The following is a 72,089-nucleotide window of genomic DNA, read 5'->3' as shown; positions in this document are numbered from 1 at the left end:
ATAATAGAGTTTTGACACCATTGTTGTAAATTGTCCTCAATGCACCAGGTAACATCATGTATTAAATAAAGATGCTGGATCAGATGCTTATTCACTCTTGTTTAATAAGGATCTAACATTTGCAATCCTTCAATAGGCATCTCTTCCATATCTAATGGAGATTGGAGAAGTGTAGTCAGATTCTCTACAATTTCCCTCAATCATGCAATATTTCCCTTTCTTAATTCAACCCTTCCATACTGATGCCCTATGTCTAGGCTCACCAAATTCCCCAAAATGTTTAGACAGACACAAAATGCTGGAGTAACTCGGCGGGTCAGGCAGCATCTCTGGATAGAAGGAATGGGTGACATTTCAGGTCAAGACCTTACTGCAGTCTGAAGAAGGGTCTCGACCCGAAATGTCACCCATTCCTTCTATCCAGAGATGCTGCCTGTCCCACTGAGTTACTCCAGCATTTTGTGTCTATCGTTGGTTTAAACCAGCACCTGCAGTTCCTTTGCACATTGCTCCTTTAATGTGAGCTCATTGCCTAACACAAACTTTCAAATTGAGGAAAAGCTGGTGTGAAGAAAAGTGGGGAGGCACGATGGCGTAGTGCTGGATTTGCTGCCTTACAGTGCCAGATGCTCGGGTTTAATCCAGGCTGCAGGTGCTGTCTGTACGGGGTTTGTATGTTCTCCCCGTGACTGCATGTATTTTCCCCGGGTGCTCTGTTTTCCTCCCACTTTCCAAAGACCTGCAGGATTATAGGTAAATTTGGCTTCAGTGATAATTGTAATTTGTCCCTCGTGTGTACGATAGTGTTAGTGTATGTGGTTCACTGGTCGGCACGGACTCGGTGGGCCGAAGGGTCTGTTTCCGTTCTGTATCTCTAAACTAAACTAAAGCTTCTCAGAGCTGCTGGCTTATTCAGCTCTCCCAAACAGCCAGTTTCCTCGGCCAAATTTGCTGTAACAGGAGTACCTATATGTTTGCTCCTGAGTTTGAGATGTAAGACCAGCAACCATTGAAGGGATTTTGGCTCCTATGTGCTTTACACAATTTACTGACAAAAAGAAAGATTTTGTTGTACTTTGCAATGACTTGTGAAGGCAGAAGAGATTGGTTTGATGCCTGACTGGATAATTAAGAGCAAAAAACTTTATATCTCAATATGAATTAATCTGTATTCTGAATAAATGCAAGTTAATTGAGAAAGTGAGTGCCTTTCTCAAATATGTTCTGGGAGGTAGTTTTTGTTATCAACTTCCATTCAGAGTCAAGAAGTCAAACATACATGGCACACTACTTTAATCTGTCACAAAGCTCCTGATAGTCACTATCCTCACTTCAGTCACGGAATACTTCCCTGCTTGAGGATGAGAAAATTGTATTTATGGATTTATCACAATTCACCAACTAGCAAAGTTCCAGACCTGAGACTGTTGAAGAGCAAAATCTTCTGAGACATACAGTTTTACATCCAGATTCTTGGTGATAGCTTGGAGGGTCAGGTCTTCTGGCCCTCATGTAAGGTATCCAGATAACGTTCACCATATCAGAATTTACTGTTTAACTGTGGCCAAACTGAGCCTCTTCACCTCACATTTCCATGCAGGTAACCTCAGCCATGTAATTTGAAACACAATTAGGGTGTCAAAGGTTACGGCGAGAAGGCAGGAGAATGGAATAAAGAGGAGAAAATAGATCAGCCATGATTGAATGGCAGGGCAGACTCAATGGGCCAAATGGCCTAACTGTGCTCCTATCTCTTTTCAATGAACAATCGGATGGGCTTCTGGACATTAGTAAAGATATAGGAACGGAGTTTTGTCCAAAATGAGTTTAAAAACCAATTGTAATATCTGCCCCCAGCCAAACATCATTATGAAAATTGTACAATTAGGTTAGTTGTATCCAAGGTCAAGGTCACAGGAACGAAGCCATATAATTCAACTTAAACAATGGTCTCATTGGCACAGTTGTGTGTATAACTGACAACTTTGTTTTCAATTTAATTATTAATTAATTAATTAATTCAAGGAGTCTACAACAACTTTTCAGAACTATTTAAGTAAATTTATTGTGCAATTTAAAAAATTGGATTTAAATTTCAAAAATTCAGGTTAGTTATTGTTAGTCTCACAAATAATATTAATAAAAGTGGTTAATAAAATTTGAACTTTTTCTTTTGAAGAGCTGGGAGATATAATCGCCATTGTAAATATGAGTGTAATATCACAGCCAAATCTGATAGAATCACACTGCTGTTTTCCATTAGAAAATAGCAAGAAAGTGTAGAACAAGACAGTTTATTGTCACATGTACCAGTTAAGGTACAGTGAAATCTGAGTTACCATACAGCCATACTAAGTGAAAAGCAACAAGACACAAAACCACATAAAAGTTGACATAAACATCCATCACAGTGGGTTCCACATTCCTCACTGTGATGTAAGGGAATAAAGTTCTTCCTCTTTGTTCTCCTGCGGACAGGGCAGTCAAACCAACCGCAGTCGGGAGATCTCAACCAATGTCTCTGAAGAAGGGTCTCCTATTCCTTTTCTCCAGAGATGCTGTCTGACCTGCAGAGTTACTCTAGCTTTTTGTGTCTATCTTCAGTTTAAACCAGCATTTTCAGTTCCTTCCCACTCGTCTTTATATTCTTTCTCTACTTGTTACCCTCGACTATCTAAAGCCTGTCTAGGTGCTAACTCTGGTAGATTGAAAGTCAAAGAGAGTTAGCACTCACTTTGAAAGTGTTTGAAATTAATAACTGTGACAAGATCACAAACTTAAAATTACTCTGAAAATATTATATGCATAGGCAGACCAATGAACAACAAACAGCCATTGGGCTAATAGTTAGGGGAGATAAAATACACAAGTTGTGTAAAAAAAAACACGTGAAGAGTTGGGGAAGGAAGGTGGAGTTTGGAAAAAAGATCGGAGTTTGGGGTGGAGTGGGGGATGAGGAGGGTGTGGGTGATGTTGCAGTGATCTGAAGTGGCGGCGCTGCCTTGCAGCTGCGGCTCGCCTGCAGTCCGTTTGTCTTTTCTTTTTTCGTTTTCTCTTGTCCCGTTTTTACAGTTTATTTCGGTTTATTTAGTTGTGTATGTGTGGGGGGTGGGTGTGGTATGTTTTTTGACTTCCTTCGGGGGGGGGATGCGACCTTTCTTGCCGTTTCCCCGTCTCCGTGTCCGTCTGCGCTGAGGCCTATCGCGGAGCTGGCGGCCTCCAACTGCGACCGACCTCGAGGCTGCGGAGGCAGAGCCAGGACTTACCAACGCGAGGCTGGCCGACTTCGGGGCTGTGGTTGCGGTACGACCCAACTTCCGACCTGACTTTGGAGCCTCGGAGGCTCGGCCGCTGGCCAGTGGACGACATCGTCGGGAGCTCACAGGTTGGTGACCTGTTTTTTCGGAGCTCCCGCAACTACAGCTGCGTCCGCTGGACTGGAGGGCGGCAGCTTCGGCAGCTTCAACCGCCCCGGGCCGCGGAGTTTGAACCGGCCCGTTTGCGGAGCTCGGATTCAGCCGCGGGACTTGCACAACATCACCCGGCGGGGTCGCAATATCGGAGGCTTGGATTGCCTCAGCGCAGAGGGAGAGCAAGGAGGGAAGAGACAATGACTTATGGGACTTTAAACCGTGTTTAGTGTTTGTTTTGTTATTATTCTATGTTATGACTGCAGGCTAAACCATTTTGTTGCACTGAAAAGTGCAATGACAATAAAATTGAATCCAGAATCCAGACAAAGTAAAAATGTTTGGAAAGAAAGGATACAGGCTGAATCTTCTCGCATTCCTATTTTCTCACAATGCAATAAGAATTAAATTAGAGCAATATTATTTATTTGTGAATAGCTTTTCAGTTGAAGAAGTTGGGCAGACATCTCCAAAGTATTTCTTCTTTTGCAGCCCTGTTTGTGATTCTCCCAGGAAATTGCATGGGTAAATTGGGTCTTTCCATCCTTTGGATTAAAGGGCCTCTTAAAAGGTCCCTGCAATGCATGTGGACAATTCGATAGGGAAGTAAAAATGTAAAATGCTCGAAAGACGCAACATGTCAGGCAGCATCTGTAAAGAGCTGAGAATCTGTGAACGGATGGTAAAAGGAATGATGGATAATAGGCACCTCAGCTTCACCCCTCCCCCTTTCCTCTTTGTACTGGCTACCTTCCCTCTCCACACTCAGTCCTGGTTTAGGGTTTCGACCTGAAACATTCTTAATCACTTTACCCTTACAGGTGCTTCTTCACATTTTGATTTCCTTATGCAGTTTGTTTTGATTTTGCTCCAATTTACAACATCTGCAGTATCTCCAAGCTGTTTATTGTCACGTGCACCAATTAAAGTACAGTGAAACTCGATTTATCAAGCATCCATACTAAAAAAAGCAACAAGACACCCAACTACGTAAAAGTTAACATAAACATCTACCACCGCGAATTCCCCACATTCCTCACTGTGATGGAAGGCAATAAAGTCTAATCTTCTTCCCTCTTTACTCTCCCATGGTTGGGGCAGTCGAACCATCCGCAGTCGGGGCGATTGAAGCTCCCACAGCCGGCGATCCAAGCTCCCGCATCGGGGCGGTAGAAGCTCCCACGATCGGGGCGCTTGAAACTCCTGTGGCTTGGAGCTCCCGAAGTCGGTCCCTAACCAGGGACCGCCAGCTCCACAATGTTAAGGTCCGCAGGCTTCCACGGTTGGAGCTTCCGAGGTCAATCCCAGACAGGGACCGCCAGCTCCGCGATGGTAAGTCCTGCAGGCTCCCGCGGTTGGAGCTCCTGAAGTCGGTCCCCAGCAGAGGCTGCCAACTCCACGATGTTAGGTCGCAGTGCGGACAGGGATAAGAGATGGAAAAAGTCGCATTTCCGAGATTAAAAAATGTTTCCCCCAACCCCCCCCCCCCCCTCTCACCACCCACATAAAACAAGCTAAAGAACACTAAAACATATATTGAACTCATATTATAAAACAACAAAGAAAGAAAGGACAAGACAGACTGTTGGCGAAGCAGCCACTGCGACACCACCCTGTGGTTAACCTCGTGTCTCCAGTCTTGCTTATGGATCCACACCAGACTCCCATACTTATAAAGGACTTGTGCACGTACAGATAACTTCAACCATCAGGAGTAAATGGATTGTGAAATCAAATAGATGCCAACATTGCCACTTTGATCCCAAAGGGATAACCAATATAGTTTTTTTGCCACACACACTAACTTTTAAGGATATCTATTAATCCCCAATCAATCTGTTAAAATCATGTTTATCACTGTTATTGTGTAGAAAGGAACTGCAGATGCTGGTTTATACTGAAGATAGACACAAATTTCAGGTCAGGACCCTTCGTCAGACTGAAAGTAGAGGGGAGGGAACTGGAGGTAGGAAGTCACCGTTATTACTGGGCATTATTGTCATTAAATCATCATTAATTTCTTTTTATTTGCTGCTGATTAAATCATAATCTGAATAAGGTTTAGGTTTAAGTTTATTATTGTCAAGGTACAGTGAAAAGCTTTGTATTGCATGCTATCAATGAAATCAGGGGAAAGAAGGGATGACCAGGGTGGGACAAGTCTTTGATTATGTTGGCTGCTTTTCCGAGGCAGAGTGAAATGTAGCTAGGGTCTGGTCTGTGTTATGGACTGGGCTACATTGCAGCACATTCCTGAAATGTTGTGAGCATGGTAAAAACAGGGTCTGCTTATTTTTCAACAAAAGAACCTGAATAGAAAATCACATTTGTCTATCTCCAAATTCAATAACATCCAGAACATCTTCCCTGCTTTGTACACAGGCACTTTGATGTGACATCATACAAGTGCTGCCACCTATAGATTTTTATTCAACATCAATTAATATTCTCAGTAGATGAAGGATAAGTTGAAGCAGTGAAGAAAGCGAATGGTATGTTAGCTTTCATAGCAAAAGGATTTGAGTATAGGAGCAGGGAGGTTCTACTGCAGTTGTACAGGGTCTTGGTGAGACCACACCTGGAGTATTGCATACAGTTTTGGTCTCCAAATCTGAGGAAGGACATTATTGCCATAGAGGGAGTGCAGAGAAGGTTCACCAGACTGATTCCTGGGATGTCAGGACTGTCTTATGAAGAAAGACTGGATAGACTTGGTTTATACTCTAGAATTTAGGAGATTGAGAGGGGATCTTATAGAAACTTACAAAATTCTTAAGGGGTTGGACAGGCTAGATGCAGGAAGATTGCTCCCGATGTTGGGGAAGTCCAGGACAAGGGGTCACAGCTTAAGGATAAGGGGGAAATCCTTTAAAACCGAGATGAGAAGAACTTTTTTCACACAGAGAGTGGTGAATCTCTGGAACTCCCTGCCACAGAGGGTAGTCGAGGCCAGTTCATTGGCTATATTTAAGAGGGAGTTAGATGTGGCCCTTGTGGCTAAGGGGATCAGAGGGTATGGAGAGAAGGCAGGTACGGGATACTGAGTTGGATGATCAGCCATGATCATATTGAATGGCGGTGCAGGCTCGAAGGGCCGAATGGCCTACTCCTGCACCTAATTTCTATGTTTCTATGTTTCTATAATGAAGAATGTAGATTTTTTATATATATAATAAACTCAAATAGATATGTACTTTTTTAATCGTGTTCATGACTGGTATGTTAATCATAATGTTCAATTGATATCAAAAAGGCAGAAATCCAAACTTCCACCCTGAAAATGTTCTTCATTGGAACCATTACGACAAAGGACATTAAAATAAATTAATGTCTAAAAATATGGACAGCCACTGTTTAAGAATAAGGGGTAAGGCAGTTAGAATGGAGATGAGGAAACTCTTTTTCACACAGAGAGTTGTGAGTCTGTGGAATTCTCTGCCTCAGAGGGCAGTGGAGACCGGTTCTCTGGATACTCTCAAGAAAGAGCAAGATAGGTCTCTTAAAGATAGCGGAGTCAGGGGATATGGTGAGAAGGCAGGAAAACCAGTACTGATTGGGGATGATCAGCCATGATCACATTGAACGCCGAATGGCCTACTCCTGCACCTATTGTCTATTGTCTATAAAAGGAAAACTAATGTGGATATAATCGTATTTATAATTTTATGTTGTAAAATAAACATCAAGTATCTTGCCTGGAAAGTATTTTGACAAGCATACAATGGCTTGCAAAAGTTTTCATACCCCTTGAACTTTTCCACATTTTGTCACGTTACAACCACAAACGTAAATGTATTTTATTGGGATTTTATGTGATAGACCAACACAAAGTGGTGCATAATTGTGAAGTGGAAGGAAAATGATACATGGTTTTCAAATTTATTTACAAATAAAAAACTGAAAAGTGTGGCGTGCAAAAGTATTCAGACCCCCTGAGTCAATACTTTGTAGAACCACCTTTCGCTGCAATTACAGCTGCAAGTCTTTTGGGGTATGTCTCTACCATGGTGGTGGCAGCATCATGCTGTGGGGATGCTCTTCTTCAGCAGGGACAGGGAAGCTGGTCAGAGTTGATGGGAAGATGGATGGAGCCAAATACAGGGCAATCTTGAAAGAAAAGCTGTTAGAGTCTGCAAAAGACTTGAGACTGGGACGGAGGTTCACCTTCCAGCAGGACAACGACCTTAAACATACAGCCAGAGCTACAATGGAATAGTTTAGATCAAAGCATATTCATGTGTTAGAATAGCCCAGTCAAAGTCCAGACCTAAATCCAATTGAGAATCTCTGGCAAGACTTGAAAATTGCTGTTCACAGACGCTCTCCATCCAATCTGACTGAGCTTGAGCTATTTTGCAAAGAAGAATGGGCAAAAATTTCAGTCTCTAGATGTGCAAAGCTGGTAGAGACATACCCCCAAAAGACTTGCAGCTGTAATTGCAGCGAAAGGTGGTTCTACAAAGTATTGACTCAGGGGGTCTGAATACTTTTGCACGCCACACTTTTCAGTTTTTTATTTGTAAATAAATTTGAAAACCATGTATCATTTTCCTTCCACTTCACAATTATGCACCACTTTGTGTTGGTCTATCACATAAAATCCCAATAAAATACATTTACGTTTGTGGTTGTAACGTGACAAAATGTGGAAAAGTTCAAGGGGTATGAATACTTTTACAAGCCACTGTATTTGGATATTAATATAACAATAATATAGCATTGCACAAGTTGCAAACATTTACACACCAGTATGATCAGCAGGTAGCTAATTATAAGGCGTTAGAAAAATCTCAGGAAACATGCAAGAGAAATGTGCATCAGACAACCTTGTTATCTGATGTAGAAATCCCCAGGTCCCATAAGATGCCTTGCAAATGACTGGACATAGACAGATAAAGAAAGGTGAGAATTAAGGTGACCCCTGCTTCTTCATGGGCATTGGGAGGGCTAATTTGTGTGACCTTTTGTGTTGCCTCATTAGTTCTGCAAGCTTTCTAACATTTGTTCATTTGACTAAGGTGGATAAAGAAAATGAACATGGGATGTTTCATATATATTGACCATTTAGCATTACCCTTACTCCTGGGCAATTTATCAATATCTCATCGAATCATACAGGAGCGGCTATGCTTCTCTGCCCAGGTGAATCCCTCAACACATTGAATCGAATCAAAGTCCCAACTTTAACACCAAAGAGCAATGCTTCTGAAGAAGTTACCTCAACACAGAGATACTGCAGTTGGGTTTTGGACCTCTGCCAAGAGCTGGCACCTTTTTACTTCCATGACACAGAGAGGAATCCCTTCATTACAGACACAAGTCCTCCATTTGCTTGAAGTAAGGGAAATGAAGGGAAATAGTAAATGTTTCTTTTCCCAGCTTTTGAACACATCAGAATACTTCATAATCAATAAAATAACATATACGTCTGTATTATTCATTTATGAGCTGTGCATTTATTGCATATCCCCTAACTATGTGGAGGAGGTAGTGAACTATTGCTATAGGGTAGCAAATTTCAAGACTTATACCCAGCAACAAAGACAATATATTTCCAAATCAGGATGTTATGTAACTTGGCTGGGAACATGCAGGAGTCAATGCTTCCATGCACCTGCTGACCTTATTTTTCTTGGTGGGACAGGATGCAGACTTGGGAGGTGCTGTAAGAGTAACCTTGGTGAGTAACTGCAGTGCATTCTTTAGTTGTTGTACATTATGGACGGCAGCTGTAATAAGTGGTGGTGGGGAAAACCTGTAGTATGATGGGTGGGGTTCCAATCAATCCAGCTGCTTTGTCCTGGATGGTGCCAGGCTAGATAGGTTTTATTGGAGGTACATTCTTCCAGGCACAGAGAGTATTCCAATACACTCTAAATGTATACACTATAGTTGATGAAAAGACTTTGAAAAGTCAGGAGGTGAGACGTTCAGAACAGGATATCCGATGCAAGACCTGGACACAGACACTAAATCACCCCTTACTGTTCAGGCCTTACTGTTTCGGGTCTGAATCTTTCTTCAGACTGATTTTGGTGGTGAGGGGGAGAGAAAGTCCAGTTTTCTCACTCTAGCAATGGATGAGGCCCAGGATGGAAAGGTCAGTATGGGAATGGGAAGGGGAGTTAAAATGATTAGCAACCGGGAGATCCAACAGACTTTATGTTTGGCAGAACAGTCACAATCTGCTCTTGGTCTCGTCAATACAAAGGAGGCCACATTGGGAACACCAAATGCAGTAATGGGATTAGAGGAGCTGCTCATGAATCTCTGTCTCACCTGAAAGGACTACTGGCGTCCCTGGGCGGATGTGAGGGAGGAGGTATAGGGAAGGGTATTGCATCTCCTGCAGTTGCAGGGGAAAGTACCTGGGGCGAGGTTGGTTTGGATGTGAAGGGATGAGTGAACCATGGAGTTGCAGAGCGAGTGTTCTCTGTGGAAGGCAGAAAGGAATGGGGATGGGAAGGTGTGAATGGTGGTGGGATTACATTGAAGGTGGCGGAAATGGTGGAGAATATGCGCTTGATTTGCAAACCATCAACTGCAGTTCATTATGACTACATTATTTCATAATCTTCATATTCACCATACCAGAATGTAGATTTTGTTATCTGCTAGCATGGACTGCTTTATTCTACAAGAATTGCGAATGGAATTGATTATTGTGCAAACATAAGATGCACAGCTAAATGTGGACAGATAGTCTTCAGCAACACAGTAGGGATGCTGCCCATCACTACTGACTTTATCATGCGAAGAAGGTCATTGATGAAATAGCGACATCCAGGAGGGAAGATTGAACTCCAGTAATCTTAACCATCTTCCTTGCCTCAATCTCTAGACAGTAAAAAGTTTTGATTCGCAATTGTTTTAGATATACCAGAGCTTCGTAATGCCAATAATTGACCCAATACTGCCTTGATGCTAAGGACAGGACTCTCATTCTGCCTTTACCTCTGGCATTTAGCTTCTTTGTCCATGTATGTATCAGGCCAGTAATATCTAGAACTGAATGGTCCTGGTGAAATCCAAGCTAAACATTAATGTTCAGGTAGACACAAAATGCTGGAGTAGCTCTTTTTTTTAATTTTTATTAGAAGCAAGTGTACAAAAATATAACCAGCGGCATATGACATAATACAGTTATTGTACAGCTTCAATTTTGATTTTTAGCTATAATTAAGAGAAAAAAAGAGAGAAACAGCAAAAGAGAGAAAAAGTGGAATGTGCAAGGGTAGAACCCCTAGACTACCAAAGTGGTGTAGCCAAAGAGTGAGTAAGTAAAATAAATAAGGAGGACGTAGAGAAATAAAAAGACAAAAACAGAAAAAAAAAACAAAAGGTGGTGATATACCTGCCTCGCATCCCTCCCCACCCATCATCCAACCCGGAATTAGATTTAACTCCAAAATTGTGTTGCACCATACTATCCTTGTAATAAATCAATGAATGGTGTCCATGTCTTCGAAAAATGCTCTGGTTTTTCTGCTAAGACAAGTCTAATATTTTCAAGATGTAGCGTCTCAGACATGTTTGTAATCCACATTTTAAGAGTAGGGACAGATGTATGTTTCCAAAATTTGAGTAATAGTTTATTCGCCGTTATCAGGCCATAATTGATGAAACGTCTTTGAAATATTGCTAGCTCAGTGCATGCTTCTTGAAGGAGACATTTGTCACAAATAGGAGATACATTTGGAAAGATCTTATTCAGTTTAGACTTTGAATAGTAGAGTCTATGCAGTATTTTAAATTGAATTAACGTATGTCTAACGTTAATCGAACAATTGAGTATATATAAAAGGTTTTCTTCCCATCTGTCTTTTAGAATTTTTAGGCCTAGTTCCTCTTCCCAGGCTCTTCTAATTGCTTCTGACGATGGGATTTCTATATTTAGAAGGGTGTTATACAAATATGATGTTAAGTTGTTTGACTGAATTTCTATTCATACATTCGTCTAATATATCTGGCAGCAAAGTTTGGTAGTCTTGGGTATGTGTTTTCAGATAGTCTGGAATTTGAAGATATCTGAAATATTGATTACCTTTCAGGTGATATTTCGACTGTAATTCTTGAAATGAGAGAAGAGTTCCCATCTCGTAAAAATCTCCAAGTTTTTTGATTCCTAGTCTTTCCCAATATGTAAACGTTTTATCTATAATAGATAGGGGGGAGGGACTCGAATTGGGAAAGCTAGCAGTCAGTGTGTAAGGCAGGAGGCAGAGAATGGTAGCACTCTGACCCAAAATGTAGGGGAGAGAGAAGAAAAAGGAAAATAAACAGAGAATAAGAGATGGTGGGTTTCTTAAATGTGTATATTTTAATGCTAGGCGCATTGTAAGAAAGGTGGATGAACTTAGAGCCTGGATTGACACCTGGAAGTATGATGTTGTGGCGATCAGTGAAACATGGTTGCAGGAGGGCTTTGATTGGAAACTAAATATTCCAGGATTTCGTTGCTTCAGGTGTGATAGAATTGGAGGGGCAAGAGGTGGAGGTGTTGCATTGCTTATCAGGGAAGATATTACAGCAGTGCTTTGGCAGGATAGATTAGAGGGCTCGTCTAGGGAGGCTATTTGGGTGGAACTGAGAAATAGGAAAGGGGTAGCAACACTTATAGGGGTGTATTATAGACCGCCAAATGGGGAGCGAGAATTTGAAGAGCAAATATGTAAGGAGATTGCAGATATTAGTAGTAAGCACAAGGTAGTGATTGTAGGAGATTTCAATTTTCCACAAATAGACTAGGAAAAACATTCTGTAAATGGGCTGGATGGGTTGGAGTTTGTAAAATGTGTGCAGGATAGTTTTTTGCAGCAATACATAGAAGTACCTACTAGAGAAGGGGCGGTGCTGGACCTCCTGTTAGGAAATGAGACGGATCAGGTGGCAGAGGTATGCGTTAGGGAACAGTTTGGGACCAGTGATCACAATACCATTAGTTTCAATATAATTATGGAGAGGGTCAGAACTGGACCTAGGGTGGAGATTTTTGATTGGAGAAAGGCTAACTTTGAGGAGATGCGAAAGGATTTAAAAGGAGTAAATTGGGACAGTTTGTTTTATGGGAAAGATGTGGAAGAGAAATGGAGGGCATTTAAAGGTGAAATTTTAAGAGTACAGAATCTTTATGTCCCTGTTCGGTTGAAAGGAAATAGTAAAAATTGGAAAGAGCCATGGTTTTCAAGGGAAATTAGACACGGTTCGGAAAAAGAGAGGGATCTACAATAATTATAGGCAGCATGGAGTAAATGAGGTGCTTGAGGAGTATAAAGAATGTAAAAAGAATCTTAAGAAAGAAATTAGAAAAGCTAAAAGAAGATATGAGGTTGCTTTGGCAAGTAAGGTGAAAGTAAATCCAAAGGGTTTCTATAGCTATATTAATAGCAAAAGGATAACGAGGGATAAAGTTGGTCCATTAGAGAGTCAGAGTGGACAGCTATCTGCAGAGCCAAAAGAGATGGGGGAGATATTGAACAATTTCTTTTCTTCGGTATTCACCAAGGAGAAGGATATTGAATTATGTGAGGTAAGGGAAACAAGTAGAGTAGCTATGGAAACTATGAGGATCAAAGAAGAGGAAGTACTGACACTTTTGAGAAATATAAAAGTGGATAAGTCTCCAGTTCCGGACAGGATATTCCCTAGGACATTGAGGGAAGTTAGTGTAGAAATAGCAGGGGCTATGACAGAAATATTTCAAATGTCATTAGAAACGGGAATAGTGCCGGAGGATTGGCGTACAGCGCATGTTGTTCCATTGTTTTAAAAGGGGTCTAAGAGTAAACCTAGCAATTATAGACCTGTTAGTTTGACGTCAGTGGTGGGCAAATTAATGGAAAGGATACTTAGAGATAATATATATAAGCATCTGGATAAACAGGGACTGATTAGGAACTGTCAACATGGATTTGTGCCTGGAAGGTCATGTTTGACTAATCTTCTTGAATTTTTTGAAGAGGTTACTCGGGAAATTGATGAGGGTAAAGCAGTGGATGTTGTATATATGGACTTCAGTAAGGCCTTTGACAAGGTTCCTCACGGAAGGTTGGTTAAGAAGGTTCAATGGTTGGGTATTAATGGTGGAGTAGCAAGATGGATTCAACAGTGGCTGAATGGGAGATGCCAGAGAGTAATGGTGGATGGTTGTTTGTCAGGTTGGAGGCCAGTGACTAGTGGGGTGCCACAGGGATCTGTGTTGGGTCCACTGTTGTTTGTCATGTACATCAATGATCTGGATGATGGTGTGGTAAATTGGATTAGTAAGTATGCAGATGATACTAAGATAGGTGGGGTTGTGGATAATGAAGTAGATTTTCAAAGTCTGCATAGAGATTTATGCCAGTTGGAAGAGTGGGCTGAAAGATAGCAGATGGAGTTTAATGCTGATAAGTGTGAGGTGCTACATCTTGGCAGGACAAATCAAAATAGGACGTACATGGTAAATGGTAGGGAATTGAAGAATGCAGGTGAACAGAGGGATCTGGGAATAACTGTGCACAGTTCCCTGAAAGTGGAATCTCATGTAGATAGGGTGGTAAAGAAAGCTTTTGGTGTGCTGGCCTTTATAAATCAGAGCATTGAGTATAGAAGTTGGGATGTAATGTTAAAATTGTACAAGGCATTGGTGAGGCCAATTTTGGAGTATGGTGTACAATTTTGGTCGCCTAATTATAGGAAGGATGTCAACAAAATAGAGAGAGTACAGAGGAGATTTACTAGAATGTTGGCTGGGTTTCAGCAACTAAGTTACAGAGAAAGGTTGAACAAGTTAGGGCTTTATTCTTTGGAGCGCAGAAGGTTAAGGGGGGACTTGATAGAGGTCTTTAAAATTATGAGAGGGATAGACAGAGTTGACGTGGATAAGCTTTTCCCACTGAGAGTAGGGAAGATTCAAACAAGGGGACATGACTTGAGAATTAAGGGACAGAAGTTTAGGGGTAACATGAGGGGGAACCTCTTTACTCAGAGAGTGGTGGCTGTGTGGAATGAGCTTCCAGTGAAGGTGGTGGAGGCAGGTTCGTTTTTATCATTTAAAAATAAATTGGATAGTTATATGGACGGGAAAGGAATGGAGGGTTATGGTCTGAACGCAGGTGTATGGGACTAGGGGAGAATACGTGTTCGGCACGGACTAGAAGGGTCGAGATGGCCTGTTTCCGTGCTGTAATTGTTATATGGTTATATGGTTAATAGATGGCCTGAACAAAGGGTTATTGGCTATTGGTGAAAGAAGAGATAAATTTCTTAGTTTAAAAGTTGATTTTACTTGTCTCCAAATTCGTAGAGTGCTGTGAATAATCGGATTTTTATCATATAGTGTGTTCTTCAAATTTGTTGCAGAGAGAAGAATCGCGCCTATATTAAAAGGTGAAGAATCCTCTCTCTCCATTATTAACCAGTCTACCTGTTGGTCTGAATTGTCCAGCCAGTGGATTACATTTTTAATATTCGTTGCCCAGTAATAGTATAAGAAGTTGGGCAGAGCCAATCCACCTGTTTCTTTGGGTTTACATAGATGCCGTTTATGAATTCTATGTGTTTTATAATCCCAAATAAAGTTTGTAATCAGAGAATCGAGTTTTTGGAAAAAAAAATTCGGAAGATGTATCGGTGTTGATTGGAATAAATACAGGATTTGAGAGGGGAAGATCATCTTTATAGCATTTATTCTGCCTATTAGAGACATCGGGAGTGTTTTCCAGAATTGAATAAGAGCGTTTAATTTAGTAACTAAAGGCGGGAAGTTTCACGTTGAATAGAGAGGTATATTTTCTGGTTACTTGAACACCCAGATATTTGAATTTTTCCGTAGCAATTCTGAAAGGGAATTTTAGAAAATGTGTTGACTCTTCAGGTTTTATTGACATAATTTCACTTTTGTTCCAGTTTATTCTATATCCTGAAATGGAGCCAAATTCCTCTATAAGATTTAATATGTTTGGAATACAAACTTGAGAATTGATGATATATAATAATACATCATCTGCATATAATGATATTCTATTATTGGAGTATTTAGAATTAAAGCCGTGAATGTTCGGATGTACTCTTATACTTTCCGCTAGAGGTTCAATCGCAAGGGCAAATAACAGGGGTGATAATGCACATCCCTGTCTATTGCCTCTGGATAACTGAAATTTAGGAGAGAGTATATGGTTAGTCAGTATTCTGGTAATCGGCTTATCATATAACAGTTTTATCCATGAGATAAAATTTTCTCCCAACTGAAATTTTTGCAGTATTGTAAAATGATATTTCCATTCTACTTGGTCAAATGCTTTTTCTGCATCTAATGAAATAATTGATAAGTGTTCTTTGTTAGTTCTATGTGAGTACATTATTTTAAAATGTCGACTCAAATTATGTAACGAATGTCTCTTGGGTGTAATCCCCGTTTGATCCGAGTGTATTAATTTATTAACATATTTATTTAATCTTCTTGCCAAAGTTTTCGCTAATATTTGCTGATCTGTATTTAACAGGGCGATTGCTCCGTATGATCCCAGGTCTTCTAGATCTTTATCTTTTTTGACTATAAGTGTGATAGTTGATTCAGCTAGTGTTTGTGGTAATGTCTGTTGTTTAAATGCGTATGTATAAAGGTTGTATAAACGCGGGGAAATTACCTCATAAAATCTTTTATAAAATTTGTTACTAAACCCGTCTGGTCCTGGTGTTTTGCCATTCTTCAATGAATTGATTGTCTCTTCTATTTCTTTAATTGAAATCTGTGCTCCTAATTCCTTTTGTTCCAGCGGATTAAGTGTTGGAAGTTTACAGTTATCAAGAAAGTTTGTAATTTTTCTCCTTTCTGTTGATGTTTTGGATGTATATAAACTTTGATAAAATTGGGCAAATCTTTCATTAATGTCTTTTGGAAGCGTTAACATTGATATTTTTAATAGGATGGTCCTTTTCAACTTTTCTCAACTGGCGTGCTAAAAGTTTGTGTGGTTTGTCACCAAATTCGAAATTTTCCTGTTTTGTAATTTGAAATAATCTGATAACTCTTGCAGATAAAATTTGATTCAGCTTAAATTTTAATACTGCTATCTTGTTATGTTTATCTATAGTCGGATCTATCGCGTTTTCTAAGTCAAGTTGTCTGATCTGTTCTTCTAATTGCAATTGTTCCATCCTATTCTTTTTGTTTTGATATGCTTGATATGAAATGATAGAACTTCTAATAAAAGCCTTAAAAGATTCCCATAATAATGAGGGCGAAATACCTGGGGTATCATTGGTCTCAAAAAAGAGTTCCATCTGTTGTTTTAAATATTTACAGCATTTTATTTAGTATTTGAGGGTTAAACCTCCAGAACGATTTTTTATTAAACATTCCTTCTAGTTTTAAGGAGAAGGTTAGCGGGGAATGATCGGAAATAGTACTATTATGGTTACTATCATGGTTATAGTACTATTTGGGATTAATTGTGAAAGGTTTTTATTTAGTGTCCACTAGAAAATAGTCAATACGTGTATAGGTTTTATGTACTGATGAGTAGGAGTATTCTCTTCCGGATGGGTTTGCAATTCTCCATACGTCTGTTATATTTGTATTTCTTATATACGTATTTAAGAGTTCGCTGGATTTTGATTTTGTATTATATTATATTATATTAGATTAGATTAGATTAGATTCAACTTTATTGTCATTGCACAAATACAGGTACAACGAAATGCAGTTTAGCATCTAATCAGAGTGCAAAGTAATAAAATGCTGATTAAAACAACATATACAAATGAGGATATATTGATCTATGTACATAGGCATATACATATATACAGATAAAAGATTGATATGTGCTAAATTCTGATGAATAGAGCTTAACTGTAAATTATATAAACTATAAATAATACTGATGAGAAGGGGGGGGGGGGGGCTAGCGCCAGGCCTGTGAGTTCAGCAGGGTAATGGTGTTTTGGAAGAAGCTGTTCCTTAGCCTGCTGGTGCGAGACCTGAGGCTCCTGTACCGCCTCCCTGATGGGGTGTTGGGGTGTGAGGGGTCATTAATGATTTTGCCGGCCCGCCTCAGACACCGTGTGCAGTGAAGGGCAGCCATGGCAGGGAGCGGGGCACCGATGATGTGATGGGCGGTTTTCACCACCACCACCATCTCTTTTGTTGTGCAGATTTATCCAAGTATTGATCCAGAACGCAATTGAAATCTCCCCCAATTATCAGGTTTTGCAGGGTGGAGTCTGAAATTATATTCAAGATTTTATTAAAAAATTGTGGGTTGTCAAAGTTAGGAGCATAGATATTTACCATAGTGAGTGGGTAGAGTATATCTCCCCAGAAACTATGACATACCTACCATCTTTGTCTGCAATGGTGATGCTGGAGTAACTCAGCGGGTCAGGCAGCATCTCTGAAGAAAAGGAATTGGTGACATTTTCGGTCGGTACTTTTCTTCAGATTTAAATCTGTAGTTTCTTCCTGCACATTAATATTCAGATTATTGATAAATGCCGACTTGATAGCCATGTGGGAGGCCTAAGTGTTTGTTGATGATTCAGAGTAGACCGGTGAGGCTGCAAGAGCTAGATTAGATTTGTTGTGCTTTTCCCCTTGTGGGACGTTACTTGGAATTTTTCCATGTTGTTGGAACGATGCCAATTAGGTTATGTTATTGGAACAGTTTGGTCAGAGGTGCAGCTACATGTGGTCAGCTAGTCTTCAACACCCCAATTGGAATGTTGCCCAGTCTTTGCTTTATCCAGTGCTCTCAACTGTGTCTTGGTAACATTGAAGCAAACAGACTAAACTGGCTTCTCTAATGGCAGGAACCTCAGGAAGAAATTAGATCCATTTACTTGGCACTTCAGGCGACAGATGGCTTTACATGTTTTAGACTTGTTTTTGCACTTATGTCATTAGCTTCACCACTATTGTTGTGTTGCAGTTGGAGATGTTCTTCAAGCCTCTTCCTGTCATTAACTTCTCTTTTTGTCAACCGCAATGCAGGATTGAATGTGGCAGGACTGCAGAGAATTGTCCTAGTCTCTTGAATGAGGGATTGTTCAACTCTATCTATTTGAATCTTCTCTTTCTGTTTAGCATTCATGTAAGCAAGCAAGCAAGTTTATTTATATAGCATATTTCAGCAACAAGGCAATGCAAAGTGCGTTACACAAAGCATTAAAGAGCAATCAAAAGCAATTAAAAACAGTCATTAAGAAGAATAGAAAATACAAACAAGCTAAAATAGAATAAGACAAGTATAAAATACAAGAAAAAAGTTGCAGTGCAGTGTAAGAAATTAATAATTATTTAATTTAATTAAAGGATGCGTCAAACTGAAAAGTCTTCAGCCTTGATTTAAAAACTGAGAGTTTGAGCGGACCTTCATTTTTCTGGAATTTTGTTCCATATATGTGGTGCATAAAAACTAAACGCTGCTTCTCCATGTTTAGTTGTGACTCTGGGGACAGAAAGCAGACCTGTCCCAGACGACCTCAGAGGTCTGGATGGTTTATAATGTAGCAGAAGATCAGAAATGTATTTTGGCCCGAGACCATTCAGTGTTTTATAAACCAACAGTAATAATTTGAAATAAATTATTTGACAGACTGGAAGCCAGTGTAAAGACCTCAAAACTGGAGTGATATGATCCACTTTCTTGGTCTTAGAGAGCAGCAGCGTTCTGAATCAGATACAGCTGTATAATCGATTTTTTAGGGAGACCTGTGAAGACAACATTACAGTAGTCTGCTGAAGATAAATGCATGGACAAGTTTTTCCAAATCCTGCTGAACCACAAGTCCTTTAACCCTTGATATATTCTTAAGGTGATAGTAGGCTAACTATGTCATTGTCTTAAAGTGGCTGTTGAAGTTCAGGTCTGCGTCCATGACTACACCAAGAGTTCTGGCTTTGTCTGTGGTTTTTAACATTGCCGACTGAAGCTGAGCACTGACTTTTAATCGTTCATCTTTGGCTCCAAAAACAACTACCTTAGTTTTAAGTTTCGTTTAATTGAAGTTTTGGCAGATCCAATTATTGATTTGTTCAATGCACTTACTCGGGATTCGTATTGGACCATAGTCTCCTGGTGATATGTAAATTTGTATGTTGTCTGCATAATTATGGTAACTTATTTTGTTGTTTTCCATAATCTGAGCCAGTGGGAGCATGTAGATGTTAAACAGAAGAGGCCCCAGAATGAAGCCCTGGGGAACTCCACGTCATATTTGTCCGCTCGGATGTGTAATTACCTATAGGCACAAAGTAGTCCCTGTTCTTTAAGTAGGATTCAAACCAGTTTAAAACTGTGCCAGAAAGTCCAACCCAGTTTTCCAATCGGTCTAGTAATATGGTGTGGTGATCGACCGTGTCAAATGCAGCACTGAGATCCAGTAATACTAAAACTTAAATTTTGCCACTGTCTGTATTTAAGTGGATGTTATTGAAGACCTTAACAAGAGCAGTCTCAGTGCTGTGGTGTGGTTGAAAACCTGACTGGAAAGTTCTTTGCTGTGTAGTTCTTTGCTATGACATTGTCAGGTTTGGATCAGAAGGTGCTACCCAGGTACAATGTTCTGGTTCTGCACTCTTTGCAGTTATTGTGGGAAATGATAATGTACTTAGGATTGCCTCAGCAAACATAATGGCTGACTATGGCTGCATTATTTCAGACAAATGCTACAATTATGTATTTGATCAGCTGATACACTGTGTTGAACAAACTAAGATATCTATAAGCGAACCTCTGAATGGTTGTAGAACAGATCATAGAACAGTACAGTATAGGACAGGCTATTTGGCCTATAACATTTGTACTGAACATGATGCCAAAACCAACTCTTATGTAATCCATATCCCTCCATTCCGTACATGTCCATGATCCTATCCAAAAGTCTCTTCAATGACCACTATCGTATCAGCCTTCACCAATGACTCTGGCAGCACTTTCCAGAACCTCATCAACATCTGTTGAAATAACCTGCTCCGCACATCTATCTATACTATTACTAAAACTCTCATCTTGACTACTTCCGGTCTGCGTTGTAATTAAATTTGCGCAAAAACGATCACCCATAGCGCTACGATTTTTCACCACCTTACTCACCATTCTCCTCTGCTGCAAGTTAAATAAGTTTTGTTCCGATCGGTGAAATAGTACATAAGTTATGAAGATTTAAAAATCGTAAAAACCGCCCCTTCCGGAACCCGCTGTCAATAACGTGGCGAGGAGAATAAAAAGCTGAAGGGGCGCAGTGTGTTGAGCAGCTAGCGGAGAGTCAGCGGAGAGTCAGGGGCTCGCAGAGAGTCAGCGGCTCGCGGGGAGACAGCGGCTTGCGGGCTGCTTCTGTAGCAACCAGCACGACCAGCTGGAAGCTGCTGAGTTGAACTGGAAGCCTCTGAGTGAAGCCGGAGTGGGACCGGGATCTACAGCGTGAGGCTGGAAGCTGAAGGTGCGGGGTGAGCAGAGTGCGAGCCCCCACCCCCCCCCCCCCCCACCCCACACCCTCCTCCAATGGGTCCCACTTAGTCTAGTACATAACTAAAACTCTGATCTTGTGCTCTTCCGGTTTGCGGGGTTTTTCTATTTGCACTAAACTGGTGCACGAGAGCACTGCAATTTTTATCCCCCTTACTCACCATTCTCTTGTGCTGCGATTGCAACAAGTTTAGTTCCGATCGATGGTATATTGTAAAAGTTATCGAGGTTTATAAACCGTAAAAACCGCACATGTGCAGATTGTTGTATTCGTCGCTACGCACATTGGTCTCTCCTGTCACTCAGGAAGGGGCATTGCCGGGACTCCTGGTACCATCGCCGCACTGATTGACCGCGTCCGTTGTCAATCGGCTGAAGGTCACCATGGTGAAGGGGTGGCGCCACACTCATCACGCCCCCGGCACAGTGAGCCGGCTCCGTCGAGGCCCAGGTCCACGAGCGCTTCGACCGCCTACAGCCAGGGCTGGGCCAGGCTGGTGCTGGGCCAGGGAATGGGAGGAGGATGATGGAAATGAGGAGGAGGGAGATGGGGTGGTAGAGGGAGATGGGGGGGGGCAGCGCCAGCGCCAAGCCCCGCTGTCTACCTGTTGGCGAGGGACGTTGTGGGTCCCGGGACGGGCTGTGCTTCAACGGCTCCTGCCCACGGGCGCCGAAACCAGTAGGGGCCCTAACGCACCGCAGCGTTACACGGAGAGAGGAAGCGCCGCAGCCCAGCCCACAGCACGCGGGGGGGGGGAGAGAAGACGGATGGAGGGGGGAATATTTTGTTGGGAAAAGGGGTTGCGTTGGGGGACCAGGCCTCCCGTGTGACAGGGACCCAACAGGTCCCACTTAGCCTAGTCTTCTTTAAAAATGTCCCTCTCATCTTAAAGCTGAGCCCGCTAATACTTCATATTTCCATCATAGGAAATAGGTTTTGACTGTCGTCAATGTGACTGTCTATTCTATCTATACCTCTCATTATGTTATATATTTCAATCAGGTCTTCCCTCAACCTCCGGCATTCCAGAGAAAACAATATGTCTGTCCAATCTCTCCCTGTAGCTAATACACAATAATTCAGGCATCATTCTGGTGCTTCCTCTGTACCTTTTGCAGCTCCTCTGCACCCTTTCCAAAGATTCCACATCCTTCCTTAATGGGTCAACCAGAACTGCGCACAATATTCTAAATGTGGCCCAAACAATGTCCTATAACACTGCATCATGACTTCCTGACAATTATAGTCAATGCCTCAACCAATGAAGGCAAGCATGTCATGTGCCTTCTTTACCACTCCACTTACAGGGAGTTATGGACTTAGATCCCAAGATCCCTGTATGTTATTGTTGTTAAGGGTCTTGCTATGAATTGTGTATGTCCCCCTTACAGGCAACCTCCCAGAGTGCAACTCTTCGAGCACAGATTAAACACCATCGGCGATTTCTGCACCATTTCTGTAGCTGATCTATATCCCGCTGTATACTTTGCCAGCTTCCTCACAATTCACAATACCAACAATCTCGGTGTCATCTACAAACTTACTAATCGACCCGTCTGTTTACATCCATCTTATTTATGTATATTTCATAAATAACATAGATCCCTGCAGAATCTACCGAATATTGCCCCTTCCAACACAACCCTCAGTCTTCTATCAGTTAGGCAGTTCTGCATCCTTATGACCAACTCACTGTTACACCCATGCACCTTAATCTTCTGTATCAGCCTTATTAAAATCCATGTAGACAACATCCACCATCCTATGCTCATCCATCACCTTCGTCGTCTCCTGAAAAGCTTGATCAAGTTAGTAAGCATGACCTGTCATGTACAACGCCATGTTGAGTGTTCCTAATTAACCAAATGGGAGTAAATCCTATTCCAATAGATAATCTCCAATAGCTCCCAACCATTGACTTGAGGCTCGCTGGCCTATTATTGGAGGGGACCAGCATTCTGGCAGGCAGGTTTGCCACTGCAGGTGGGTTTAAACTAAATAGTGGGAGGGGAGGAGACAAAATGGAGATATCAGGATAGAGTTCAAGGGAAAGAGAGTATAAGAAAAGTTAAGACAGACTCCAGAATTAACGGGGCAGAAAGCTCAGGAAGGGATAGGAGAGTATGGCCAAGTGAAATAGGAATTGATGTGAAGGGTGAGGAGAGTAATGGATTAAAAGTATTATATATGAATGCACGAAGTATAAGAAATAAAGTGGATGAGCTTGAGGCTCAGTTAGAACTTGGCAAGTATGATGTTGTGGGAATTACAGAGACATGGCTGCAAGAGAACCAGGGCTGGGAACTGAATATTCAAGGGTATACGTCCAATCGAAAAGACAGAGAGATGGGCAGAGGGGGTGGGGTAGCTCTGTTGGTGAGGAATGAAATTCAGTCCCTTGCGAGGGGTGACATAGAATCATGAGATGTAGAATCAGTATGGATAGACCCTAATGGGAGTTATCTACAGGCCCCCAAACAGAGGCCTGGATATAGGATGCAAGTTGGATCAAGAGTTTAAATTGGCATGTCACAAAGGTAATGCTACGGTTGTTATGGGAGATTTCAACATGCAGGTAGACTGGGAAAATCAGATTGGTGCTGGACCCCAAGAAAGGGAATTTGTGGAATGCCTCCTTGATGGATTCTTAGAGCAGTTTGTACTGGAGCCTACCAGTGAGAAGGCAATTCTGGATTTAGTGTTGTGTAATGAACCGGATTTGATAAGGGAACTCGAGATAAAGATGCCATTAGGAGGTAGTGACCATAATATGATAAGTTTTAATCTGCAATTTGAGAGGGAGAAGGAAAAATCAGCAGTGTCAGTAGTACAGTTGAACAAAGGGGAATATGGAACTATGAGGGAGGAGCTGGCGAAAGTTGACTGGAAAGAGACCCTAGCAGGGATGACAGTGGAACAACAATGGCAGGTATTTCCTGGAATAATACAGAAGGTGCAGGATCAGTTCCTTCCAAAGAGGAAGAAAGATTCCAAGGGGAGTAAGGGGCGACCTTGGCTGACAAGGGAAATCAAGGACAGTATACAAATAAAAGAGAAGAAGTATAACATAGCAAAGATGAGCGGGAAGCCAGAGGATTGCGGAACTTTTAAAGAGCAACAGAAGAAAACTAAAAAGGCAATAGATGAGAAAAGATGAGGTACGAAGGTAAGCTAGCCAAGAATATAAAGGAGGATAGTAAAATATTCTTTAGGTATGTGAAGAGGAAAAAAATTAGTTAAGACCAAAGTTGGACCATTGAAGACTGAAACAGGTGAATTTATTATGAGGAACAATGATATCGCAGATGAGTTGAACAGGTACTTTGGATCCGTCTTCACTATGTAAGACACAAACAATCTCCCTGATGTACTAGTGGCCAGAGGATCTAGAGTGATGGAGGAACTAAGGAAATTCACATTAGGCAGGAAATGGTGTTGGGTAGACTGATGGGACTGATGGCTGATAAATCCCCAGGGCCTGATGGTCTGCACCTCAGGGTACTTAAGAAAGCGGCTATAAAAATCGTGGATGCATTGGTGAATATTTTCCAATGTTCTATAGATTCAGGATCAGTTCGTGTGAATTGGAGGGAAGCTAATGTTATCCCACTTTGGTCTCTCCGATGTTGAGCAGTTGACACCTAGAGCAGCGGATGCAATAGATAAGGTTGGAGGAGGTGCAGATGAACCTCTGCCTCACCTGGAAAGACTACTTCGGTACTTGAATGGAGTCGAGGGGGGAGGTAAAGCGACAGGTGTAGCATTTCCTGCGGTTACAAAGGAAAGTACCGGTGGAGGGGGTGGTTTGGTTGGGAAGGGACGAATTGACCAGGGAGTTACGGAGGGAGCGGCCTCTGCAGAAAGCCGAAAGGGGAGGAGATGGGAAGATGGGACTTTCCCTTGCAACCGCAGGAATTTAAAAAAAATATTTAAAAATATACTTTATTCGAGAAATAAATATATACAATACAGAAGTTAGGGATAGAATAAAACTAAAAGAAAAGATGTATAACACAGCAAAGATTAGCAGGAAGCCAGAGGATTGGGAAACTTTCATAGGACAACAGAAGAAAACAAAACGGGCAATATGGGCTGCAAAGATGACGTACGAGGGGAAGCTGGCCAGGAATATAAGGAAGGACAGTAAAAGCTTCTTTAGATATGTTAAGGGAAAAAGAGTCGCAAAGTCAAATGTGGGTCCCTTGAAGGCAGACACATGTGAAATTATTATGGGTAACAAAGAAATTGCAGAAGAGTTGAACAGGTACTTCAGATCTGTCTTCACCAAGGAAGACACAAACAATCTCCCAGATGTACTGGAGGACAGAGGATCTAAGGGGGTAGAGGAACTGAAAGTAATTTTCATTAGGCGAGAAATAGTATTGGGTAGGCTAAAGGGACTGATGGATGATAAATCCCTTGGGCCTGATGGTCTGCATCCCAGGGTCCTCAGGGAGGTGGCTCTAGAAATAGTGGATGCATTGGTGATCATTTTCCAATGTTCAATAGATTCAGGATCAGTTCCTGTGGATTGGAGGATAGCTAATGTTATCCCACTTTTCAATAAAGGAGCGAGAGAGAAAATGGGGAATTACAGACCAGTTAGCCTGACCGGTGGTGGGAAAGATGCTGGAGTCGACTATTAAAGAGGTAATAATGGGGCAATTGGATAGCAGTAAAAGGATTAGTCCAAGTCAACATGGATCTATGAAAGGGAAATCATGCTTGACTAACCTTCTGGAATATTTTGAGGATGTGACAAGTAAAATGGAAGAAGGGGAGCCAGTGGATGTAGTGTATCTAGACTTTCAGAAAGCCTTTGATAAGTTCCCGCACGGGAGACTGGTGACTAAAATTAGAGCACATGGTATTGGGGGTAGGGGGTTGACATGGATAGAAAATTGGTTGGCAGACAGGAAGCAAAGAGTAGGAGTGAACGGGTCCTTTTCAGAATGGCAGGCAGTGGTGAGTGGAGTGCCGCAAGGCTCGGTGTTGGGGGCTCAACTGTTTACCATATATATTAATGATTTGGAAAAGGGAATTAGGAGCAACACTAGCAAGTTTGCGGATGACACAAAGCTGGGTGGCAGTTTGAACTGTGAAGAGGATGTTAGGATGTTGCAGGTGACCTGGACAGGTTGAGTGAGTGGGCAGATGTGTTGCAGATGCTGTACAATATAGATAAATGTGAGGTTATCCACTTTGGCGGCAAAAACAAGGGGGCAGATTATTATCTCAATTGGGTTAGGTTAGGTTAGGTAAGGGGGAGGTGCAGCGAGACCTGGGTGTCCTTGTACACCAGTCACTGAAAGTTGCAGGCACAGCAGGCAGTGAAGAAAGCTAATGGAATATTGGCCTTCATAACAAGAGGATTTCAGTACATGAGTAAAGAGGTTCTTCTGCAGTTGTATAGGGCTCTGGTAAGACCACATCTGGAGTATTGTGTACAGTTTTGGTCTCCTAATTTGGGGAAGGACATCCTTGTGATTGAGGCAGTGCAGCGTAGGTTCACGAGATTGATTCCTGGGATGGCAGGACTGTCATATGAGGAAAGATTGAAAAGACTAGGCTTGTATTCACTGGAGTTTAGAAGGATGAGGTGGATCTTATAAAAACATATAACATTATAAAAGGACTGGACAAGCTAGATGCAGGAAAAATGTTCCCAATGTTGGGCGAGTCCAGAACCAGGGGCCACAGTCTTAGAATAAAGGTGAGGCCATTTAAGACTGAGGTGAGAAAAAAACTTTTTCACCCAGAGAGTTGTGAATTTGTGGAATTCCGTGCCACAGAACGCAGTGGAGGCCAAATCACTGGATGGATATAAGAGAAAGTTAGATAGAGCTCTAGGGGCTAGTGGAATCAAGGGATATGGGGAGAAGGCAGGCACGGGTTATTGATTGGGGACGATCAGCCATGAGCACAATGAATGGCGGTGCTTGCTCGAAGGGCCGAATGGACTCCTCCTGCACCTATTTTCTATGGTTCTATGTTTCTATGACATGATCCATACAAAACTCCATCCGACATTCTCGGAGGCTATACATGCATTCAATACGGTTTCACCAAACCACAATTGTACCCCACACCCTTGCCACTCATGTGGCCTACTGGCGTGGAATCCCTTCCCTTATTTTGAGGGGCATCTCCACCACACCCAGCCCCCCATGTTCAGCAGCGGAAGGAACCTAGACTCCCCCACCGAGCCTTGGCGTTGGCTGCACCGAGTTTCAGTGCGTCCCTCAGCACGTACTCCTGCAGCCTGCAGCGGGCCAGTCGGCAACATTCCCCGATGGACATCTCGCTCTGCTGGGTGGTGAACAACGCTCGGGCAGACCAAAGAGCGTCTTTCACCGAGTTGCTGACCTTCCAGCAGCACTCGATGTCAGTCTCTGAATGCGTCCCTGGGAACAGTCTGTAAATCACAGAGTCCTCTGTGACGGAGCTGTTCCGAATAAATAGTGACAGGGACCCCTGCAGACCTCTCCAGACTGCCTTTGCAAATCCACGCTCTGCGAAGAGGTGGACAACTGTCTCCATTCCATAGCAGCTGTCCCAAGGACATCGTGCGCTGGTAGTGAGGTTCCGACGGTGCAGGAAGGATCTGACTGGGAGGGCTCCCCTCACCGCCAGCCAAGCCAGGTCTTGGTGCTTGTTGGTGAGTTCTGGCGATGAGTCATTTTGCCAGACAGGCTGGGCAGTCTGCTCTGGGAACCACGCCACAGGATCCATGGAGTCCTTCCCCTGCAGTGCCTGCAGGTCGTTCCGTGCTGACCACTGCTTGATGGATTTGGTCCGGTGTGGACCCGGAAGAACCTTTCCACGATCGACAGATGGGGCGGCAATGTCCAGCTAACTGGCACATTTCATGGCATCTGTGCCAGGCCCATCCTTCACAACACCGGGGACAGGTAGTACCTCAGCAGGTAGTGACACTTGGTGCCCACGTGCCTTGCCTTTACTCTCCGCCTGATGCAGCCACACACGAAGGTGGCCATCAGGGTGAGGGTGACGTTGGGCACGCTTTTACCCCCGTTGTCTGCCGACTTGTACATTGTGGCCCGTTGAACCCGGTCCATCCTCGACCCCCAGATGAACTGCAAGATGGCACAGGTGATCCCTGTGGCGTAGGAGGGAGGGACAGGCCACACTTGCGCCAAGTACAGCAGCCCCGAGAGCACCTCACACCTGATGACCAAATTTTTTGCCGTTATGTAGAGGGAGCATTGCTTCCACAGCTCCAGTTTCTTCCCCACCTTGGCTATCCGCTCCAGCCAATTCTTGTCGCACGCCTCAATTCCCCTGAACCAGATCCCCAGCACCTTCAAGAAGTCAGGCTTGATGGTGAATGGGACGGAAGATCGGTCGGGCCAGTTGCCAAAGAGCATGGCCTCGCTCTTCCTGCGGTTCACCCTGGCTCCCGTGGCCGACTCAAACTGATCGCAGATGCTGGTCAACCTGCGGACCGACACTGGATCCGAGCAGAAGACGGCGACATCGTCCATGTACAGGGAGGTTTTGACCTGAGTGCCCCCACTGCCTGGCTATGTCACTCCTCTTATGCTCGCGTCTTTCCTGATGGACTCGGCAAAAGGTTCCGCCCGTTCGTAACAAGGCCAGAGTTGCCCTTGTCCTCACCTTCCACCCGATCAGCTGTCGCATAGAGCATATAATCCTCCAACATATTCATATAAGCCACCCCCTCCCCAGATACTTTTCCCTGCAAACGCAGGAGGTGCAACGCCTGTCCCTTTACCTCCTCCCTCAACTCCATCCAAGGACCCTGACAGTCTTTCAGGTGAGGCAGTAGTTCACTTGCACCTACTCCAACCTCATCTACGGTATCCGCTGTACCAGGTGTCAACTCCTGTACATTGGCGAGACCAAGTTCAGGCTCAACAATCGCTTCGCTGAACACCTCCGCTCAGTCCGCTTTAACCTACCTGATCTCCAAGTTGCTCAGCACTTTAATTCCCCCAATATTCCCAATCTGACTTTTCTGTCCTGGGCCTCCTTCATTGTCAGAGTGAGGTCCAGGTCAAATTGGAGGAACAGCACCTCATATTTTACTTGGGGAGCTTACACCTTAGCGGTATGAACATTGACTTCTCTAACTTCAAATAGCCCTTGCTTTCCCTCTCTCTACATGCTCTCCCCTTTCCCAGTTCTCCCACCAGTCTTACTGTCTCTGACTACATCTATCTCTGTCCAACCCACTCCCCTAACATCAGTCTAAAGAAGGGTCTCAGCCAGAAACATCACCCATTCCTTCTCTCCAGAGATGCTGCCTGCCCCGCTGAGTTACTCCAGCATTTTACGTCTATCTGCAATTCCTTCCCACAAATTGTACCCGCTTTGTATTGACAGGATAGACGGTATTACTGATCAATGAGTGTAAATAAATCATTTCTTATGTCATAATGGCATCTATCGAAGGACTGTCAAAATTTCTTACCTTCCGTTTGTATATTATTATTTGAAATTCCATTTTATATTATTATTTGGAATTCCAGCAAAATTTATCAGAGCGATGTCGACCGGAGTTGTAATCACTTCCTACTGCGATTTCCCCTTTGGCTCAGGGCCGGATTTACATATAAGCGAGACAAGCTTAAGCTTAGGGCCTCGAGATCTAGGGGGGCCTCGGCCCGCTCTACCAAGGTGCATAAAACTTTTGACATAGTGGTGTTGTTACAAAACCTACCATCAGTGCTTGGGTTTCCGGAGGCATTGATGGTGTGGTGGGGGGGGGGGGGGGGGGGGGGGGGTGGTGGCGGGAGTAAAATGCAGGTGAGGTTTATATTCGTTGTGGAAAGGACCTCCTACTCTTTGCCCGCCGACCCTCGCCACTCCACTGCCCTCCAGCAGTCCGCAGCCGTCGCCTTACCTGCAACCTGGACTCAGCACTGGGCCTGAAGTTTCCACGCTGCAGACTCCAACTCCCCTGGGTTAAACTGCGCTGGGTCCTAGTGCTAGTCCCCCTAACCCTGGTAACCTCAGTGGCTGTTCCACTGGGTCTCCCCCATTCCCCTCAAACCATGTGACCCCAGCTCTTCCCCACCCACTCTACAGTCCTCATACCCCCATACCCCCTGACCACCCCCCCCCCCCCCCCCCACAGGACATCGTCTCGGCCTCAGTCCACTCATGTGCCTTCCTCCGGCCCCAACCCCCATCCCTGCCGTGTGTTCACCATCCCCCCTGATCTCCCACTCTCAGATACCGAACAATCTGTCCTCAGCAGAGGCCTCACCTTTGTCCCCCTCCGTCCCTACATCAACGAGTTCCGCGCCCGCCGCGATTTGAAGCTCTTCTACCGTCGCCTCCGCCTCACACCGTTCTTCCATGCGAAGGAGTCCTCGCCCCCATTGATGATCCCTTTTCCCGCTCCAACAGACCCCCTCCTCTTGGACCCCCCTCATGGCCATTGGTACAATAAAATTTGGGGGTCACCATCCGACGTCGAAACAGGAGAAAATTCTCAGCGGCTTGGACTTCCGAATCGGCCACTTCCTACCGGAGATCGTGGCTCCCGAAGTCCACAGGCTGAGCTGGGCGGAGATTCACGCTGGCGGCCCTTGGCAAAGGGATCCCAGGGCTCCGCCATATTGAAATCAGCGCGGCCCGAGGCTGGGAGCTCCGTAAACCACAGCTCCATGTTAAAGCAGCAGGCCCAACACTCCAGAGCTTCAAACGGCGATCCAGGTAAGGCAGCGCCCGCTCCGCGATGAATCCAATATGTATTTAAAAAAACAACTGTTTAGTGACAACATACAGTAGGATCTAAAAGTGTCACACTGTCACTGTCGGGTACTCATGGTCCTCAGATGGAGTCACAGATGGAGCAGCAGGACACCAGATGCCTGTGGCAGGGCAGCCCCCCACCCTCAACCGGAAGTGCTGGCACCTCCCTAGCTGATGACCTGAACTCCTTCTACGCTCGTTTCGAGTCGGGCAACATCACCCCAGGCTTGCCGGCTATCGACAACACCGCCAGCGGGCTGGCTAACGAAGCTGAAGGGAGGTCCATCGCTGGGGATGTGCACACATTCTTGTTGTCCGAGCATGACATGAGGAGGGCTCTGACACGTGTGAACACGAGGAAAGCTTTAGGCCCAGATGGCATCTCGGGGCGAGTACTTAAGCTTTGTGCTACGCAGCTAGCTCCAGTGCTCACTACAACATTCAACCTCTCCCTGGCCAAGTCCGTGGTCCCTGCCTGCTTCAAAAGATCCATCATTGTACCTGTACCAAAAAATGCCTCCCCAGCTTGTCTGAATGACTACTCTGTCTGGTGGCCCTCATCTCGGTAGTCATGAAATGCTTTGAGAGGCTGGTCAAGAAACACATCTGCGCCTTCCTCCCTCGCAACATGGACCCGTTACAATTTGCATACCGTCCGAACAGATCCAAGGACGATGCGGTCTCCCAGGTTTTGCACACCGCTCTCTCTCACCTTGACAGCCAGAAGGGGGGCTACGTGAGGATGCTGTTCATAGACTTCAGTTCAGCCTTCAACACGATAGTCCCCATCTGCCTTGCTGAGAAGCTGCTGGAATTGGGGCTCAACACCCCCCTGTATGCCTGGGTCCTGGACTTTCTCACCGCCAGGCCCCAGGTAGTCAAGATGGGAGGAAATACATCAAAGTCCCTCACCCTTAGCACAGGATCCCCCCAGGGTTGTGTCCTCAGCCCCCTACTGTACTCCCTGTGCACACATGACTGTGTGGCTAGGTTCAGCTTTATAATCAAGTTTGCTGATGACACTGTGGTGGTGGGCCTGATCTCCGATAACGATGCGAAGGCCTACCGGGAGGAGGTGGCTGATCTGGTACTCTGGTGTCAAGACAACAGCCTCCGCTTGAATGTCAAAAAAACTAAGGAGCCGATTGTGGACTTTAGGAGGGCACTACAACCGAGGACGTACACATCGAGGGGATTTATCGCAGTCGCTGCCTCAAAAAGGCTGGCAGCATCATCAAAGACCCACACCATCCTGGCCACACACTCATCTCCCTGCTACCTTCAGGTAGAAGGTACAGGAGCCTGAAGACTGCAACAACCAAGTTCAGGAATAGCTACTTCCCCACAGCCATCAGGCTATTAAACCTGACTCGGACAAAACTCTGATTATTAATAACCACTTTCTGTTATTTGCACTTTATCAGTTTATTTATTCATGTGTGTATATATTTATATTATGGTATATGGACACACTTATCTGTTTTGTAGTAAATGCCTACTGTGTTCTGTGTGCTTAAGCAAAGCAAGAATTTCATTGTCCTATACAGGGACACATGACAATAAACTCACTTGAACTTGAACTTGAACCATTGAAGATAAATGGGGATACTGTGGATAGGGTGAGCTGCTTTAAATACCTAGGAGTCCACATCTCAGAGGACCTGACATGGACATCACACGCTGCCGCCATGGTGAGTAAGGCAGGGCAGCGCCTTTACCACCTCGGGCAATTGAGGAAAGTCAGAGTGTCTCTGAGGATCCTCCAGTGCTTCTACCCAGCGGCTGTAGAAAGTATCTTGTCCGGAAACATCACAATTTGGTTTGGGAACTGCTCAGCCCAGGACAAGAAGGCTCTGCAGAGAGTAGTGCGTTCGACCGAACGCACTATGGGAACTTCACTCGCCCCCCTGCAGGAACTATACATCAGAAGGTGCAAATCCAGGGCCAACAAGATCATGCGGGATCCCTTCCACCCCAGCAACAGACTGTTGCAGCTGCTACCGTCAGGAAAACGGCTCTGTTGCCATGCTGTGAGAACGGAGAGGATGAGAAGGAGCTTCTTCCCACAGGCCATTAGGACTGTAAACTCCTATCTCACTAGGGACAAACTTTACTGTACCATTTTACTGTTGTGTGGTGTCTTTTTAAAATTGCTGGTTTTTTTTCTCTTTTTTCCTCCCACAAATATGTAATATGTGAATATGTGATTCTGTTCCATTCTGTTTTGTAGTTTAATAGCTTAGGTCCTCTCTTCATCTAAATCCAGCCCTGCTTTGGCTACTTTAGGATTTGTTAAAACAACGATTAGGCGGGCAAAATCGGAATTAATTAAATCATCATCTTAATACAGGATCGGTCTGTAAATTGCAATATCGAACCAAGTTATAATTCCTGTTTTCCTTTAAGTTAAAGCAACACATTTGCGGTTCCAGGGACTGCTGGGGACGGGAAATAGTCGCTAATGACTTTCAGTGGGCTTCCCTCAGCCAGGCAGTGTCTCAGTGTAATGAACAGTCGGACATTGGATTGGATTTGAAAAAGAGCGCTAATCTTACTGCTTAATCTACTGCTAGTCGAAACTAAATTGAAACAAATCGTTGAGGACAATACAAAAATGAGAGATGGCGAGATATTATCAAAAAATAATAGATTATATTTGGGCGGCACAGCGCCGCAGCTGCTAGAGCTGCTGTCTCATAGTCTTTGGGACCCGTAAGTTGCCCCTGGTGTATAGGAAGTGGACGAGAACTTGGAATAACATAGAACTAATATGAACGACTCTGTGGGGCCTTCGTTTCCACGCTGTATCTTTCAATTCAATTTGGCTTTAAAACATCACACGCTCTTTGAATTCTTACAGTACTTTCTACGGAAGAGAATTCACTGTTCAAACTCAGCCGAAGTGAGTCACACAATGGTCAATGCTGTAATCATAATTTGCTAAAAATCTTTTGGCCATCTCACGCTTTACGATTTAAGCGGGTAATACACAGCTAATCACCTGCCATATTTATATTTACTTTCTAGCCCAAATTACCCATGAATGGCGAAATGAAATGCATTTAGAGAACTCGTTTAACTCATTAACAATAACAATGGTCTGCAGGTTTGTCGTGGCCATCTTCCCAGGCCGTTCACATTCGCGATGTTGACAGTTTTTTAAACAGTTGACGGAGTAACTCATGCGCGTCAGGCAGCATCTGTCGAATGGATGAACCGACGATGTTTCAGGTCGGGCCCAGTCAGACTGCAGAAGTCTTCAGGAATTGGAAGAAGGGTCCCGACCTGAAACGTCGCCTGTCGTTCCTTAATGCAGCCTTGTGTTTTACTCTCATATCCCAGTTTCTGCAGTTCTTTGTGTCGCCGGTGTACATTGAATTGGTGGATTTAACCACCAGACACGCGCGTTTCGCCGACTTGTAGATTTACTTTTGACCATAACAATTCATTTAAAGTGACTTTTACCGTGCGCGCTCCTAAGATCAGTGGTCAAATCAGTGAAAACAATGTCAGATACTTATAAAGTTTAAAAGATTTATCCGATCCTGTAAGTGTGTGTGGAAATAATAATCAGTAAAACAAACTCTTAAAATATCCCCTTTCTTTGATCATCGTTGCTGGCTTTAATCTGTCTTTTTACATATCTTTCATTTTTTTCTATGTACCTTTTCATATCTCTCGGTACCCTCTCCCCTGACTCTCAAGTCTGCAGAAAGGTTTCGACCCGAAACGCCATCAGAGACGCCACCCTTTCTCCAGAGATGCGGCCTGACCAGTTGAGTTACTCCAGCATTTTGTGTCTTATCTTGGAAAATTTGATCAATAGAACAAATAAATTCAAATAGTTCCAATTTGCTTGCAACGCATGTTTTATATAAAGGTAGCAAATCCTATGGGCCTTTGCTTGGTCATACCGTTGCGCTCCGCCTTATTTGCCGTGGCGAGAAAACGAAGACTTTCGGCGCTGCCTTTTTCTTTAACAACACACATGTAGGAAGGAACTGCAGATGCTAGTTTAAACCGAAGAAAATATACAAAAGAGCCGGTGTAAACATGTTAAAATCATTTAACACAGATCCCACGTTACAAATGCACGAGTCCTGGTTTTGTAATGTTCAAAACTTTATTAGCTAGTAATAAAAAGTGCAAAAAAAAGTACAAAAAAACATTCTCATTTCAATAAGAAATTAAATATTTACATAATGATTGCTGAAGCAATTCTAGTCCAGTACAAACTGCTCGTGAAAGAGATTGAACAAATTTCCCCCATTATTAGAAAATAAATTCCGTGATAAAAAATACAATTGTTTTAAGGTCATTGTGGTTTTGAAAGATTCAAACCAAAAGCCCACCGTGTTGATCTACATCACAAAATGAAAGCAAAGACAGTTTAAATATCCAATCTTAAATAAGAGTAATTTTTTCTATCAGGCAACATTTTGCAAAACACCCTGAGGTTAATTACAATTTTTTAAGGAAAGCATTTTGGTTTTAATACTGTTGATCTTTTTTTTATTTCGCCCAGTTCTCTTAACAAAGCACAAAAAAGTCCATTATGCCGAAGTGAAATTGGAGTAGTACATGGCACTACTGGCATCGGAGAGCACGGAGGAAATCAAGTTGCTCTCCGCAGAGGTTAGTCCGTTCGGGGTTGTTTCGGGTGCATTGTAGGCAAGTCCTGCCAGATCAGGTCGTGCGACCGACGTAAGGTATTGCTCGAACTCATTGCGATCCACTTCCGACAGAAGGTCTGCTTGGCTGAGATGCTCCAGGTTGTCCACTCGGTGCGGTTCAGGCGGTGGGGAGAGTTGGCCCACGTGCACATTGGGGGGTCGCTGGCCGTTGGGCGAGCATAGCTGGCTGTAGTACATTGCTACCATGTTATGACAAGAGCTGAACATGCCATGGAAGCCACTGTCGTGTCCCATCTGATCATCCTGGGCAACCCCCAGCTCGGCTCTCTGCCTACGAAAGAGGGCAACTTGGTTTTCCTGGGAAGAGTAGTCGGGATGCTGGTGGTGGTGGTATCCCGTGTTATTCCCGTAAGGCATTATCTGACAATCTTCTTGTACGTGCGGAGGGAAAAACACAGCATTTGCCTCTAAAACGTCCAAAGGAGAAGTCTCGGGCGTTGGCAAGCCGAAACTCTCCACGCTGGTTGCCATGGTTTGCGCTTCTCTGTAGTGGCTGAGTTGCGGGATCTGGTTTTGCATGCAGTAACCGATGTCGTGGTAGGACAGGTTTTGGTTACAAACGCGCCCCTCACTGCCCAGTTGCTGCTCGGAGATGCTGTGCATCAGAAGGCCCGTGTCCACCCGCTTTATTCTCTTGATCTGCTTTCTCCGCCTGGGCCGGTACTTGTAGTTGGGATGTTCTTTCATGTGCTGGACCCGAAGTCTCTCGGCCTCCTCCACAAAGGGACGTTTCTCAGGCAAGGAGAGGCTTCTCCACGACTTCCCTGCAGGTGCAGAATGCAAGCGAACGGTTAAAACACATGATCGAATACATAGGAAATTAATACTGCGCAGCTTTGACAGACCGACACCACATTTTACCCCGATGCCGCCTGAAGAAGGGTCCCGACCCGAAACATCGCCTGTCCATTCCCTCCTCGGATGCTGCCTGACCCGCTGAGTTTTTCCACCCATCTGTGGTTGGCCCCTATACATGGTGGCCTGCTGCAACTATTTTTAAGTGCTTACATATCATTCATGGAAGCGTCAGTTTCATACACTCCCCCTCCCCACCGTCAGCCACCCCCGATCTTATTTTCGGGTAAAGTATCATTTTGGGTATGAACGCTGCACCCCGCGGCACTACTTACCCAGCATCTTGCTCAGCTCGGCGTTGTGCAGGTCCGGGTTTTGCTGCGCCAGCCTCTTACGCTCGTCTTTCGCCCAGACCATGAAGGCGTTCATGGGCCGACGGATGCGGCTTTCAGACTTGGATCGGTTGCCGGCATTGCTAGCCTGATCGGCAGCGCCGCCGACCTTGCTATCGGCGAGAGAGCTCATTGATTCAGCCCACTGGCAGGATCCCATTGTCGGCAACATTCCGGTCATGTTACACCTATTCTGAACCTGGTCGTCACTGGCGTACCCAGCATCAGGGCTGCTCATTCCTGATGGAGTGGAGTCGTGAAGTTAAAACTGAGTTGACTGCTTTGCTTCGCAGTGATCAGACCGGTGGGATTTGGCAGGTCACGAATAGACTCGGCTCAGGAGCACACGCAGCAGACTATCTCACCGCCTAAATTCTCCACTTACAGATGCTGCAAACTTTTTGGCAACCGGGCTTGATAAATACAATTGCGACCAATGAGAAGCTACAGGGCGGGACTTTTCCGGGAAAGGATCTGGAGGCGGAGCGTTAACTCCCACATACACCGGCAGCTCCTCCCTCCCTTACCCCAAACCCACCCCACCCCGATACTGCAGTCCTCCAAATGACTTTAATAATGACTTCTTGTGCCGATTTTCAAACCTCTCCAGGCTGCTGTTAAAACCGCTTCGACCCAACAACATGCTGTCATTGTCTGTCTAAATCAAATCAATGCCTTCACGAAAAAGATATCGCGGCCGTTTTGTTGCAACCCATTTTGGTGAAACTAACACCTGCGACTTGAGTCTTCCTAAGATACTTTCCTGTCCAAGCGCCCGGCAAAGTTGATTATTGTGTTATTCGCGATGCAGTATGTAAATGTGTATCATATCGGCCGGATCCATACCATTGTACTAAAGTAATATCTGCTCTGACTATATTTGATCGCTGGATATGCAGCCGGCATTTATTGCTCATCCGTAATTGCCCCGAAAACGATGAGGCAACTAAGGGCAAACCCCATTTGGTGGTCTGTGGTCACAAAGAGCCAACCGCGTAAGGATGGCAGACTTCCTTCGCTGAAGGACATTAACGAACCTGATAAGTTTTAAGATAATCCAACAATATCAAGCTAAATGTGACACAGCACGGAAACAGGCCCTTCGGCCCAACTTGTCCAAGACGCCTATCTTATCTTGGACAACTTGTCCAAGTAGCTAATCCCATTGTCCCGCGTTTGAAGCTTTTCTTTCCATATGTCCTTCCCAATGTTATTTTTTATTAACATTGATGTATTGTAATAATGTACGGTATGATTTGATGTAGAACAAGCATTTCACTCTATCTCTGTACATGTGACAATAAACAATGGAACCCTTAATTATACCCGCTTCTACTATCTCCTCTGGCAGCACCTTCCATTTACCCACCACCCTTTCAATAAACATTTGCCCCTCGAACCCTCTTTAAATCTTTCCCCCCTCTCTCTTTAACTCCACGCCCCCTAGTTTTCGTGAATGTGTAACTAATCGAGCTACGAAATTAGTGAATGGGTGAAACCAAAAATCAATTGGGAAGCCAGGTGAAGTCGAAATGGAGTTAAACATAATTTAATCTCCATTCTTCCTTGCACTAACCCCATATCCATTGAATGTCTTAATATTTAAAAACAAAATGTTTATCGTTGTTTTTAATACAATCAGCATTTGAATCTCCATAGCCATCTTCAGTGGAGAATTCCAAGGTTTCGCTACTCTGGGTGAAAATATTTCCTCTCTCATCTTTCCCCTGCCCTCATTTCAAAGCTGCTTCCCTTGGTTCTAGACAACCTAGCCATAAACTCAGCGCCTACCCTCTCAAGACCCTTTACAGCAACTGTACATTTACGTTCCCGCCAAGTGGTTTCATCAAAGTCAGGATGATGCGATTTTATAATGCGATTTTATATATGATGCATTTAAAAAAATCCACTTTTCATTTCTTCTTCCTCTCATCCCACTTCCCCATTGCAATAACTTTCTGGGTATTTAAATCTGAATATTCGCAATGCTCAGAAACAGAAAGACAAATTATTTTCGAGTACTTCTTGAGCTTGGGATATACTAAAGCGATTTAGAATCACCATCTAAATTTAACCCGCAATGTCGTAACTGAAGAAGGGTCTCGACCCGAAACGGCACCCATTCCTTCTCTCCAGAGATGCTGCCTGTCCCGCTGAGTTACTACAGCTTTTTGTGTATATCTTCGGTTTAAACCAGCATCTACAGTTCCTTCCTACACGTGTCTTCGTTGGAGGAGTCAGTTCCGTTAATTAAACTGAAGTATTGTTTTGTTAATTCGATCTTCCGAAAAATCCGGCATTGAAAGGTGAACTGAACTTTCTTTCCGATATTTAAGACAATTTGAGGTTGACGATTAGTGCTACCTCTCTTCCCTGCAAAATACAGAGCCCGCCTCAAGGGTCAGCATCGGTTTATTTTCGACGGTGGTAATAAGCATTTAGCTATGTTGCCATACCTGGAGCAACTGTCTTTAACGCTTTTACTTTCAATGTAAACGTTTCCCATTGAACGTTAACGGAATCTTATTTTGACAAGATCGAATCAAAACAACCAATTAGATGTCTGATGAGATCGAGGGCTTTCCGAAATTTGATTTTAAATGATTAAGCATAGTTTCTGTTTAATGGTACCAGGTGGTGCGATTTGTTGCCATTATCTAAGTAGATCACAGAAAAGTCCATTTAAACATGCTTTCGCGGTGTATTCTCTCGGGAGTGTTTATTGTTCATAAAGGGAAAATTAAAATAAGCAGCATTTTTTATCCCTAATATCTGATAATTACCTTGATCTGAGCCACACTGGGAAACGCTAATATTGGGATTTTTTTCGATGTACGGAAAACCTTGAAATAAATTAAATCTCCTTTGGCAACGTGCAATATGTTTTTGTTCAAAAACACACATGGAACAGTTAACCTGCTTATGTTAAAATATTACTTCCATGAAAAAAGATGATCCACACTCTACGCTCTCGATTAATGTTGGCAGTGCGCCCTGCATTATTGTTTTGTTTTTGTTTCGTTTATTTGGTTTAGTGCTTTCAAAACGAACGCTGGCTTTTCGAAATCAAAGTGCTCTGTTGCTCTTTTACGAAACAGTGTTTATTTATGTATCCGAATTACACTTGTCACGGAATTAATTAAAATCAAATCATACAAACCGATAGCTGGCCATATTAAATCAAAGGGCACAGATTAATGAACTTAAAGATATGAACTTGAAGATAACACTGATGGAATAAACTTATTTACCCAGTTAATTAGTCACACCGAGGTTAAATTGCTAACTTCGTTGTACTAAATATGACCGAGTGCCGTGTATATACACCTAGGGGAGGGAGAAGATATACAATGAAAATGAAAAAAAAAACAACGTGTGAGAATGCCAATATTTTTTCAGCGATGAAAATCTGATATGGTTTCCTGTCATGTAGTCATGGCTTTGACTACAGTTGTGTACCAAACTTGACCTCTTAAATTTACAGCAGTTATTGAAAGGTCACGTGCATAGCATAAATTATATTATTGGAAAACAAATGTTTACCGAAAGTCTATGCTACGTCAAATATTGTTGCATGCAATATGGCCAAGACACAAGCTTTTGTTTATTTATAATATATAAACTTTTATTGTGATGTTGTAAACCATAAAATAAACGGCTTGTCGTGCCTTCCAGACCACAGAATGCCAGTGAATATAAATCCGATTTTATTGCGATCAGAAATAAGATATGACACCGGCAGAACGATTGGACAATTTTTCTGGACTTCTTTGAAAAAAAAACCGTGCTGGGGGCTGCATCAAGTTACATATTTTCCTATCTGAGAACGCAACCAAAATCTGAAGAAGGGTCTCGACCCGAAACGTCACCCATTCCTTCTCTCCAGAGATGCTGCCTGTCCGGCTGAGTAACTCCAGCTTCTGGTGTCTATATTCAAAATACAACAACTTTTTAGCTTCTATTTCCGTCAGTTTGTTGGACCTGTTCATGCGTGATAGGTATAATCTTGAGAAGTTTTAAAGCACATTGATGTTTAAAAAAAAATTTAAACCGATTCTTTTTCCGATAGTGTGGTGGATGTGTTGCAACAATACCCCCCCCCCCCCCCCCCCCCCCCCCCCCTCATCTCGAGTAACTTCAAACGCAACCGCGTTATTTTTAGTAACATAAAGACTATTATGGGCCAGGAGATACCCGCAGCCTTTACTGGGGTTAAAATATTGAGCGTTGAAATAATGCCAAAATAATTGAGGGGAAAAGAAGGTAACAGACACAACAGCGCAGCCAGATGGGGCGAAAGCTTAAGGTTTTTGAAGATTTAACAAGAATTGGGCAGATATAGTGGCTGGATTCGGAAAGGGTGATTTGAGACATTATAGACGCAGTCTCCACCTGAGGGGTTTGTGCCACAGAAACTAGAACATATTTCAGCGATAGCGTTCGATGAGCCTATTGCTAGAACTGGAGAATAGGATAAGAAATTTAAATTCAATGGATTAGTTGAGGGCCCGTGAGTCTAGCAGCGGTGACCGAGCAGTCCAGCTGACATTAGTACAAGCTTCGAATTTGGGTGAAACCACGATAAGGCTCAACTCTAGAAAGGTAAGGACTGAGATTGACAAGTGGAGTTGTTCTGGCAATGGACAAAATTCGCCTGAGAATGGAATAGTGCCGTGGGAGATCGTGACAGGGACAGGGGCATTAGATGCTTAGGAAGGAACGGTTGGCGTTATGTACACCGAAGATAGACGCAAAATGCTGATATTGGTTGGATGCCTGGGTTTCCCTCTCCCCAAATTTAACGAGGCTACTTTTGATGAACTGGAACTTAAGTCAAGCAGACTGTGGGGCAGGACGAAAGTGCTTAGTTTAACTTTGCCAGAAGAATGGTTGTAATAATCAGTCAATTAACATTTTTTAACAATTATGAGTTTGGGGAAAACAGAACCTGAAAACATTTAGCAAGTCAGGCAGCAACCGCAGAGAAATACAAGCCAAGGTCTTGGGCCTAAGATTAGTTTATGATTCTCAGATTTCCACCATCTGAAGTATTGGAATATAAGTTTATTCGTTGTACATACATTGGAATCTATTCTGCACTAAAAAAAAGCGAAAGGTTTCATTTAAACACCAGGAAGCGAGAATTCGAGACCAGTGATTTTTTTCCCTCTCCCCCCAGATCAAAGACTGAGATTTGCTTTCGATCAAAGTAGGATTTAGGAGTCTGCTAGCTGGTATTAATAATGGATTCCGAGTAACCGTGGGCCCTTGTATTTAATCAAGTAAATCATTGAGGTCGCCAAGGAAGCTCAGGCTGGTCACGTCAGACAATTGAAGAAGATAAGGACTGAGCTTTCCCTGATAATGCTATCTTACACCTTCCAAATCAGACAAACCCCCGCCAAAAGTAATACCTTCAAATTGGGTTAGAAACCACAATCTATCCTTCTTTTGAAACTAGTCTAAACTTGATTTTCTTCACTTTTTATGAATGAAGTATACTCTTGAAATAAAATTAATCTAGTCCCTCCCTTTCATCCATCTGTAGCCAGAGAGTAATAATATTTCCATTTTATTTTTGCAGTAATGTTACATCTCAAACTTTATTCGGTCCCCGTTTCAATATCACGCCGAAGTCTTGTTACAATTCTACCTGTCACATATTTCATTCGGGGCTTCAAGGCAGGCCCTTTCCATAGTCCCATCTTTTAACAATTTCTACTGAAAATTGAAATGGTATGCCTTCAGATTTCAGGTGTAAACATTGATTTCAATATTCAACCTCGGTAAATCTCGGATCATACGTACGGAGCCATCTCAACTGGAACGTTTATAAATCGGGAAGGTTGTGAAGAGACGGGAAATGTCTCCCCGATCTAACTTTACAATCTGCATTAGTAATTCTGTTCAATGTATACAACAATCTGTTCCCCCAAAGGGTCTATATGACTGAGATGGGATCGCAGTGATCTCTAACTCGGGTCACTGGTACAGAAAACCCTGATTTGTGTGCGAGGTAAGGTGCAGGTTTCATAAAACACGATCACCTCCTGGTCATTTCTCTTAATTTCCCATTTGTTCAAGCTCCCTCACGTGCAAAATCTTTGCAGCATTTCTTTCCAATGCCGTTACTCAGAATCTCGGTGATTTTGCCAATCCAAGTTCATATAATCTAATCGAGCATTGAAATTAAACATTTTTAGATTACTTTGTATGTAATGGCAACAGAAACGTTGACGAATCGATGGCATTTCTTAATAGAACCCCTCCCTAATTCAGTTTAAAACAATTGTATGCGAGCAAAGAATTGATTTGGCCTCGGAACTGAAACATTACAATAGCACTGCACTGCCCTTTTCAACTAACAACAATGCACAAAACAAAAGCTAACGTTTATAAAGTGCCACAATTCAAAAACATATTCGGCCACACGTATCGGGCGATGAGTCGGTAGAGGACCGGGATAAAAAAGCTAAGAGGTTTGAAGGGGGTTTGATGACAGTCTCCTGGCATCCACTCGGTAGGCACCAGTTACATTGATGTTACTAGAACAAGCCCAAATTGAATCAGCCTCTCTAAATTCTGAGCCACCAGTTAAGTCAATGTTTACACCTGAAATCTCTCTCCTTGAGTCATTACGCTATTTATTTGGCTGTTTATTGCAGGTGCTCACATGCTCAGCTTATTTTTTTTAAGCAAGCCTTAATTATAATAGTTGCCACAGCATTTTGGCGATGACGTGAATGTGCAATTGTAACGTGGCGATTGTACAGATTTGTTGGCAGATTCGAATGAATTAGTTTCTTCTCCATTTTTGTTGGATTAATTTATTGAGATGTAAACGATAATAGTGTATCCGCTTGGGGATTACTTGGCTGACATGAAAATATGGTTAATTCAAAAAATAACCTACAGTGGGTTTTTTTTTGTTATTAGCATGTTTTGTTGCTGAAACGGTTGTGTATTTTGAAGATTGAGTTTTACAAGGAAATTTACACCCGCTTGGGATGTTCCTGCGTAATTGCTAACTAATTATTGACTTGATATAACAGACCTTATCTAACGTGCCATTTACGCTGGAATAACAGACGGCGATACCTTCGTTAATAACTGCGATTAAAGGAATCGTAACGCCAGTTAACAAATTTAGTATATTGGATCAAGATGAAAAAAAAATACAGGCTCTTTATGTATAAAGCCGACATTTTAATACTAAAATAATACGTTTCATTTACTTTAAAAAAAAAAGTCAGGATAAATCTTCTGACATTGGAAAAACGTTACTTTACCATTGTTGGTTCACCAGCTCCGACATATTCGAAATTACTACAGGAGGTTCCCAAAATAAATTGCTGGTTCTCTCATGATGCGAGTTGGAATCCACCCTAGTAGAGGGTCCTGGACAAGGATGGACATTTTTTACCCCCTCAGGATAATTGGATCAATTAAGATGTTGTAAATGCTTTACCTTTTATTGTTATAAAACGCAGCATCTACGTACACCACCTAATAAAATAAACTTCCTAACTAGCCCTCTGAGAAATACTGGGCGACTTCAAAGGTAATGTAGTACAGTGTAATGGGGCATTTACAATTAATAATCAGCCATTTGGATTGACTTCTAGGGAAAACACATCCCAAAATAAAAGCGAATTGAAGCAAACATGTTTTTTCTTTGATGGGAAGCCAAGAACGAGCTTTTCCACAATTTATCTTTTTCTTTAGTTAGGTAAAGGAAAGGTTCAAAGCAATGTTAGTAGTCATCAGGAACGGGCCCATTTTAGAGGCTTTTTGACGCATGGGTCGGAGACACTGAAATGTATGTTTATTAAATATAAAACTCATTGCGATTCTTGGGATCAGTGCGGGGTTTCTTTGTAATTTCTAATTTTCCACAAAATCCGAAACAGTTAAAAGAAGCGTTACGCCCCAATGTTGTTTGTGGATCCTTCTGAAGTATTAATTGCATTGCTGAAGTATTAACGTGCATTGTAAGTAAAAATGTACACGGGCCTGCAACCGACGCTGGTGGCTGTTTCTTCGTGTGTTATCGTCTCCATTGATTAAATAAATGAAACTTTTAGTATCTATGCTAAAATTCGCCCGGAGAGGCTGTGCGATTTCAAATGCAGTTAAAAACAGCCGATGAAACAAAAAACGAAACGTTGTTTTAGAGCCTCCTTCCTGATTCGCCGATTGCTATACTGAACTTTAAAGAGAGCGCACCATCCTGTGTGCGGCTCCGCATCGCAGCCGACACTGTTTGCTTTGTCAAAGATCTTGCAGTGAAGACATTTATCAGCTGTCCTTTTTGAAGTTTTTATCCTGATTCATTTTCGGGTATCCTATACGTGTGCGTTTCTTAAAACTTGTATTGATGGTTGGGTAACCTCAATCTAACTACATTGACGACGTACATACACATGGAGCCACAATTCGCCACTTGAATGCAGTGAATTGGGCCACTCTAGATCCTCTGTAACACGCAGAAAGAAACCATGTTTTTTTAAATTATCACATAGAAACAAGGAACTGGTTAATACGCAAAAGGACATAAAGTGCTGGAGTAACTCAGCAGGTCAGGCAGCATCCCTGGAGAACATGGATAGGTGACCTCTCGATCCGAAACGTCACGTATCCGTGTTTTGTAGAGATGCTGACTAACCTGCTGAGTTACTCCACCACTATGTGTCCCTTTGTATTTCATTATCACCTTCCATCGGGAAATCTCAAAGCCTTCACTTTGAACCGTGCCCTTTGGAAACGTTGCTGCGTTTGTAAAGTAAAAACATTATTTAGACACGGCAAGTCTCCACCCCACGGGAGGAAATAACGATAACATAATACATTTCACGGATTTAGTTTGAGAACAGAATATTAGAGCAGGACTATAGGAGAACATCTTTGCTGTTCTGCCAATATGTATGTCACTGTATGTCAAGTTGTCACTTGCGGACGGAGCACCAAGGTAAATTCCTTGTATGTGAATACTTTGCCAATAAATTCATTCATTCATTCATTCAATAATGTCCAACTTTATGCTTTTCTGACTGGAAATATGTAATTAGTGGCCTGCCATAGAGATCAGTGCTGGGACCTTTGTTGCTTGAAATATTTTGATGAGTATGTAGATGGTCTGAGCAGTGGAGGCAGATACAATTACAACAGTTAAATTACATTTTGACAAGTTTGCAGCCAACATGACCATCTGTAGAGTCTTAGATACTGAAGGTTGTTTAAGGATACAACAGGGCATAGATCAGTTGGAAGATCAGTGACAAATGGAATTTGATCCAGGCAAGTATGAGGAAATGGATTTTAGGATACCTAATTATGGCAGGAATCTTAGGAGCATTGTGTAGGAATGAACTGTGGATGCTAGTTTACCACGAAGATAGACACAGAATTCTGGAGAAACTCAGCAGGACAGGTACCATCTCTGGAGAGAAAGAATGGGTGACATTTCAGATCAATACCCTTCTTCAGACCCTATTTCTGAAAAAGGGTCTTGGCCTGAAAACGCTGAGTTACTCCAGCATTTTGTGTCTATCTTAGAAGCATTGATGTAAACAGGGACCGTGGGTCTGCAAGTCCTTTGCTTGCTGTAGGTGAAGAAGTTATTTGGTACCACGAGTCAAGATGTCATGTTGCCTCTGTACAAAGCATCGGTTAAATTGAATTTTGAATATTGTGTACAGTTCTTGTTGTTAAATAACTGGGTGGATATGTTAGCAATAGAGAGAGTGTAGAAAAGATTCACTGGGGGTTGCCTGGAAACATAGAAACATAGAAACATAGAACATAGAAAATAGGTGCAGGAGTAGGCCATTCGGCCCTTCGAGCCTGCACCGCCATTCAATAAGATCATGGCTGATCATCCAACTCAGTATCCTGTACCTCACAGAGTGTTGTAATTATAAGGAGAGTTATTTTTGCTGGAAAGAGATTGAGGGATTATTGTCCCTCAACAGGGGGACAACTCTGTCTATTGACAGAGTTATTGTCAATGACATTCAAATGTTCCTTTTAATCTTCCCTCTCTCCCCCTCCATCATCAGTTTTCCCCTCAGATTTCTTGTTCGGTCGAATTATGTTTTTGAGGGCTCCTTTAGGTTATCAGTCTCATGAGGTCTTATGCAACTTGATGCCAAACATTATGTGATAGGACGATTGTGGTGCCATTGTATCATTTTACCTGCATTAAATTTTCAGCGTACATAAGGAAAATAGAAAGATATATTGGAAAGGTGCAACTGGTCAGTCAGTTTCAATACAAAGAAGAACTAGTTAATGTTTCAGACCTATGAGCCTTCATCAGAATTGAACAAATAAACTATTAAGATGAGGATGTAGGGGAATGGTTTTCTTTCTCAATTCTGATAACAGATCTCAGACCTGAAACATTAACTGTTTCTTTTTCCATAGATACTGCCTAACCTGCTATTATTTTTTTCCAGAAGTATCATGGGCCAAATACTCTTAAACAGACTAAAACGCAAATAAAATCAGTATAAGCAGTAATCTCTTTATTTCGCCAGGCGGGTGTGGTAAAACTCTTAACAGTATGCTGATAACAGACTATACAGAGAAGTCCCACACAAAGGGACAATGATTTCAGTACATGTATATATACCCCTGTACTCGACGATTCAGCAATATGTTATCTATAAAGTTTAGTACAGCCTCTTGCTTTTTAAGATTGACAGATCCTTAAGATTTACAGCATCAGAAGATTGACAGAAGATTGACAGGTTCTTCCGACAGAGGCAGGGTTAGCCATATATGGTTATATGAGAGGGTTCTATTTCTGCAGAACAAGCATTTTGTTTTTTTCTACTTATGACGCACATCATAATCCTGTGGAAAACAAGGGTTAGTTCCTATGTTTATGTTATAGAGAAGACATTCGTGAAACTTGTGTTTGTATCTCACTTATGTTATTGGAAATGGAGCAGTAACAGTCTGCTAATGTTAATGTATTGAAAGCAAAGGTTAGTGCATTTCGCTGGCCTTGCAATTTAATAGAAGGTTAAAGCTTGTCTTAGTTTCATCGGAATCCATTTTGCATTTTAAAATCATTATTAACTTCCACAGCAGCTCCTGTTTACTTTCATTACAGATTTCTAGCATCTGCAGTTTTTCAGGCTCTCTACATAGAACATTGAACAGAAAAGCATAGGAACAGGTCCTTTGGCACATGATATCTCATTTGATCATGATGCCACCTCTGCCCACACGTGGCATATATCCCTAATTTTCCCATTTGTATGTGTCCATCTAAATTCTTCTTACAAATTGCTATTATATCTGTTGTCATCATGTCCCCTGTTAACGTATTACAGACATCTAAAAATCTTGTCTTGTACATCACCTTTAAATTTACCCCCTCTCACCTTGCATCAATGACCTCTAGTCTATGACTTTTGCATCCTGGGAAAGGACTCTGACCAACTAGAGTCATAGAGTGATACAGTGTGGAAACAGGCCCATTGGCCCAACTTGCCCACACCGGCCAACATGTCCCAGCTACACTAGTCCCACCTGCCCACGTTTGGTCCATACCCCTCCAAACCTGTCCTATCCATCTACTCTGCCTAAGCCTCTCATGATTTTATATACTTTTATCAGGTCATCCTCAACCATTGATGCATTAGAGAAAATAATCCATGTTTGTCCATGCTCTCGTTATGGCTGATGCTCTTTAACCCAAATCCTGGTGAACCTCTTCTGCATCTCTTCAAAACTTCCATGTCCTTTCTGTGACAACAACCAGAATTACACACAATTCCCCAAATGTACCCTAACTGCATGCCTTTGTTCCTTATTTTTTTGTGAAACGGTCTTTATCCCAACAGACCTCCTTCATATAAGACAAATATAACTTTTTGTTTGTTCATTTTATCATAAATTTCTGGCCTCTTATTTTGACCAATATTTTTCTCTGAATGTCTTATCAGATCTTCCAAATCCTCTCACTTCTGGTTCCATCTCAGGGAATCAGGTCTGCTTCTTCTCCATAGAATTATCATCTTCCAGGACTATGCCCACAACTTGTGAATTTATAAACTCAGCGGGTCCGGCAACATCTGTGGACAGACAAGTGAAGGGTCCAAACCTCAAACAGCATCTACCCATTCCCTCCACAGATGCCATCTGACTTGTTGAGGTCCTCCAACAGAAAAAGATGCACCAAGACCCTATTTGGCACATTCTGATGCCAAAATGATTGAGATCAAAATCACTGGAGCATACAGTTCAAATTTACATTTCATTACTCCCAATCTGCTTCATCGCTATGAAGATGGAAATGAGATTTATTTACATTTTTCTTGTTTTCTGGGGAAGTGTTGGCAGTTTTAAATTTTATTTCTTTTTTTTAATTAAAAATTTTTTTTTTTTTAATTTATTAGAAGTGAGTACAATGCATTGGTACAAAAACGATGTTAACATATTACATTCTCTGTACAACTTCCCTTTTTTTTTAAAGAGAGAAGTGAGAAAGGACAGATGAAAAAGAGGTTGTGAAAAGTGAAGAATAGATTAGTGAGCGTGGGTGAAAAACCAATAAAGAAAAAGTGAAAGATAAGGAATAAGTGAAGAAGGAAAGCAGGAGGGAGATGATTCCATTGCCACAGTGAGATGTTTTTTTTAAATATTCTAAATCATCTTTCACCCATACCTGAAACTGTTGGTTTTCATGATACTATGTCACCACATGAATCCAAGAAATCAATAAATGGGGACCAACTCCTTAAGAATAGGTCTTGTTTGTCTATTAGGAGGAGTCTCATTTCTTCCAAATGTGCTGTGTCCAGCATATTACTGATCCACATTTTAAATGTTGGTATATTAGCATTTTTCCAAAATTTAAGTATAAGTTTTTTTGCTGTTATTAACCCATAATTGAAAAATGAGTTTTGGTGTGTATTTAATTTGTTCCCATCTCCACTTACTCCAAATATAATCATTTCAGTGTTAGGTTCCATTTTTGTCTTAAATAGCTTTGAGAATATATCAAATATATCACACCAAAATGTATAAAGTTTTGAAGAAGAGACAAATGAGTGTGTAATATTGGCATTTTGAGAAAGACATTTATCACGGATGGGAGAAATATTTGGATAAAATTTATTCAACCTAGTTTTGGAATAATATAATCTATGTAATATTTTAAATTGAATTAAGTTATGTCTAGCATTGATCGAACATTTATGTATATGTATCAAATATTTTTCCCATGTTTCTTTTGAGATTTTTATCATTAATTCTTTTTCCCAGTCTTCTCTAATTGCCTCTGTTGATGGTAATTCTATATTTAAAATACTGTTATACAAGTATGATATTAATTTTGTTGACTCCGCATTGATATTCATTACTTCTTCCAGTGGGTCTAAAATTATACTTTGGAATCTTGGTATATATTTCTTCATAAAGTCACATACCTGTAGGTATTTAAAATATTGATTGTTATTCAATTTAAATTTTGATTTAGGTTGTTGAAATGATAATACATTTCCCAATTCATACAAATTACCTACCTTTTTAATTCCCACTTTTTCCCATTGTTTATATGTTTTATCCATACTAGATGGTTTAAATACTGGGTTATTCACTATTGGTGTTAACACTGATAAATTTCTTCATTTTAAAGTTAATTTTATTTGTTTCCAGATTCGTATTGTATTTTGTATAATTGGATTCTTCTTATATAACATATTATTCAGCTTTATTGGGGGGGAAATGATCGCTCCTAGATCGTAGGGGGCGCAATCCTCTTTCTCCATTCTTATCCATTCCAACTGTTGAGCAGAACTGTCCAACCAATAAATTATATTTTTAATATGTGCTGCCCAATAATAGTATAGAAAATTAGGTAATGCAAACCCCCCCCCCCCCCCCCACCCCACCTCTTTGGGTTTGCACAAGTGATTTCTTTTAATTCTATGTGCTTTATAATCCCAAATAAAATTTAAAATATTCGAGTCTAATTTTAAAAAAAAAGTGTTTTGGTATATATAATCGGTATAGATTGGAATAAATATATTATTTGTGGTAGCGCTATCATTTTTATAGCGTTTATTCTGCCGATTAGTGACAGTGGGAGCGTTCTCCAAAATGTAATCAGTGAATCAAATGTATTTAATAATGGTATAAAATTAGCATTAAATAATGACTTATATCTTCTAGTAACTTGAATACCCAAATACTTAAATTTTTCCGTTGCGAAATTTTATTTCTGATGCTTAATGTCTGTATCAGTTGACATCAGCATTAATCAAATGTGCATTTAATACATCTTGTAGACGTTTGTACTACATAATTAAGTGCACTAGTAAATATCCGCAGAAACAATGGGGATTTGTCATTATGGGAACATAATTGGCAAAGTTAGTGAACTCTATTGGCAAATAAGGCCTATGTCATGAAGTTGCCATTAGGTTTCCAGAAGTAATTTAGGATTACCTAAGCATCGTTGCCTTGACAATAAGTGATAATATCCTGATAAAATGATAGTTACTGATCCGTGGTTATATTTTGTTTCCATATGAGTCTCATGCTCAGTTGTATAGGGCGCAAAGATGAAGCAAATAATACTGAGTTATGCAAGGATATTTAAATATCTTTCCATGACTTTCAAGTGTTTTACAGCCCACAAAGTAGTTTTTCGATCACTGCTGAGGCATAAATATCTGTAGGTAGACAGAAGTGCTGGAGAAACTCAGCAGTGCAGCAGCATCTATGGAGCGAAGGAAATAGGCAACGTTTAGCAAACAGTTTTCCGTGAGATTAAATATTCATTTTCATAAATATTCAATAGAGACATGCATGGCTTCCTTTGAGCTCACTGAAACCTTGGAAAGAGTCAAAGAGATTATCAAGGGCTTTTCTCAAATGTAGCTGTCCCAAAAAATGCACCACCATCTTCTGTCTGCTCCACAACCCATGATCCTCAGCATTGGATCAACCAGAGAGAAAATACTAGTGCAGATGCAGATCAAGCAAAGCTGTTGTTGCTTTCATTCTTCCTCTTTACTCCACTTAATATAATCTTTAACCTCTCATTACAGAGGTCCAAGGTCTCTACCTGCTTTAAAAGTACATTAATAATACTAGTCCCCAAGATGAGTAACGTCCATGGTGATGAAGTGCTTTGAGATGTTGGTTGGTTATGATGCTTCTCAGTTCCTTCTACAGTAGAGAACTGGACCAATTACAATTCACCTTCTGCCACATCTGATCAACAGAAGTTGCGATTTAGCTGGTTCTCTGCTCTGTACTCGACTACTTGTACGTCAAGTGGAACATGCACGTCAGGTTGTTGATCGTCAACTGCAGCTTGGAATTCAATACTATCATATCTTTCAAATTCATCATCAAAGAACTTGGTGTCTTCTCATCCCTATGTAACTGGATTCTCGACTTCCTCAGCAGCAGACCACAATTAGGATGAATTGGCAGCAACATTTCTTGCTCGATAACCATCAACATCGGTTCACCACAGAGCTGTGTACTCAGTCCTCTATTCTTTATATATCCATGACAGCATAGCCAGTCACAGCTCAAACACCATCACAAAATTTACCAATGACACCATGCTATTGGACAAATTATGGGTAATAATGAGTCACTATACAAGAGGGCGATTGACATTGACTGAATGATGCAGAACAACAATCTTGCTCTCAAGGTTAGCAAGACTATTGTTGAGGAGCTGATTGTTGCCAGCAGGAGGGGAACGCTGGGCATCCATAAATCTGTCTTCGTTGATGGGACAGCAGTGGAAAGATTCAGATTCCTGGGTGTGCATTTCTCTAAAGATCCATCCTGGGTCCACCACATCGATGCAATCACAAAGAAACCTCATTGATGCCTCTACTTCCTTAGAAGATTGAGGAGATTCCTGCACACATACTAGACGATAGAAATATTTCTGCAAAATCCTCCAAATCCATTGGCAAAATAAGTGAAGCAATGCGGGCATCCACTCCCAGGCCAACATGCCAGCACTGGGATCCTGCTCACACACTACTATGGTACTTTACACTTTATGTGTCAAATGTACCGATGTACAGTGAAATTCATTTTTGTATGCAAGTATAGGTATCACTATACCTAAGGACTTAGATACATATTAGATATACATCTCAGATACGGCTGGAGTAACTCAGCGGGACACGCAGCATCTCTGGAGAGAAGGAATGGGTGATGTTTCGTGTCGAGACCCTTCTTCAGACGTTTCGGGTTTGAATACATCATATCTTGTTGATTGAGATATAACTAATTTTTTTAAACTGCAATTATTGTTGAACATTTTTGTAGTTCTCAATATACAATTTTCTTTGCAGAATCTAATTCCCTCAACATAACTAGTTTCAAAATTGTTTGGCTTTGAAAATAACTTTAAAATTAATTCATACTAGTTTTTAATATCTATACTTTTTAACTTCTACCGGAAAGTGTTGGCCTAAAAGATAGAGTGGATGCTTCTACTAGTAGAACATTTTAGGACCAAAGGGCCTCAGAATAAATGGATGTACCTTTAGAAAGGCATTGAGGAGGAATTAATTTTGCCAGAGGGTGGTGAATCTGTGGAATTCATTGCCACCGGTGGCTGAGGAGGCCAAGTATTTGGGTCTTTTTAAAGTGGAGATTGACATGTTCTTGATTAGTAAAGGTGTCAAAGGTTATGGGGAGAAGGCAGGAGAATGGGGTTCAGAGGGAAAGATAGATCAGCCATGATTGAATGGCCATGCAGACTCGATGGGCTGAATGGCCTAATTCTGCTCGTATGTCTTATGAACTTATGAACGTGAATAGTTTGTTTTCAAAGCCTCTAAACCTCCTTTCCCACTGACACAATTATTTTTATAACATGATTGCCTATAACACAGGGTTTCTAATGAGTCTATGTCTAATTCTCGCATTATTGGGGAACTAGCTGTATGTAAAAATGTCTGCTTGCAGAGAATAGAATCCTAGCTTTATCTACCCAGAAAGAGGTGGAGGCAAGATCAATACTAGTACAGTGGAAATAGGCACATTTTTGAAAGTACAGGGTATTGAGGGCTATGGGATCAGGCATAGAGGTGGAGTTGAGGCTTACAATACGATACATACGATAGAACTTAAGCCAGGCGGGAAATTGGTTACCCTAAGGGAGGAAGCTTGTGGTAGATTAGCCATGATCACATTGAATGGTGGGGCAGCCTTGGCCTGTTCCTGCTTCTGTGTCCCTGTGCATGAATCAGGGATAAAAATTCTGATAATGGACAAATATTGTTGTTACAAAATCAGAAATTACTGAAACTCATAGCAGGTAGGTAGCTTCCGCAGAAAGAGAAACAGAGTTTCAGGCTGAAGACCCTTCATCAGAAGAGGGAAGTGTGACAAATCAATCAGCTTTGCCAATTCTGATGAACTGTCTTCAGCCTAAACATTAACACTTTCACTTTCCATAGATGCTGCCTGAGTGTTTCTAACACTTTTTGTTTTATTTCAGATTTCCAACATCTGCAGTTTTTTTGATTTTTAATAATTTTCTGTCCTGGGAAGTTTGGGTTAATCTTGTGATTTGTTTTTTTGAATCAATAAGCCCGTCTCTTTTATTCATAGTCTATATATTCCTGACAAATCACTTCATAACTTCATGACTGCAAATGTTTTTATAGATATGTGAAGAGAAAAAGATTAGTTAAAACAAATGTAGGTCCCTTGCAGTCACAAACAGGTGAATTGATCATGGGGAACAAGGACATGGCAGACCAATTGAATAACTACTTTGGTTCTATCTTCACTAAGGAAGACTTAAATAATCTGCAGGAAATAGCAGGGGGCCGGGGGTCAAATGAGATGGAGGAACTGAGTGAAATCCAGGTTAGCCGGGAAGTGGTGTTAGGTAAATTGAATGGATTAAAGGCCGATAAATCCCCAGGGCCAGATAGGTTGCATCCCAGAGTACTTAAGGAAGTAGCCCCAGAAATAGTGGATGCATTAGTGATAATTTTTCAAAACTCTTTAGATTCTGGAGCAGTTCCTGAGAATTGGAGGGTAGCTAATGTAACCACACTTTTTAAAAAGGGAGGGAGAGAGAAAACGGGGAATTACAGACCAGCTAGTCTAACATCGGTAGTGAGGAAAATGTTAGAGTCAGTTATAAAAGATGGAATAGCAGCACATTTGGAAAGTGGTGAAATCATTGGACAAAGTCCGCATGGATTTATGAAAGGTAAATCATGTCTGACGAATCTTATAGAATTATTCGAGGATGTAACTAGTAGAGTGGATAAGGGAGAACCAGTGGATGTGTTATATCTGGACTTTCAGAAGACTTTCGACAAGGTCCCACATAAGAGATTAGTATGCAAACTTAAAGCACACGGTAATGGGGGTACAGTATTGATGTGGATAGAGAACAGGCTGGCAGACAGGAAGCAAAGAGTAAACGGGTCCTTTTCAGAATGGCAGGCAGTGACTAGTGGGGTACCGCAAGGCTCGGTGCTGGGACCCCAGCTATTTACAATATATATTAATGATTTGGATGAGGGAATTGAATGCAACATCTCCAGGTTTGAGGATGACACGAAGCTGGGGGCCAGTGTTAGCTGTGAGGAGGATGCTAGGAGGCTGCAAGGTGACTTGGATAGGTTGGGTGAGTGGGCAAATGCATGGCAGATGCAGTATAATGTGGATAAATGTGAGATTATCCACTTTGATGGCAAAAACAGGAAAGTAGACTTTTATCTGAATGGTGGCCGATTAGGAAAAGGGGTGATGCAACAAGACCTGGGTATCATGGTACATCAGTCATTGAAAGTAGGCATGCAGGTGTGCAGCAGGCAGTGAAGAAAGCGAATGGTATATGAGCATTCATAGCAAAAGGATTTGAGTATAGGAGCAGGGAGGTTCTACTGCAGCTGTACAGGGTCTTGGTGAGACCACACCTGGAGTGTTGTGTACAGTTTTGGTCTCCTAATCTGAGGAAAGACATTCTTGCCATAGAGGGTGTACAGAGAAGGTTCACCAGACTGATTCCTGGGATGTCAGGACTTTCATATGAAGAAAGACTGGATAGACTCAGCTTGTACTCGCTAGAATTTAGAAGATTGAGGGGGGATCTTATAGAAACTTACAAAATTGTTAAGGGGTTGGACAGGCTAGATGCAGGAAGATTGTTCCCGATGTTGGGGAAGTCCAGAGCAAGGGGTCACAGTTTAAAGATAAGGGGGAAGCATTGTAGGACCGAGATGAGAAAAACATTTTTCACACAGAGAGTGGTGAATCTCTGGAATTCTCTGCCACAGAAGGTAGTTGAGGCCAGTTCATTTGCTATATTTAAGAGGGAGTTAGATGTGGCCCTTGTGGCTAAGGGGATCAGGGGGTATGGAGAGAAGGCAGGTACGGGATACTGAGTTGGATGATCAGCCATGATCATATTGAATGGCGGTGCAGGCTCGAAGGGCCGAATGGCCTACTCCTGCACCTATTTTCTATGTTTCTATGTTTCTGTAAACCTGTAGTTTTTGCAATGTAAGTACTCACTAGTTGATTTTTTTCTAACACTTTTAATCAGGAATACAATACATGGATTAATGTCAGAAAAAACTACCTTAAGTCGTATTTATTAGCTAAAGGAGAAATGAAAGCACAAACACAGTAAAACTATTGACTAGCCAGCTATGTACTTGATATAGTTCATGTTTGGTGTTTCAAGATCCTAAACATGTTTTAGAAAGATCAGCATTGTATTTGTAATGTATGGTTTATCCATGTTCACCAAGGAGTTGAGTATAGAAGTTGGGAGGCCATGTTGCAGTTATATGAGACATTGGTGAGGCTGCATTAAGAGTATTGTGTTCAGTTCAGGGCACCATGTAATAGAAAATATGTCGTCAAGCTGTAAAGGGTGCAGAGAAGATGTTTCCAGGACTCAAGGGCCTGAGCTATAGGGAGAGGTTGAGCATGCTAGGACTCTATTCCTCGGAGCGCAGGAGGATGAGGGCTGATCTTATAAATGTGTACAAAATCACGAGATTAATAGATCAAGTAGACGTAGAGAGTCTCTTGCCCAGAGTTTGGGAATCAAGAACCAAAGGATGAGGGGGAAAAGATTTCATAGGAACCTGAGGGTTTTTCACACAGCGGGTTGTGGGTGTATAGAAAGAGCCTCCAGAGGTGGTAGTTGAGGCAGGTAGTATCGCAACGTTTAAGAAACGTTTGGACAGGTGCATGGATAGGACAAGTTTAGAGAGATATGGGCCAGACTCAGGCAGGTGGGACTAGTGTAGATGAGACATATTAGTCAGTGTTGTCAAGTTGGGCTGTAGGGCCTGTTTCCACACCTTATGACTCTATGACTCTATAAGAAGTCCAAGTGGCAAACCAGCTTGGCACTGCCTACTATATTTCCATCACCGCAATGTCAAGCCACAACTTATCTCACTGTTCATTGCCTGAATGATTTAGCGTGGGGCCAATATTGCATGCTGCAGGAACCAGAAGCATTGTTTTCACATGCTAGAGATCTGTTCCCTCATATTTTGTGTACTGGCATGTCTATGCATGCTGTGAGCATGCCCAGAGTCATCAGTTATTTCATTTGTAGTTAGTCCTTTTTGTATAGCTAAAATGTGTTGCTTTTCCGTGAGAATAGCTATAGCTAAAGTTTCTTGCTTTTTCGTGACTTTACCGCAGGATATTGTGTATTGACTCGTATGCATGACTGGCAAATATCAGATATAAACTGGATTTTGTGGGATTGGGATTTTCCTATTTCCAGTCATGGGAAGAGTTGGCATGAGCAACAATAAAGCAGTGGGCATGAAGGCAATGGGCCAGGAGGAAGCCAGCAATCTTGGCAAAAAACATGCGCTCTCTCCAATTACTGATCTCCAGCCAAGGAATGAAACATGGTTCTCTCTCCTTGAAGTGTGAATCCCATTTGCCGTCCTGAAGTAGAAGCAGATGGTACACAGTAAAACTTTACAAGTATTGGCACCTAGAGGTAGGGATGTAACCAGAGGTAACGAGAATCAAAGTGACATGCAATCCTTGCCCTGCCTGAAGCTGCAGTATGGGGCAGTATGGAACAGGAGCAGCCACAGGCCAGCAGCTCCTTCAAGACTGCCACACCATTCAATGTGATCATGGCTGATCTACTCCAAGCCTCAACTACACCTCTATGCCTGATCCCATAATGAGGAAATCCTTGTTGAAGCACAGATGTCCTTTGCAATTTGCTGGTGTTGTTATTGATCCTGTCAGTTGTACAAAAATGAATGGTAACAGATGAACAGAAAATATTTTACAACTCCCTAAATGTTAAATGACTTCTGAGTCTCTTTCATGCTCTTTGTGTTATTCCAAGATGCAAATGTCATCACTAGCGTTTATAAATACTTTCATCAAATATAAAATGTATATTTGGAAGTGGTCTGCTCGCCTACATAAAACTGTTCATTAAATTCAGATCCAAAATTAAGACTGAACGGCTTTACTTGTTCTTATGAATGTAGAATTGTTTGTTTTCCTTCCAAGTTTTTTTTCAGGCAAAACCATTCAAGCCAGTATATTGTCCTTTAATCTCTCAGTAAAAAAAGGACTAACCCCCATGTAAGCTGAAGGGAGTTCATTTTACCCACCTTAAGGTACTTAATTGCCTAAAAGAGGTAATGTTTACATTTCCTTCTTTCACCAGGGGCATTGGAGGTCTGACCATTTTTCTTTCTTCTCAAATCCGATTCAGATTCAACTTTAATTGTCATTGTCAGTGTACAGTACAGAGACAACGAAATGCAGTTAGCATCTCCCTGGAAGAGCGACATAGAATATGATTTCAATAAATAAATCTATTTACATGTATACAGACATGGTGTTTTTCCTGTTGGAGGAGTGTCCGGGGGGGGGGGGGGGTGATTGGCAGTCACCGAGGTACATTGTTGAGTAGTGTGACAGTCGCAGGGAAGAAGCTGTTCCTGGACCTGCTGGTCCGGCAACGGAGAGACCTGTAGCGCCTCCCGGATGGTAGGAGGGTAAACAGTCCATGGTTGGGGTGAGAGCAGTCCTTGGCGATGATGAGAGCCCTCCGCAGACAACGCTTGCTTTGGACAGACTCAATGGAGGGGAGCGAGGAACCGGTGATGCGTTGGGCAATTTTCACCACCCTCTGCAGTGCTTTCCGGTCGGAGACAGAGCAGTTGCCATACCATACTGTGATACAGTTGGTATGGATGCTCTCGATGGTGCAGCGGTAGAAGTTCACCAGGATCTGAGGAGACAGATGGACCTTCTTCAGTCTCCTCAGGAAGAAGAGACGCTGGTGAGCCTTCTTGACCAGAGTTGAGGTATTGTGGGTCCAAGAGAGGTCATCTGAGATGTTGACCCCCAGGAACCTGAAGCTGGAAACACGTTCCACCTCCGTCCCATTGATGTGGATGGGGGTGTGCGTGCCGCCCCTAGACTTCCTGAAGTCTACAATGAGCTCCTTGATCTTCTTGGAGTTAAGGGCCAGGTTGTTGTCAGCGCACCATGCTGCTAGGAGCTGGACCTCCTCCCTATAGGCCGACTCATCGTTGTTGCTGATGAGGCCAATCACCAATGCAATTGCTGAGGTGGAATTAGAGCTTGCACTTGGTATATTTCATTATTTCTATAATGAACATCAGAATTAATTGGCATTGGTATCGGTTTATTATTGTTACATGTACTGAGATACAGTAAAACACTTTGTTCTATGTGCTAATCAAATCATATCATGCAGGAGTAGAATCAAACCATACACGAACACAACAGGTAGTGCAAAATGAGAAGGGAAATAGGGTGCAGAATGTAAATGGACCAGATAAACAAAATGTGCCACAGCCATAACGAGCGAAATTCGAATTGTGCATTCTCCTTATTTATGACACATAATACTTAGGATGTTCAATACAAAATTCACCTCTAGCTAAATATGTTGGCAGCAAAATTAATAGCAGCATTTAGCAGGTTAGGCAGCATCTGTGTAAAAACAAACATAATTAACTTTTCAGGTCAGAGAATTTTCAGGAGAACTGGGAAAGTGAGATAAAGGTCAAAGGTCAACGGTTATTTTATTGGTCACATACACCTAGGTGTAGTGAAATGCTTCTTGCCATGCAGCACATAAAGAAAGAATACAGACATAACAATAATAAAGACATTTAAACATAAAAACATCCCCCCACAATGGTTCCCATTATGAGGGAAGGCACAGTGTCCAGTCCCCATCCCATGTCCACCCATAGTCGGGCCTATTGAGGCCTCCACAGTTGCCTTTAAGGAGGCCCGATGTTCCAGGCCGTTCTCGCCGGATGATTGTACTCTGGCGTCAGGAGAATCCTCTCGGCGGCATGGGAACCCTGGAACGGCCGCTTCCCTCACTGGAGACCGCGGCTTCCGAAGCCAACAAGGCCGCGCCAGTTGGAGCTCCACCACTGGCGATCTCATCGAGAGATCCCAGGCTCCCGATGTTTAAGTTCAGCGCCGCCGCCCGCAGCTGGCCGCTCCAAAGACCCGCAGCTCCGCGATGTTTATCTCGGCGGTCTTCAGTTCACCGGAGCTCCAGCGCGGCGACCCGGGCAAGGCATCGCCTGCTCCACTCCACGATAGCGCTCCAGCGCTGTGTCGCCACCGAAGCCGAGGTTCTGGGCGGTCCCCGACAGGAAACACCGCTCCAGGCCCGCTGGTAGGCCGCGAGGACGGGTCGAAACTGCAGCCCGGAGAAAAGCTGCCTCTCCGACCAGGTAGGGACCCTGAAAGATAGTTTCCCCCCCCCACCCCCCACATAAAAAAGTCTAGACCTCCAGAACAAAAACACTTTAACTAACTAAAAATAAAAAAAAGAGATGAAAAGCCGGACAGCTGCTGGCTGGGCAGCCATGCACAGGACAGCGCCCCCCTCCCTGTCCTGTTGACAGAATTTGTATTACATTGTATAGAGGATGGTGGGGTAAATGGTATGAATAATAGTAATATCTGTGATAGGATGAGGCCAGGTCAAATGAGTTAATGGATGCAGTTAGATGGTTAATATGCTTCTTTATATGTCTTATGTGTTGCCAGTAGCAGGGCTATGGGTCATATCCAGCAGGTCAGGTTGTACTAATGAAGAAAGACTACAACATGCCCAGACAGAAAATTAAGTGGTGTTCCTTAAGCTTGCATATACCACACTGTAACAATAGAGGAGACCACCTACAGAAAGGTCAAAATGAGAATCACATTAACTCTCCATCCCAGAGTCAGATAGGCCAGCGTGGGAGTGGGATGGTGAACTCAAGTGACTCCCGGACTCACCTAGCTGTCAGTGACATCCTGCACTGGCACATCAAGGTCAACAAAAGCCAGAGGAACAATACATCATCTTATAAGGAAGATAGACACAAAATGCTGGAGTAACTCAGTGGGACAGGCACCAATAACCAATTTTTCCTGGCTTCACGGACACACTTATATTATCTTCATGTTATGCATCCATTGTGTTCTTCTCTGTGACTTAAAACTGTCTTTTTTTATCTTGTTCCTTTTTATTTGACCAAAAATATTAATTTTGTTAATTTTCACAAATCCTGCTTGTGGTTTCAGTTTGCATTGTAGCAAGATTTGATGTGTATTGGTTCCTTACAGAAGTGCGGATTAAGATTTTTGTCACAGCAAAACAAGATAGGCTCTGAATTTCATGGTATGATTCCACAATTAAGTGTCAAAAAAGAAGGAAACTAACCTTTTTATACTTATTCTAGACAGTATTCATCGAGTTGCGCAGTATCCAAATAAAAATTGGATTTATTGAGATCTCTAGTTAGTTTTGTAATTTTGCAACCGTGAATGTTCCCAAGGAGCCAAGAAGAGATTTCTGAAGAAAGGTCTCGACCCAAAACATCACCCATTCCTTCTCTCCAAAGAAGCTGCCTGTCCCGCTGAGGTACTCCAGCATTTTGTGTCTATCTTCGGTGTAAACCGCAGTTCCTTCCTACTGATTATCCTTGCCTGCCTCTACAAGCGCAGATTAATGCTGCCCATTTTACAATAACTTCCCTACTGATCATCCCAATGAATTTACCTTTAAAAGCATCAAAGAATAAAGAAAATAAAGAAAATTATTATCTTACATTATGCTACCTGTCAGAGAAGATGTTTTTGTAATTTGTTCGACAGGATGTGGGTGTTGCTGGCAAGGTTAGTGATTACGTGCAAGTTTTATTTGAACAGAAACTAAAACCTAGCAAGCAAACTTTTAACTGCATCGTAGGGTCAATTTACCCCTTACTCCTTATGTAAAAATTTTACACCATCACCTATGTATTTAATCAATGGTGTTTCCTTCATTTCCTGGAACATTAATTGAATGCAAAATGTATTAAAGAGAACAAAATTGTAAAATTGCATAACCTGAAGAGCTGACCATAATTAATCAAAGAAAGCACATTTTCTTGAGTAGTTAATGAGAAGATCTCAGCATCTCTATACTTTGTTCTACAAGGTTCGATATTCATCATCATGGATGTATTTGCAACAGAATCTTCAGTGGTGTCATTGTTTTATAAGGTTGCATTTACCCACCTTTAATTTATAACCCCCCATCCTGACAAACACAAGATTAGCATTGAATAACCGTTTACACAATCTCCTCCCTGGAGTTGTAAAGATTCCAACAGGTGTGTGTTAGCCCCACTGAGTTTCAAAATTTAAATCCTTTCTCTAGTTTTTTATAAATAAACAGAACGAGCGATGAAGTGAAAGATTTCTCTCACAGAATGTAGTTGGTTTGCAGGCTGACACAATGATAATGCTTTGTAGCTTACTAGCAGTTAGTTCCCAAATTTCAGTACATTAATTAAACCTTAAACTGTCCTCTTCACTAATTGCAATGTCACAGATAGATTCTGAGTAAAATGCTTGCATCTGAGGCACATTTTGCAAGCTGTTTAAAAATATTCATGTAACTCACGCAATTCATGGCACAGTAGCACAGTGGTAGAGCTGCTACCTCCCAGCACCATAGACCTGGGTTCAATTCTGACCACGGATGCTGTCTGTATGGAGTTTGTACGTTCTCCTTGTGACAACGTGGATTTTCTCTGGGTGCTCTGGTTTCCTCCCACACGCCAAGGATGTGCAGGTTTGTAGGTTAACTGGCTTAGGTAAAATTGTAAATTGTCCCTAATGTGTAGGATAGTGTTAGTGTATGGAGTGATCGTTTTGCTAAACCCTGTAGCAAATTTCACCCATTTCCCCTTTAAAAGAAATAACATTTACAAAATTTGATGTAGAATCCCAATGTAGAATACTCTTCAAAAGCTGAAGTTAAAGCATAGTGCGAATGAAATTCCACAATGGAGCATTAATATATAGATACAAGGACCTGCAGATGCTGGTTTACAAAAAAAGACACCAATTGCTGGAGTAACTCAGCAGGTCCGGCAGCACCTCTGGAGAGTGAAGTTTTGGTTCCTCAGCCACTTCCTCCAACAAGCGTCCCAACCCAAAATGTCACCTATCCATGTTTTCCAGAGATGCTTCCTGACCTGTTGAGTTACTCCTGCACTTTGTGTTTTTTTTTGTTCCAGGGAGCATGTTGTCTTTACAGAATGAGGTCCTTCATTACAGAATGAGGTCCTTATCCTACTGAGGTAAGTAGGATTTATACAAAGGGTTAGGAATGTGACGGATGGAACTCTCATCACTTTAGAATATGCATACTGCTTATTTATACGCTTGCCTTAAAGCTCACCTTACACAGTTGTCTCAGCATATAAACCCACTTTTCAATTCTGTCTCTATCAACATCAAAGATTCCTCAGGAAAAGTATAGTAGCCCTCTATCCTCACAAACAAAATCATCCTATATGCTACAAAAACATTTGCTAGAGAAACTCAGCAAGTAAGACAGCATCTGTGGATGTGAATGGACAGACAATGTTTTGGGTCAGGTTCAAAACTTGTCCATCCATTTCCCTCCACAGGTGCTGCCTGACCCACTGAGTTGCTCCAGCACTTAGGGTTTTGCTCAACATTCCAGTGTCTGCAGTCTCTCGCGTCTCCATCCTTGGTAGTTCCTTGGTAGTATTCCAGATTGAACTAGGCTGACAGGAACGTAGTTCATATTTGACCCTGAGTTGAACTTTGAACTGTAATTATCAATCCAAATCTATTTACTGCCTCTTCTGTCATAGCTTTTATCTCTTCCTCACATCATCTGTACTTGCTAAAGAAACTTCCTTGTACCCTCCGGCCTTGACCAGTCCAATCTTCTCCTTATCAGTCTCACATAATCTTATCTTCTGAAATCTCCACCAACTGAAGGCACTCTTGCATGTTTCCTTTCTTACAATGGCTTGTTTACCGTTGGTCCTCACTTCATTAACCAGCATTGGCTTTCTGCCTTTCAGTGTCTCAAATATAAAACTCTCATCTTTACATAATACTATATTTCAGCATGACTTTGCATCTCTCTAGCTTACTACTAAGTAAATCCTGGAAATTCCTCTGCGCAGGAGAGATGCAATAAGGAGGTGAACTTGGTGGTACAACAATATTTTTGTGAGGAGTTGCCACTGCATGAAACCTAAGGTGTTATGCACAAGTAAACAGGTCTTGAATGATTAACATCCATAAAGTAATTCCTCTGTTTGCTCTATAATTAAGAGTGCTTAATTGTCATTTGTACCAATCAGAGTCATAGAGTCATGCAGCATGGAAATAAGTTCATCGACCCAGCTTGCCCATATAGACCAACATGTCACATCTATACTAGTCACATCTGCCCATGTTAGGCCCATCTTCTATACTATTACTAAAACTCTCATTTTGACCACTTCCGGTCTGCATTGTAATTAAATTTGCGCAAAACGCTATCCTATATCGCTAAGATTTTTTCGCCACCTTACTCACCATTCCCCTCTGCTCCAAGCCACCAGATTTTGTTCCGATCGGTGAAATATGAGAAAAGTTATGAAGATTTAAAAAATCGTGAGATCAGCAGATTGGTCTTCTTGCCTGTCAGTCACCATGAAGGTAACGCCCCTTCCGGAGGCGGGGAGAATAAAGCCCCAGAGGCCAGGCGTGAGTCAGTTAGCCCAGAAGCCGTGAGTGAGAGTGGATGGTGGCGGGTGGGGGGGGGGGGGGGGGGGGTTGAGGGGGGGAAGGAGTGAGTGCATGGGGGGGGAGGGCAAGGTGCAGAGTGGGGGTGGGGGTGTGAGGGGAGAAGGTGGGATCAGGGCCGTCACAACAGGAACCCGTCACCCGCGCCTGCACATTTGGGGGCTATGCGTGAGTGGTGGAATATTGGAAATGGTGGAGAGGTGGAATATTGCTTTGGGGGACCAGCCCTCCAGTGTGAGAATGATCACATCATCAGAAGATTTAAAAGCAAATTGTTATAATTCATCCAAACAAGTATCTGAAGAAGGGTCTCGACCCATAACGTCACCCATTCCTTCTCTCCAGAGATGCTGGCTGACTCGCTCAGTTACTCCAGCATTTTGTATCTACCTTCGATTTAAACCAGCATCTGCAGTTCTTTCCTACACAAGTACCTGATCATTTGTGTTATGTAGTTTACTGATTTAATTATTTCATGTTGCATGACCTGATAGAAGTCTTACACCAATGCATCTTTACCTCTTTGTGGAACATTTCTCCTCTGCAAAGTTAATTTCTACTTTCTCAGGCCTCCATTCTGAAATTGTTCTCAAATGCCATTCCATCCTTCTGGTTTCCTCATTAGTTTATTGTTTTTTTTTTTTTTCATAGAAATTAGGTGCAGGAGTAGGCCATTCGGCCCTTCGAGCCTGCACCGCCATTCAATATGATCATGGCTGATCATCCAACTCAGTATCCCGTACCTGCCTTCTCTCCATACCCTCTGATCCCCTTAGCCACAAGGGCCACATCTAACTCCCTCTTAAATATAGCCAATGAACTGGCCTCGACTACCCTCTGTGGTAGCGGTTTCCAGAGATTCACCACTCTCTGTGTGAAAAAAGTTCTTCTCATCTCGGTTTTAAAGGATTTCCCCCTTATCCTTAAGCTGTGACCCCTTGTCCTGGACTTCCCCAACATCGGGAGCAATCTTCCTGCATCTAGCCTGTCCAACCCCTTAAGAATTTTATAAGTTTCTATAAGATCCCCTCTCAATCTCCTAAATTCTAGAGAGTATAAACCAAGTCTATCCAGTCTTTCTTCATAAGACAGTCCTGACATCCCAGGAATCAGTCTGGTGAACCTTCTCTGCACTCCCTCTATGGCAATAATGTCCTTCTTCAGATTTGGAGACCAAAACTGTACGCAATACTCCAGGTGTGGTCTCACCAAGCCTGTACATCTGCAGTAGAACGTCCCTGCTCCTATACTCAAATCCTTTTGCTATGAAAGCTAACATACCATTCGCTTTCTTCACTGCCTGCTGCACCTGCATGCCTACTTTCAATGACTGGTGTACCATGACACCCAGGTCTCGCTGCATCTCCCCTTTTCCTAGTCGGCCACCATTTAGATAATAGTCTGCTTTCCTGTTTTGGCCACCAAAATGGATAACCTCACATTTATCCACATTATACTGCATCTGCCAAACATTTGCCCACTCACCCAGCCTATCCAAGTCACCTTGCAGTCTCCTAGCATCCTCCTCACAGCTAACACTGCCCCCCAGCTTAGTGTCATCCGCAAACTTGGAAATATTGCCTTCAATTCCCTCATCCAGATCATTAATATATATTGTAAATAGCTGGGGTCCCAGCACTGAGCCTTGCGGTACCCCACTAGTCACTGCCTGCCATTGTGAAAAGGACCCGTTTACTCCTACTCTTTGCTTCCTGTTTGCCAGCCAGTTCTCTATCCACATCAATACTGAACCCCCAATGCCGTGTGCTTTAAGTTTGTATACTAATCTCTTATGTGGGACCTTGTCGAAAGCCTTCTGGAAGTCCAGATACACCACATCCACTGGTTCTCCCCTATCCACGCTACTAGTTACATCCTCGAAAAATTCTATAAGATTCGTCAGACATTATTTACCTTTTGTAAATCCATGCTGACTTTGTCCAATGATTTCACCACTTTCCAAATGTGCTGCTATCCCATCTTTAATAACTGACTCTAGTAGTTTCCCCACTACCGATGTTAGACTAACTGGTCTGTAATTCCCCGTTTTCTCTCTCCCTCCCTTCTTAAAAAGTGGGGTTACGTTTGCTACCCGCCAATCCTCAGGAACTACTCCAGAATCTAAAGAGTTTTGAAAGATTATTACTAATGCATCCACTATTTCTGGAGCTACTTCCTTAAGTACTCTGGGATGCAGCCTATCTGGCCCTGGGGATTTATCGGCCTTTAATCCATTCAATTTACCCAACACCACTTCCCGGCTAACCTGGATTTCACTCAATTCCTCCAACTCCTTTGACCCGCGGTCCCCTGCTATTTCCAGCAGATTATTTATGTCTTCCTTAGTGAGGACGGAACCAAAGTAGTTATTCAATTGGTCCGCCATATCCTTGTTCCCCATGATCAACTCACCTGTTTCTGACTGCAAGGGACCTACATTTGTTTTAACTAATCTCTTTCTTTTCACATAGCTATAAAAACTTTTGCAGTCAGTTTTTATGTTCCCTGCCAGTTTTCTATCATAATCTATTTTTCCTTTCCTAATTAAGCCCTTTGTCCTCCTCTGCTGGTCTCTGAATTTCTCCCAGTCCTCCGGTATGCTGCTTTTTCTGGCTAATTTGTACGCATCATCCTTCGCTTTGATACTATCCCTGATTTCCCTTGTTATCCACGGATGTACTACCTTCCCTGATTTATTCTTTTGCCAAACTGGGATGAACAATTTTTGTAGTTCATCCATGCAGTCTTTAAATGTCTTCCATTGCATATCCACCGTCAACCCTTTTAGAATTAATTGCCAGTCAATCTTGGCCAATTCACGTCTCATACCCTCAAAGTTACCTTTCTTTAAGTTCAGAACCATTGTTTCTGAATTAACAATGTCACTCTCCATCCTAATGAAGAACTCAACCATATTATGGTCACTCTTGCCCAAGGGGGCACGTACAACAAGACTGCTAACTAACCCTTCCTCATTACTCAATACCCAGTCTAAAATAGCCTGCTCTCTCGTTGGTTCCTCTACATGTTGATTTAGATCATTATCCCGCATACATTCCAAGAAATCCTCTTCCTCAGCACCCCTGCCAATTTGATTCACCCAATCTATATGTAGATTGAAGTAACCCATTATAACGGTTTTGCCTTTGTCGCACGCATTTCTAATTTCCTGTTGATACCATCTCCAACTTCACTACTACTGTTAGGTGGCCTGTACACAACACCCACCAGCGTTTTCTGCCCCTTAGTGTTTCGCAGCTCTACCCATACCGATTCCACATCCTCCAAACTAATGTCCTTCCTTTCCATTGCGTTAATCTCCTCTCTAATCAGCAACGCTACCCCACCTCCTTTTCCTTTCTCTCTATCCCTCCTGAATATTGAATATCCCTGGATGTTCAGCTCCCAGCCTTGGTCATCCTGGAGCCATGTTTAATGTTAGCATAGTTTAATTTAGTTCAGTTTAGGAGTCCAGCATTGAAACAAGCCCTTCAGCCCACCGAGTCCACATAGACCGGGGTACTGATTGGGGATGATCAGCCATGATCACATTAAATGGCGGTGCTGGCTCAAAGGGCTGAATGGCCTACTCCTGCACCTATTGTCTATTGTCTATTGACCATTGATCACACATTCACACCAGTTCTACCCAAGTCCACTTTTGTATCCAGTCCCTCTGCATTAGCGGTAATCTATATCTATCTATCTATCTATCTATCTATCTATCTATCTATCTATCTATCTATCTATCTATCTATCTATCTATCTATCTATCTATCTATCTATCTATCTATCTATCTATCTATCTATCTCTTCTTGACCACTTCCTGTCTGCGTTGTAATTAAATTTGTGCAAAATGATCCCCCATATTGCTATGATTTTGCGCCCCCTATCTCACCATTCTCTTCTGCTGCAAACCAAATAAGTTTTGTTCCGATCGGTGAAATAGTACAAACGTTATGAAGGTTTTGAAGATTCCCCATCCCCCACACACCCCCTCCCCCCATACCCCCCTCCCTCAGACCCCCGCCCCCGCCCCCACACCCCCTCCCCCACACCCCCTCCCCCACATCCCCCCCACACACCCCCACACCTCCCCCCTCCCCACCCCCCTCTCCCACACCTCCTCCCCCACACCCTCCTCCCCCACACCCCCCTCCCCCACACCAATCTTACTCAGTCCCCTTCCACTGCGCAGGACAAGAGGATTTTTCCCATCGATGAAAAATAAGAGTTATTAGTGTTTAAAAAATGTTGAGATTCTCTCTCCTGTCAATCACGCCATGAAGGTCACGCCCCTTCTGGTGGGAGGGGGGGAGGTACTATAAAACCCAGAAGTGGCTCAGTATCTGCAAGATGGATGAGGGAGAGGTCACGACTCGCTGTCTTTAGTGGCCTTGCACCATGCTTGAAATGGTATGAAACTGCACTTGAATTTGGTGGCCTTGCACCCTGCTTGAAATGGAATTTCAAGGAATAGCCGTGAGTCAACTGCCAGCCCACCAGCCGTGAGTGAGTGAGTTGCCAGCACAACAGGCTTGAGTGACTGAGCTGCCAGCCCTGAATCCATTCGGCCCACAATGTCCATACTAGTCCTCTGGAAGCCAGTCCCTTCAGCCCACAACACCCATACTAGTGCTCCAGAAATCCCCCCCCCCCCGCCCCCCCACTGGCCACTAATATTGGAATTGGTGGAGAGGTGGAATATCGCATTGGGCGACCAGCCCTCCCGTGTGATGCTGGGACCCAACGGGTCCCACTTAGTCTAGTATATATATATATAGGTATGGATGTGTATATATACACACTGAGCTGTTCTTTTCTCTCTCTAATTTGTCAAATCATACTATGTTTGAATATTCTGTTGTGCAACAGCACGTAATGGGCCTGTCTCACTTAGGCGATCTTTCAGGCAACTGTCAAGTGCAGGTCGCTGAAAATCGGCGACTAGAATGACAACTGGAACGGCGACTATCAGAGTGGAACACACACACACATACACACATTGCTTCCTTCACCAGCCAGTAATGCAGGCGGGGGTCAGGGCAAGCGGAGGGAGCACTGTCTGAGTTAAATTCATGGTGCAAAGCCAATGTGATACAGACACACGCCACAATGAACAGGAAGGTTGGAGCTGTAATTAAGACAGTGAAACCACAATGTACGGGAAGGGTCACTTAAGTCCTTTAAGGGGGGGGGGCAAGAGTGGGGGGTAAGGAGGGGGAGAGGGGGGAGTCAGGGAGAAGGGGAAAGAAGGGGGGGGTGGGGTGGGAAGAAGGAGTCGAGACAACTTTTAAGAAGCCAGAGATACACGGCTGTGAAGCTCGGCGGACATTAACATTATCAATCGGTTATCCTTGGTTCTGAAAAGTACTGTTTACGTTTTTTTCTCAATGAGCCAATGAAATTCACCGGTCAGCACCGGAAAAAACCTACGACAACCTTTGACCTCATGGCGACCCACTACCACTGCACCTTCAACATGCTGCAAAATTAGCGGCGACCAGAATGAAGCCGCAACTAGTTACGAGAATCTACTCACTATCATGCAGGCGACACCCTGGCAACCTTCAGCGACCTTGTGGCGACCTCATAGTCTCCTGTAGTCGCCTAAAAAATTGCGTATATGGGACAGGCCCATAAGAATTTAATTGTTCTGACCGGGACATATGACAATAAAACACTCTTGACTCTTGATCTATTTTATAGCAACCTGGTGCGTCACCAGTGAACTTTGATAATGTGCAGCTACAAAAGCAGGTGGAATATACATGTAACTGGTAAATTTCCATTTCAATCAGCTGAAAGTTCCCTGAACTTTGTTTGGCGAACAAGGGCAAACAGCTTGGCAGTGGTGCAGCAAATTCACATAAACAAAAGGGTTGGCAACAAATACCCGAGACCAGAAATTACACCATCCACCTTTCCTATGACCTGCATTTCAATGCACGTGTTAACCCAATCATTTTAACACCCTTGCTAAAATAGTAGGCAGATGCCGAATATTTCTATGTCCTGCTACTTCTATTGTTTCCCTGGTCATGGGTATTGTATGGATATTTGTGGCAGACAGGACACAGTTCTGTAACATAAAACTTAGAATAAAAGCAAAGGTCTAGCATGAGAAAGGGCATTTTGAATCACTCAACCACTGAAATATTTCACCCAAGTATGCCTATATATCATCTAATTTGAATTCTCCATTCCATTACTGGGCATACTTTATTATATTCTAGTAATAATTTTCTAAGATGTTTTATATTTATTTTTATTGCTATTTAGTGGAAAGTAATATTTCTACATAACATTTAATTATTTTAAGTATTGTGAAAAGGTGACCCTTTAACCTTTTTGTCTACTGACCTGAAGGCTTAATCATTGTTAATCTCCCCCAGATAAAAAGCCCACACTATATTTGGGATCATGGTTGCCAAATTTGTTTATAGCTTCTCTAATGTACGTTTCTTGTGCACGGTATTTAGTTGTGACGAGTATATAATGAACCCACATTAAAAATTTCAGCCTTTAAACCATAAGACATAGGAGCAGAATTTGGCCATTGGGCCCATCCAGTCGTCTCCGCCATTCAATCATTTTCCCCTCTCAAACCCATTATCCTGTCTTCTCCCCATAACTATTGACACCCTTACTAATCAAGACTCCATTTACTTCCTTTAATCGCTTTATTCTCTTTTTACGTTTGATGTAAATAGTGATTAGAATATATCCAATCTTAAGCACCAGGGAAATCATGGTACAGCAACTCTGCCTGAACAGGGAGAACAAAACATCCTTGATATTTGATCTTGGATCCAAAACATCACCTATTTTTTTTCTCCAGCGATGCTGCCTGAACCTCTATCCAACTCCACAATGAAGTAAGAATATTTGCAGGCTTACTATGTAGGAAGGAACTGCAGATGCAGGTCTGAAGAAAGGTCTTGAACCAAAACATCACCTACAATAGTCCAGAGATGCTGCCTGTCCCGCTGAGTTACTCCAGCTTTTTGTGTCTATCTGTAAGCTTCCTATGACGGGTCTGGCCTAATAGGTGATTCCTTTAAGGACACCTGTTCCATTGGTTTTACTGGAGAGCAGCGACCATATTTTTAGACAAACCACTCCTGAACTGTGGATCTCATCAAGCATTAGACATCTTATTTGAATAGTCAAGATGAAATAGCGTGTTATTGTCTTATGTCCCAAACAGAACAATGAAATTCTTACTTGCTGCAGTACAACAGAAAATATACTGTAAACATAGTACTCTGTAAACAATATACTAAATGAAAAAAAGTTATATATATATATAGGTTCACACATACATACACATAAAAACAAACAAGCATCACTGATCACTGATGATGTGTTCAGGAGCATCAATAGATGTACTTTTATCAATCAAATGCAAAAAGCCAAAACCAATGCCCCCTTGTCTATGTAGCCCAGATCTTCTTTGGAGATGGTAGTGTTTAATAACCTGATG

General features: G+C 42.5%; 1 protein-coding gene and 1 long non-coding RNA gene across 2 annotated transcripts; both read right to left on the bottom strand.

The window, feature by feature from the left end:
• Positions 1-18,496: 18,496 nt before the first annotated feature.
• Positions 18,497-34,634, bottom strand: LOC116972263. Its single transcript, XR_004411751.1, has 3 exons — positions 34,624-34,634; positions 29,799-29,802; positions 18,497-18,616 (listed from the first exon to the last, which is right to left on the bottom strand). It is a non-coding gene; the product is annotated as an uncharacterized LOC116972263 (long non-coding RNA).
• A 78-nt stretch (positions 34,635-34,712) lies between these two features.
• Positions 34,713-36,721, bottom strand: sox17 (SRY-box transcription factor 17). The gene is made up of 2 exons (XM_033019737.1): positions 36,427-36,721; positions 34,713-36,060 (listed from the first exon to the last, which is right to left on the bottom strand). Exons 1-2 carry the CDS (start codon positions 36,719-36,721, stop codon positions 35,156-35,158), a joined length of 1,200 nt encoding a protein of 399 aa, XP_032875628.1. The 3' UTR covers positions 34,713-35,155.
• Between the last annotated feature and the right edge of the window lie 35,368 nt (positions 36,722-72,089).

Source organism: Amblyraja radiata, chromosome 4 (genome assembly GCF_010909765.2).
Source record: "Amblyraja radiata isolate CabotCenter1 chromosome 4, sAmbRad1.1.pri, whole genome shotgun sequence".
Classification (NCBI taxonomy): Eukaryota; Metazoa; Chordata; class Chondrichthyes; order Rajiformes; family Rajidae; genus Amblyraja; species Amblyraja radiata.
Note: the sequence above shows the minus strand (reverse complement) of the source record. Positions and strands in the feature narration are given on the sequence as shown.

Excerpts from the sequence above, each read along its gene's own strand:
- sox17 (XM_033019737.1), bottom strand. The coding sequence starts at position 36,721 with ATGAGCAGCCCTGATGCTGGGTACGCCAGTGACGACCAGGTTCAGAAT. Across the intron at positions 36,061-36,426 it reads CGAGCTGAGCAAGATGCTGG|GGAAGTCGTGGAGAAGCCTC; the intron begins GTAAGTAGTGCC and ends CTGCACCTGCAG.